Below are 72,089 nucleotides of genomic sequence, written 5' to 3'. Positions count from 1 at the left end.
GATTGTACCTATCATGTCTGTTTCATGCAACTTCTTTGGGGAAGGACATACTTTTCCTGTGCTAAATATTACTCCATAGTGCCTAGTATAATGTAGCCTAGTATAATGCAGTTTAATACCTCTCTCTAGGTCACCTCATCTTATAATTTACAATGAATTTGAAATTCACTTTTCACTGACTGCTTCTTCAGGTTTAACAAGCTGGGAACTTATATTAACAATGGAGCACTCAGAAAAAGTTAAAATGCAATAGGTAGCATGTGTCTTTTTTCTATGAGACAATTTGCTTATTCAGTACAAGATAATTTAAAAAAATTGACATTCATAGGTAGGAAGTCCCTTACAATAATACTCTTACTATTGTTTTAAAAGCCATGCCCAGTTCTCTGGCTGGAGATAGCTGAGCTTGTAATTCACCTACAGAAAGGTCAGATGTTATGCACATATCTCAAAACACGGTGGCACTATACTCAGAAATGACAACAATAGACTTGGAATAAACCAAAGTAGAACTTGGAAAATATATGCTTTAGATACTGACTGGATTTTCAGTAGTATTTAAATTGTTTATTTTCTTTACTTCAACAGACAGGGATATAATGCTTCAGATAAAAGAACATAGCTGATGACCAGATTCCTCTTTGTAATATGTACCAAAACACTACATAATCTCAGTGAAAATTCAATTTTATCTGCCTTTCGGAGTGACTGATTTATTTTTTTAAAATAAAAAAACAAAAACACAGACAATTGTTCTAATATGTTCATGTTCTATGGAGTTTGGTGCAAAGATTTCTACTGAGTGAGAACTTCGATGTTTCAGTTCAGGCAAAGACGAAACTAAACAACTCCTTAGGCACCTAATGTATTCTTACAAGGCTTTGCACAATCAGTGTTTTTCTGACAACTCCCAAACAACTTTTAATCAAAAAGTATATGGCTTCAGCTTACTAAGAGGAAAATTTACAACCTAAAACTGAGGACAATGAACGTTTTAGGGAAGAGTTACTGTCTGACATACCAAACTACAAGTTTGGGCAAGGTATCAACATTTTTAAATATCTGAGGAACAGTCAAAAAAGATCGTGACTTGAATATACTATTTATGACAGGAAAAAAACAAGGTATTATACAGCCTGAATTAATGTTGAATTTTGTAATATCAATTTCAAATGTATATCTTCAATGATACCTGCAAAGAGAGAGGAAACTTAAAAGGAACACAGAAAAATTACAAGAAAGTGTAGTGCTGCCTAGTAGAAAGGATTAAAGGTGACAGATACGCAAAGCCTACACACTAAATGCCATGCACCTAAGAGCTATGATATCTTTAATATATTTGATATTCTCCTGGAAGAAGGAATACTATATCTGCTTTTCCAAAACCTGAGCAACTTGAAATAGCAAAATATATTTACTTAATATGCTTATTTTCCTTTTGTCCTTGAATTGGATATAGTATACATAAGATTTTTATACACTCAATTATCTTTCCTTTAATTGAACGCAAACTAACATCTCTATTTGAGTATATTATCCCCACAAATATTTACCTCTCTGGAATGACAGCAAGGAGGCATAGCTAGAATTAGGTAAAAACTAGTGGCCTAACTAATATATGTACAAGTGTGTGTATATGTAGATATATATATTTAAATCTGCTTTCCAAGGACAGCTGTTGTTATTCAGGGCATTTCACTTACGAGCAAAATATTAAATTAGATTAGCTTACAGTACCCGTAAACATGTTATGTCTGTGTGTTATAAGAAAGATAATAGAAGTAATAACAAATAGAATTTAGGATCACATTTTAATTAGTCATATGAACAGCTTAACTCAGAAATACTGACAAAGCAGAACTAACAGTGTAATGAAGCTGCTTAAAGGTGTAGATAGGAGTCATCCTTGCAATATAAATGCAGTATTTAATAAGAATTTTTACTTAAAATAATGATTTCACTAAATCACTGTAACTAGAAAAAGGCCAAATTAGAAGTATGCCCTGTTTGACTTTACCTAGAGGAACAAAGACCTTTTTTTACTTCGATATGACTCATACTATGAAAAAAATACACAATTAATGCATAAAACTACTCATATATTTCTTAGAATATCTGTTTTGCAGCTCACATGAAGAGAAGCAGTTAAGAGGAGAGGTGTTATGTTGTTTTCCTCTGGGTAATTCCATTATTTTTAATTTGAATTATATTAATTATTAATCTATATAACCATTTTAACTCTTTCTGAAGTGGTCATCAGACAATTCTATTTTCTGTCTATTTTCTGTGAAAATTGTTATTAAATAACTAACCTAGTCAATGTCTGAACAAAATTCATTGAAAGATGCATTTTTGATCCCCAAACAAGGAAAACAAAGGCAAAGACTCTGTAATTGTGAAGTCCACACACAGGGTGCTGTGGAATATAGCCATATATTGTAAAACAAGAAAGCGATTTTGTTGATTAATAGAGTTACAATTCTATGCAATAGTGGTTAACATATAACAAAATCCAACATCCTCCAGTAAAGGAATCATATTAAAACAAACACAGTGAATAAAAATGTGAGGAATAAAATAAGGGATAAAAGAAAAAAGAGAAAAAAAGTACCTAGCCAAAGCAAAATCATATCAAAACTAGTGACACCCTTTAGTACATCCCCAGCTATCACAATGGGCATTACTGAATGCATTTTAAGGTAGAATATCTTACTATTCCTTTTGTACAGATGAGTCACTGTGGCAAAACTCATCAATGATTTGTTCAGGATCATATAGGCAGAAGCTGCAAAATGAGAGAAAAATGGTTAAGTTAATACTATAATGACTGGGTCTGCTGCTCCTTTAACAATCTTAAGTAAAAATAAAATTAAACAGAATTAAAAAGGATGAAAGAAGAGACACAAGAGGCGAACTAAGTGTGGCTTTAAAAAAATAAGTGGATCTTTTTTACTAAATCTTGCAGTGAAAAAAAATGGCAGGTGAAATATACCTTGGAAACATGGGCTAAGAGGGATTTCAAATATTCAAATGCACAATAATACACTATTAGAACCCATTGTCACAACAGAGCATTCAGACCAAGAGCTTAGCAGGAATTAAACAAGGATTAAACCTTTATAAGGATAATGAAAACAACCATAGTTACTTTAAATAGGATATAAAATAATATTTTTAGAAAAGCAATATGGATGTTCCTCTAGCCATGAGTGAACCATTAACTTAGGAATGTCCATCTATAGAAAATCTATTTTCCAATTTGTAACTTCCTTTGAGGAATCTTGTAAAGGATGCAGTTAGAAATAGAAAAATGTTGTAGAACTATTGTTCAAATTTATTTTGACACTTTCTGTTCTTAAATCATGTATTTTAAATATATTTTACTATAGCAGTTTGAATATTGGCTTACATATTCAAGCTCTCATAGAATTTCCTGAAAAACAAATAAGAGTAAATAGAAGTGTATGTTCAGAAGAGTTGAAATTTAAATTCAATTTCATTGAAAGAAGAAAGATCAAAATCTCATTAGCCTTTTCATCATTTGACTTGCACCTGCTGGCTAGCTCATTTACATTCAATTCTTGCTTAAATACTTAAGCCCAAATTTAAAAAAAAATATATGTAGGCAAATATCAAAGGCAGAACCTGTCATATCAAAGTTTTAAGTATACTTCCCTGTAGCTTCTAATGCGTGCAAATTATAAGCCCTGGAAAATATGATACAGTTCAAATATTTGATGAATGAAGCACACAGAAGAAAAATTCTTCTAATTCTGCCTCTTTGCCATGTACACACAGTGGTTGTTCAGATGCCTTACCATTAAAAAGATCTAAGATACGATTGCTGCCCCTGCTTGCCATGAATAATGTTAAAAATAAAACCAACCTGCATTCAGGGGCTGGTGATTTTTGATGATGAGCGTAGCAAGCCCTTAAGTAACAGAACAGAATGAAAACTTCTCTACCAGCTTACAGGACATTTCCAATGGTAAGAAAGTGAACTTTTACTCAAAAGGCAAAACTCAAAAGTCCTCACTACCTCAGGAATGATCTTTCTGCTAGGAAATTTTCCATACTGCTCACAACACTGATTTCTTTCAACACAGAAAAAACGTTATGCTTCTAAGACTGGTGTTTTGTTAGGTGTTTCACCATCATCTAGGACACAAAACCTCACTTGTGAAGGGCATGGTAGGACATTTATAGCTCAGGGTTTGTTGTGTACAATATTTTCAAACTGATTATGTCTCTGAATAACTTGAAGTGTCAGAAGGCTGTATGGTTTCCCTGTGAATGAGAAAGAGCAATGAAATACTCTCTGATACAACTGCATTGACAAGTGATAGCTCCTCAGTGCGTTGTCAAGTCTAATACCCCACTGTTTCCGTTGACCACTAAAGTTACTTCATTCCCAATCTCCTTTTTGTGAGGAATCTATTGGTCCATTCTGATAAAATGCTTAGCTGAAGTTCTGAATATAGTTCATGCTAGAAACTGCTCGCATGAGGTAGGATGGAGTCTACAACTAATTTACCTGTATTTACTCTTCTGCAACAAACTCCAATGCTATCCCAGGATTTGCACACTTTCTATTTCAGGTACTTGAAACTGAATGTTCCCATCCCCACTCACCTCCCCTTCCCCTGAAATAATTATTTCTTAGAATCAAAGGGGCAACATGTCGAGTCAAAATGACACCCAGAGTCAAATACTGTGTAGTGTGGATATAACCAGTCTACTCAAGGGAGGATGAGCATGTGTGTGTGGGGGGGGAATACAAGTTATCCTGGCCAATCTAAGCTAGTTGAATTTTGCAACATGGATATAGCATGTGTGATACTTCAGGTTTTACTTCAGTCTTGTTTATTCACGCAGGAAATGAAAACCTGTCTATAAACTGTGAATGGTTCACAGAAAGTGAATGGAATATGATTAGGCACTATTGGCAGCATCTATTATTATATGCTATTGTTTACCACTGCACAGTTATGCACTACCATCCAAATTACATTACTGCAATTGTAAAACAAAGGGAAAGGGGCTCTTTTTTTCCTTCCACTTTTTTTCTGTGCTTCTTTTTATATTCTGATCTACTTAGATAGTGAAACTGACTCCCACAGGTTGTCATGAAGATCAGACATATTAGTCTGAAAAAAGTGAGTAGACAATCATAAGTTTAGTAGTGGTTATTCAATGACACAATTTGGATAAAACATAAGATAGCCCTACCCTATTGTTTGCCACAGACTAGGAGGTACATAGCTAAGTTGCCCCTTTTTCTTATTTTTTTCACAGTGTGTCAGTATTTACCACTACCAGAAGGAGGATACTGTACAGCGGTTCTTACACTCTTATACAGAGTACAAGAAGTCATACTGTGAAGTTGTCCTAATAAACTAATTAGTTCTAAATTTTTTTTTTATGGTTTTGCTTCTGTAACTCCTAGTATTCCAGACACAAACAAATTTTATACAAATTATTTACATTTAGAGTAGCATACAGTTCTTCACAATGGGAGACTACTTAATGGACTCATAAATCAAGTAAAAGATAAGAAATCTTTATTTTGTAATGGTGTTTGTAATAATCAGATTTCCACTGGTCAAATTTTGATTGTTGTTTTAACTTCAGAAGCTGTCATTGCACATTTTTACTTTTTTAAACGGCAACTATTATTTTGGTCTATATTTGCCAGCTTAAAAATCACAAATCCATTTTCACAGTTCATATAAAGCTCACTGTACAATTTCTAGCACAGCAAGAAGAAACTCAGTAGATAAGTAAAGAAAATTATTTTGAAACTAAGTCAGCGTTTTTATGGAATTTGATTTATAAAATGCAATTTTTGCCTTCAGTAAATCCTTGAAAGTCATTATGGCATTTTTTTTCTAGTTAACTTTCTTCAGTATGCCTGGTGATGGAAATAGCTATTTACAATATTTAAATTAGTTTTATAAATGTTATATGAAAACCATAGTTACCTTTATTTCTCTGGTACTATTTTTCATTAACGTTTTGGTACACAAGAAAATGCATTTTCACGAAAGCAAGACAGGATTCTAGGAGCTAAGCCCAGACTTGAATTAAAATCAGGGATGTAAATATGAACAAAACAATGGTTCTATTATGACTATAGTGCAAAATAACTACCCGTTTATCTTGAAGGAAGCTAAAATACAAATTCTATAGGAAGTTGTGTTCTAGAGAAGTTTGAAAGCTGAGGCTTTAACTGAATATGGTGTACTTTTCCATTCTGACTTTGGGGTTACAGTTTCTGAGAACATCCTAGAGCAGTCCTAGGCCTGCTCTGAATGCCACATGCCTCCATGGTATCCAGAAGATGCCAAGTGTGCCTGGATGTGCCTGCAGAGGTGTGGGACACACTCAGCAGTTCACACCAATAGTGTTTCTGCCTAGAAAAAGGAAATCACAGAAGAGTTGGTACAAGAAATTTTCCATGTGCTTTGCTGCTAAATTTGAGCCTAGAATCCTCTGTTATGACAAGTAGTGACTGGATATGGAGTTTAGTAGCTCTTTACTCAGTGGAACTCTCCATGACTGCTTAGAGCTGGAGGGATTATACTTTTCTATGAACAACAGAAAACCAAAGCACAAAGCCAGAGAGGACCAATGATGTTTGCACTGTGGGAGATGAATAGGCTGTATGTTGTCGTTGCTATTACTAATTTATTTAGCATTCAGACTAAAATGTAGCAAGGAGTTTTTTGTCACATCATTTTTTAGAGCCAGACATTAGAGAGATGGAAGTTAAACAAATTAAAAACCTGTTCATTGCTGCAGGCATGTTTTACTTTGTCATTTGGTTCAGTTTATTTCAGCATTCCACTTTTAATGGCTCACTTAGTTAAACTTGAACTTATGATTACTGTTACTACTTCTAATAAAGGCCTGTTTTGAGAGAGCTTCATTACTGTTGTCTCAGGATAACAGCTGCTAATTTGTTTTATTACTATAATATATTTTATTTACATTTTTCTCTTAAAAACTGCTCACTGTGGTGCTTGCAGATATTGTTTTCTACTCTAACAGCTAGTTTGTAGAGCTGGCATAGCCTGCAGGACATCACATGTGGCAGGACTGTGGACTGATGAGTCGGATCCCTCCCATTTATACTATAGGCTTGCTTCTTGAGTGTGACAAAATAATTTCTTTTTCTCCTGTGCACCACAGACAGTAATACCCGATCTTCTGTCAGGGCCTTAGGTGCCTGCTGATGAACAGTGCTAGGGAAGAACTGCATCTTTTCTAGCAGAGGTTATATACATTTTTGTTTCCTACTACTTGTACACTGGAGCAAATTTGCTGTCCTAGGTACAGTTATTAAGGATATTCGCTGATGAACTCTAGTGTTAGAAGTTTATAAGGCAAATTCAATTCCTGTTTGGATTTGTGTTAGAATTACAAAGTATTGCATTGTTACCATGATGCAGTTCATTTGGTTATCTTGGAAATGTATAACTGATAGATGAAACCAAATTTTTGGTCCACGTTCAGAAGGCAATCTGGATTCTATACCAGTTATTTTAGTACTTGTGTTTTTCTCTGATGCACAGTGTAAATAGATTGCTTCCTGCCAGGTTCCTAGAGCTTGACAGCTCTGGCTATGCTTAGCAAGCATAAAAGATTTAGATTGCCCAAAAGGATCCTGAAGCAGCATAATAGTAAGTGCCTCACCAGAAAACCTTGTATACTTCTCAACATAGAGCTGAGCCTGCAGCCCACTACAATTTCTCAGGGGTGCAAGGAAAAGCTAAGACTTGCATTTTCTGATCCCTTGCCCAGACTTGAGAGATGATCTGGTCTGCAATCGGCAATCGGCATTCCTATGCCGATATCTGAGTAGTCACATATAAATCATGTCTAATTAATTATTTCTTCAGTATTTGATGCAGCGATTATAATGAAACCTAAACTGACTTGCTTTCAATGGTAAAAAATAGCAGAAAAAGACATGTATTGCAATGTTTCAAATTCCCTCTGCTTCATCCTGGAATCAGGCTATGAGCTGATGTTCTAATTACTTTTTGGATGTATCATGCAAGGAGCTGCCTATTTTATGTAAAGCTGTCTAAGACTTCACAGTAGTTGAGAAAGGAAATGTGGTTGAAAGAGCCAAGAGCAATGAAGGAAGACTTTGTAACACTCAACTTTAGATTTGTAACTTAGGCTAGGAGGCAATGGTCTTCCTAAAATCACTTTCTGTTTATTGGACAGATACTGTACTCTCCAAAATATCTGAATGAAACACTTGACAATTATTCTGCTCAGCACTCGGGTTCCCACACAGAAAGAAGTGATCTAGTGGGCATTATTCCTCAGAACATCATCAGGAACAAAGATAAATCTATTCTATGCAAAAGCCTAGATTGCATTCACTGAGAAAAAATGAAATATCAAAAACTCACAATAGCAAATAAATTAAGGCTAAGTACAGTAATTCTTGCACTTTGTATATGGACACAGAGAAAGCAAATTGTAAGAATTGTATAGTGTCCAGGAAAAGGTACATGTCACAGGAATAGAATATGCAAGAAATTTTCTCTATTTTCACCAAATCTTCAAAACCCTTTTAACTATAATGAGTGATTGTATCAGTAAATCTGGTGTGCTGAATTTATGGCTTTTCATCTCTGACAACTCTGAAAGCCAAGTGGTTATGAACATTAGGCCACCTGTTTTAGGTGGGTTGTTTTGAAAAGCTGAGTGTCAGTGCACTTTTGGGACAACAAATTTTGTAATAAACTGCACCACTGACCTCTGCTGAAGATAATCAGTACTGCTCATTTTTTAAAACAGCTCCTTATCACTAAGAGACAAAAGGTATATTCCCTTTAAGTCAAGCTGCAGGGGATGAAGAATGAAGCTGGAAGGACTGTTTGGCCATCAAATGAAGGGAATAAAGACTGTAGATGGGAAAGAAGTACCTCAGCTAAGGAACTACACTGGCATATGTGCACTAAGGTACATATTTGTCATGGATACATTTATGCTGCAAGCGGAAAGAACTTTGATGCAGCCAAAAGCGTCTAACCGTACAGTACTGGAGTTTATGAAAAAAGATTGTATTTCATATGCACATAAAGGAAGCAGATTTGGAAGTTTCAGTAAAGGCCTTCCAGTCTTATATTCTTGTGATTATTTCCACCTAGTATCACAGTGCTTCTTTTGAGTTTAGCTGCAATGCTAAATCACTGAAAACCTCTCATTTGGGAAGAGATTCTTCTGCTCTGCAATGAATTGTAGTCACCAAAGATCATTGAAAAATAGCAAACATCGTTCCTGACAGATGAATATGAAAAGTGCCATACATCTGTAAGAGCTTCCATTCATATTGTAACACAATGTCAACTTTAAGTATAATTAAAGACAGCTTCTTCTGATGCCTCACTGCAATCTCAAGTTTTGCCTTCAGATTCCTGGTCAGTACCAAATCAGGACACCCATATTTCATACTGTCACCATCTAGACTATTCCAAAGTAAGAGCTTTATTGTCATTCATGGAGAATTCAAATTTGGATGTTCCTACAACAAACAGAATTGTTTGAATAATACAGGACAAAGAGAGAAAAACAAAAACAAAACCAAAACAAAACAAAACAAAAAAAAACAAAAAAGAGAACAAACAAATGTAAAGGAAATATTTCATTAGCAAAAGACTGGGACAATATGTAAAACAATTTTAAGAACAGGATGAAAGAAGAGGGCAGGATACACTATAAAGGGACAAATGGATGGCTAAGTAGGAATAGATACAATTTACTACTGAGGATTTCTGTAGTTTAAATTAGCTTTTCCCTGCTTTGACCTCACTGAGTGTTTACTTTAATGCTCTTCCTTCTCTTCTTCCTGTTTCCTCACCCAAGGTTACTCACAGCTTTTTATCTTCTTCTTTCATCCTTTCACTTCTCCTGTTTCCATCATTGCACGTCTTTTCAATGTGATTTTTATCTAATTTCCTTAAACAAACAACAATGAAACAAGGAATTAGCAATATCTATACTCTGCAGGCATTTTTTATAACATTTTTTTCTCCATTTTGTGCCTGACTTTTTGAGAAAAGGATCTGAGTAAGACAATTTTGCATCCACAATAAATTTTCATCATGAAAAACAGCATAGAAGTAAGCGTCTGCCATAATATGTGCATTTTGTTCTATTGGTTTGCAAATTTTTTGGAAAAGCAGTAGTAATCTTCATGTCCTAGTGAAAGAGGATAAAACAACTCTCTTCCTTGCTCCTCCAGGGAGCTAGAAGAATGTGTCACTGATAAGGAAGTCATTTAGAAGGCATTTCTAGGATATCAGTCAAGCTTATAAGCAGCACAGCAGGAACCATATCAAGGAGACCAAAGCAATTAGCAAGTATAAGTCATTTCCCTGGTGAGACTGAGAGAGTCTGAATTCTACTACTAGCTGACCTATTCTGAAGTTTTGGCTGAGTTTATTTCTCATTAGAAAAGCCATCAAAAATTGTACTTTTTTAAAGAGGTAGAGATATAAAACGTTTGACGGTCATAGGCAATATATTTTAACTGATTCAACAGTGCATCTCCTCCAACCCCTCAAGTAAATTAGGACCTCCATTTTGAAGAGTTTAGTCTCTCCAAATTCTATTAATTCAATAGCAGAATGAACTATAGTGCTCTGAATGATCCTTAATAGCATACATCTCCAGTAAGAATAAGGATGTGGGGTCCTAAATAGATTTAGTTCTTCTTCATACTCACTTAATCCTTTGCAAAATCTTCATTCAAAGTCTTCTTCTCTAATTAGTGCAGGATTTTTTATGAATAAGGTGGAATTTCCTGTAAAAGTATGTAATTTTATTCCCAAGTATTTCCTAGCCTTACTGTTTGTTACTAGTTTCTAAAATGTTCATCATACTGTTGACAATGCTCCTGCATTTGTGATAAATTTCACTTTTAATAATTGATGAAATCAAAATAATCTTTGAGCAGTCAATGGACTTTTGAACAATCAATGGATTAATTGCTATGAGCAGTAAATAAATGTAAATATCTGAGCAGTATTGTAGCTCATATTCCTAATTAGAAATAACATACCTTCTCTAATTATGTCCCTTTCATGCACAGATCTCTCTGGACCTAGACAGAGCTGGAGGAGAAATCTTGTTCTGCAAGGTTCAACAACTTCAAGGTCCTACACCTGGGTCGAGACAATCTGCAGTTTCAGTATGGGAGTATTGAAGAGAACAGCCCTGTAGAGAAGGACTTGGGGTACTGATTGATGAGACACTCAACATGAGACAGCAATGTGTGCTTGCAGCCCAGAAGGCCAACCATATCCCACGCTGCATCAAAAGAAGCGTGGCCGGCTTATCGAGGGAGGTGATTCTGCCCTTCTACTGTGCTCTTGTGAGACCCCACCTGGAATATTGTGTCCAGTCCTGGAATTCTCCAACATAAGAAAGATGTGGAACTGTTGGAATAGGTCCAGAAGAGGGCTACAAAGATGATCAGAGGGCTGGAGCACCTCCTGTATGAGGACAGGCTGAAAGAGTTGGGGTTGTTCAACCTGGAGAACAGAAGGCTCCAGGGAGACCTTATAGCGACCTTCCAGTACCTGAAAGGAGTGTGCAACTAAGCTGGGGAGGGACTTTCTGCGAAGGCATATAGTGATAGGATGAGGGACAATGGCTAAAAATTGCAGAGGGGAAGATTTAGATTAGATGTTAGGAAGAAATTTTTCACTATAAGGATGGTGAGGCACTGGAACAGATTGCCCAGGGCAGCTGTGACTGCCCCATCCCTGGAAGTGTTCAAGGCCAGGTGGGATGGGGCCTTGGGCAGCCTGATTGAGTGGGAGGTGTCCCTGCCCATGGCAGGGAGGTTGGAAATAGATGGTCTTTAAGATCCCTTCCAACCCTAGCTATCTGTGATTCTATGATTCTATGATTCTATGAACAGATACAATCTCAGCATAGCCCTGACACTATATTATTAAATACTTTTTGAATTATTCCACTCTTTGAGGCCTAATTTTGGATTTATTGCTTTTTAAATCTAGTTCCTTGATTCATTTTTCCTAATTGTTTGCACTCACAAACATCTGAGTTTCTCTCAGGTCTCCTGTTTGATTTTCTACTGCTGAACTGCTTGCAAACTTGTGATGTAGTCTTATCCCTGTAAGGATGCCTTAAAAAGCACTAGACAAAGTTTGGGTGATAGTATCATGCTCTTATCCACCTTATGCAGACAGTGAACACTTCTACAGGCATTCCCACAGAACGATTCATCTTATTTACCTTATATATCATATTTTGGTCTGTGAGGAGACACTCATCCCTGCTGCTCTATCACAACTGCCTGTCTCCATTAACCAGAGAGCAATTTGCACTAGGTATTTAATTTTTGGACTGTTAAAACCAGATTAAATGGAACCTAGCCCCTGTCTGACTTTCATATAGATTTTATTGACATTCATTGTTTTAGGTTATAGGTTGCAGTGAACTTCCACTCAATTCTCAGAGTTGAGCAGAAAATGAATGTAGCTTTCTTTTGGTAGACCCCAAAAGTAGTGGTTGAGGCCTCATTATTGTATTCAAGGCATGTTTTATCAAACTATAGAAAACAAACTATTCTCAGCTCTTTTCAGGTGTTGCTCAACTGTCATGGAGGATACATGACAGTGTCATGAATTCTAGAATCATAGAATCAATCATAGAATCATAGAATGGTTTGGGTTGGAAGAGACCTTAAAGGTCAGCTAGTTCCAACCCTGCTGACATGAGCAGGGACACCTTCCAGTAGATCAGGTTGCTCAAAGCCACATCCAGCCTGGCCTTGAACACCACCAGGAATAAACTACAACAATAATTTTCGGGGTGTCTGTTACTAAACTTCTAAAGCATATGAAATGATATTGATGTTCTCACTCTATTTCTATAATAAATAACACACACACACACAAATATTTTTATCATATGGACACAAATTTGATCTTATCATGGAATCCATGAGAAAATTTTTTATAGTCACTTTACCATTCCATATGCCTCTCTTAGGATATAAGGACGTCAAATATATGAAAAATACTATCTCCTTCTAAATCAACCTAGAATTGAGGGAGGCAGGGAAGAGAAACAGCAGGTCTAGGAAGATATCCCTTTCATGAGTTATGTCTATACTGTAGTTTCTGTTTGGTGCAGGGGTGACCTACCTTGTGCGAGAGAGCAAGATAGTAACCCATCATACCAGAAAATTTAGTGTGCTCCCTGTATCTTCCAAGAAGCAAAGTAAATTAGCCTTACTGCTAGCTGGATGTTGCATAGAAAGACTGGGTTTGGTATCCAACCTTGCCTGTTTAACACAAAGGTAAGAATCTTCCCACTACAGCCATTCAAATTTATTGTTTTAATACGATTTGTAGGAGTTCTTTGCCCAGTGATTTCTATGAGGTTTTCCTCTAAATAAATAAGACAGTCGTAATGTCTGCCTATATCAGTCTATCTGAAAGTATTGGTTAGATATCTGACATTTGCAAACAGTAGAAAGAGGTTTTTTTAAACCAGAGATAAAAAGATTATAGCTACCCCAATGGAGTTGTTCTGTCTAGCAGCACCTATATTGCCAGGGGCTGCATAAGAGGTGCCTTGATGCATTTATTAGATGTCATTTGCCCTAAGAATATGTCTTTTGATATTGGATGTAAAAGGTTATTCTGCATCATGTTAATGTGCAAATCTAAAACCATTTGTAAATAACTCAGTTAGGCTGACAAATAGGTTTCTTGACAGTCCTGCTGCTGGGGAAAGAAAAACACTAGGTATATGAAAGGAATTCCTCATGTAAAAAACAATCTGACACCAAAAAACCCGAAACAGCTGAGGAGCATGAAAATGCCTCCAAAATGTACTGCCCAGTGCTACATTGTGTGAAATGGTGGCCGTAGAACACCAAAGAAATGCTGCATAGCGAATGACTTTTTAAAAGTGACCATCATAAACATATCGTGGCTCTTTTTATCATCACTGTACAACATCCTTCAGTACTGAAATGAAATAAACTTTCAGATTTATGGCTAAGAATGCCTAATCTGGATAGGCAAATACAAAGGAAAGAGTATGTCACTGATACTAAAGAGGTAATGCAAAGTTTAAAATGGAGTTTCTTACTCATAATTTACCAGTAACAATTTAGTTACATTATGTTCTCAAATAGCCCAAGAATAAATCTCTCCTATAGATCCAAGTTCTTCTCAGCTTGTAACCAGTAGGATCAGCTACAGGGCCACCTTGTCTTTGTCTTTTCTGTAATCCAAAAGAAACCAAATTCAGAGACAGAGCAAAACCAAACAAACAAAAAAAAGACTATACTAAATTCTCTAATGTTAAAAATTCCCTATAGGCTAATAGTGAACAGAAACGATAATGGGACAATTAGACACAATATTAAAGATATTTATGAAAATCAATATAGAAATTAATATACTGCATATAACTATATAACTGATTGTGTTAATATATAATCAATACATCATTATGGCTACCAGCAGTGTTACCAAACTAATTCTCTCTTCCCTGGTGATTTTTTTGCTTTAGTTCATTGATATAGGCTCATGACACATCATGCAACAGTGTTCAAATCAATAGCCTTCTACTTAATGTGATGAAGTATAACATTAGCATTAGATAGTAGATCCTAGTTCCTTCTACTGTCTCATTATCTGTGAAAAGTCAACATTTTCAGATTTTAATATAAAATAATATGCACTTGATGGATCTTTCCATGATTTGACCCAATGCAGTGACTTCTGTATAGATGGAAATCTCTGTCCTTGTCTCTTTTGATGGAATATTCAATTAAAAAAATGAAAACAAAGGAGATGCGTTGTAGGGATAAGGGGAACTGGTTTAGTTGCTGTGTTTCCCATGTGGTTTCAGAATACCATTTGGATCACTCATGAGACAGTCCAAGAAATATTTTAGATTACAATTGGATATATAAGGTAAGAGGTGATTGATCTTTTCAATCTTTACTGAGTAAAATTACTCTGAATGGGAGCATCACACCCAAGTACTTGGGAAGACCTGTGCCTCTTAATTTGGGTCACTCAACTACAGATGGTTTGTTCACACTCAAGGCCAATAGTTTCTTTTAGGTATTTTGGACTTGCTACAAAAGATCAACCTCTCTGACAATATTCAGGTGGTGTTAGACTTACTATACATATATAAAACAGTTTATGTTTGGCAGCATAATTGCGCACGTTGTTCATAATCACTTATTTGCACAGCATCTTAATGAGCAACATAGACGCAATCATCAAGAAAGAACTAAAAAGAAAGTTCAAAGGGAGCATGAAAAGAAATTAATATTGAGAATTTAAATTCCCAAAGAATTTTCAGTCACGCATTCAGGAGAAAAAAACACAAACTCATTTTCTGCTTACTAAAAAAAGATGAAGGACAATAAAGGCTTTGTTTTCCCCTAAGTCTCTAAATGCTGTGTAATATTGCAAATAACAAGTATAGTTTGTGGAAGGAAATAAAGTCGCCAAAAAGGGTGCACAGTGGTTCACTAAATTATTCATTTAATCATTATTGATCTTGGATGAATTAGCAAATGGTGTGCTCTAGTTGAACAAAAAGTTATTCATCTTTGATTTTAATCTTAGAGAAAGCTGAGCTACATTATATTAATGAAAACTACAACAGAACAAAACAGGCAATTTTCTCACAAAACGTTTAACAACATAAGTCAAGAAACTGGTTATGTTAATATAGTCCAATATGAAAAATAAAATTTGTGGAATTTGCTCTACAATCTAATCAAAAAGATTCAGGAAAAGCACCAGGTGGTATAAGCATTTTAAAGAGAATGTACAGATTTCTGATTGTAATTGTACCATGAGTCTTCAAGGTTCAATCTCTAATCTAGATTAGCCATCAGAGCCATAGCAATCAGACTTTCATATTTCCCTCTAAAAAGAGCTAATATAAATTAATTTTCAATGTGATATGTTTTCTGTGATTGAAAGTCCAACGGTACCTGTGAATCATGCAGGGTTAAATAATTTTTTTAAAGTATATTATTAAAACATCAAGTTAGAGCAGAAAAGCTGTGAGTGTGTCTGACTGTTTCACTGAGAGGATATTTGGCAGAATAGAGATGCAAAAAGTCATCTTTCAGAAGCCAGAAAACAAAGAAAGCAAGCAGATAAGAGGGCTTGTTGAATATTGGGTATGTCAACAAATGCAGTTCAGAGGTGTAACACATGTAGGTTTACAGCTTGCTAGGTGTGCACAGAATGCATATGAGATCAAGCACCTTTCAATATGTACTCATGGAGGAAATGGCAGGGAAAGTGAAGCTTTTTAAAATAAAATTAAAGTATTTGGCCCATCAGTAGGGTGGGATTCAATTTGCTAACATCATTGTACAGCACAGTGTTCTACCAGACTTCCAGGTGCTAATTCAGTTTTATGTCTCCAATATGTACTGTGTCATAGCCATCCATCCTCTTCAGGGACCTCAGGCACGCTGAAAAACCACAAACCCCATTTTATCACTATTGATAGAAAATTAATACTTACCCTTAAGGCTCATTTTCTCTTCAGGCTGAGAAATCTAAAGTACAAGAAGCCCCTTGCCTGAAATTTTGTGGTCAACTGGCTACAGCCCAGAATATTTTTCATCGCTATTTTGAGAAGTGTACTGTTTTGCAGCACAAGGTTTCTTTATTGATGGAAGCAAAAAAGAGAATGGGACCTCTGGAGTCTTTTTAGCTTGGTGTTTAGTGCACTCAGCTAATGTAAAAACTTCTTTAGATGTGATCTTTGTAGCAAGACAGTTCTGATTTTTGTGTTAAATGATCAAAAATCTTTTGACAAGAATCATATCTCAAAAGTAATTTCTTTTAGATGAATGGCCTAATTCCTACACTACAAAGTCTGCCTCTCTCTTTCATTAGACAGAAGAGGAATCTTTCTTTTTTCCACGTAGTGGTAAAGATACAATTGGTAAATGGCACCCATCTTTGTATAATATTGACCCAATCTAGTTGCTCACACCAAAGGAAAACCAGGCAGAGTCACAGCCATTGTGCGCTGTGTGTGTGTCAGTAGTCTGCTGGACAATTAAGAGGCAAGCCCCAGTCAGCCCAACAGGACACTGTGCTCCTCACCGCCATCTGATTCCTGATAAGAACATTGTGGCAAACAAGGAGGGAAGCCAGGATCGACACAGAAAAGAAATTCAATTTGAATTATGGTGCTCACAGAAGAACTTCGTTTGGTTCATCCTGTAGATAGAATACCACTGTCCCGCCAAGTATTTTAGAATATGTGAAACTAACCTACTGCTCAGGTACATGGACTAAGATTCACATCTGTGTACTCAAGGGTGTTCAAATCGGAAAACTGTCTTAGAAATCCCAGCACAAAAGCATATGAGTAATACAACATCCATGATTATAGTACAGCTGTGCATGACAAGCAGTAAGAGCTCTGATTTTACATGCAAAGAAGCTGTGAAAGGCACATTAAAAGAGGTATCAAAGGATGCTGGAGGACCAGTGCCCCCTTGACTGTTTTGTACATAGTAGACAGGAGAGCCCATCTACTGAAGCTGTGGATTGACACACCAATCCAGTTTACAGGGCCTGCTAAAAAGCAGAGAAAAATGCTGATTGTATATTTTATTACAGTTTATTCCCTTATGCGGTAGGACTGAGCAGATGTATCCAGTGAAGCATCTTTTAGAGATGAAGCAGAAGCAAAGCATGAACTATGCATGGGCCTCTACAGTAAGTGTTCTGAGTAAAAATGTCTGCAGTTCTCAGCAAAAGGTTGTTGCTTGGTCTTCCAGGTTTGGTAAATATCTGGAAGTACACTTGTGAAGTGCATCAGGATGGAAGGTGATATATAAAGGTAAAATATTAATGTTGTGATACTTGTTATAATCAGGAGTTATAAATAGCTGTTTTAGCAAGAAAAAGCTTGTAAATGGATTGATTTATCTTCCTGATACAGACACTTCATTTTTAATCCATTAATAATAGGCTTTTGGTTCAAGCAAGCAATTAAAATTTTTTCAAGTGAAAAGTATTTTCTGGACACTTGCCATGACTTGGGGTATATTTACCCTTTAGTTTATTGCTTTTGAATGTAACATCAAGACATTAAATATATTCAGAAAACTTTAGCTCAAATAGTAAATACCTTTTAAAATTTGCATATATTATAAACTGTGTAATGACTGTCTTCTTTCCTCTTGACGTAGCACACTCCTTCTATAGGACATGGTATAAGGTTTGCTGTGAATTTACATCCAATAAATAGAAAATTGCCACAGAAAATAATAGAAAAAAGGATGGAAATTTTGAGAAAGTGTTCTGTCACAATTTCAATAGGTCTTGTTCTAAGACTTGAGACATTCAGTGAAAGTTAAAAGATAATAAGGTAAGAAAGACACTAGGAAACTACAGCAGGCCTCCCTGTTTAATAAGACTTTCATAGCTACTCGTCATGTCGAATCAGAATTCTTGCTACTTTTGCAGTAGTAATTTATTATTATCGTATATATTAGATAATATATTGAGCATAATACACAATATATTTTGTATAAGTCTAATGTTTTTGTGTAAAGTTTCATACCATTGGGGCATCTTCTTACATATTTGGATGTTTGTGAACTGATGTGCAGAGTTAATTCAGACCAGTTACAGGAAAACACTAGCTGGATCAATCAGTGGCCCACTGCTGACAGTGGCTGTTGGATTAACGGAAGAAAACTGTTCAGTGGGAAAACCAACTGATAATCTGATGGAAATTAAAGCACATCAAATGATTTATTTTTTATTAGTGGGCTGAAACTTCGTCGTGTAGTATATACATGTTATTTCAGCATAATAATACTGATAATACAGTACGTTAATACAGTAATAATACAGTACTCTAAATTTAATGCAATTTAATGTTTTCTTTCTTCAATGATGGACTTCTAAACCAGGGCATCAGTGACTGGAACCATTGCTGGCCTTTCCTGCGATTCAGTGGTTGGATGGACTGGTCCATATGCCCTAACAGATTTCTTCCTCCTGAATGGGAGACCTTCAAGTGGTTATGAAGCACCAGAACATAAATGTGAGCAAAACTCTGAACAGTCTTATCACCTGATAAGAATAAATCTGGAAAAGTCCACAAGGATAAATTCAATTTGAAAAATTACTGCACTGTAATGCATAATACTGTTTTCAAGACTCAAAATAAATGTCAGAAGTGACTCAGTCACTCCCTATCTCCCTATCTCTGCTGCTGCAGCTACATCCTTTGAGAGAGGCTGAATACTTAAATGTCAGGGGGAATATCAGGTAAGAAGTGGATACCCTCTGTTTTGTTCAGCTGTTACCCTGCCTTTTTATTTCAAAGTTTCTAGTAAAGCACGTTCAGTTAGGATTAATGGACTTTTAAGTACTAATATATGGAATTGGAGATAAGCTTCATAAGGCCAGAGAAAGGTCTTTACCTCTAAAACTCAAAGGTCTGACGAACACGAACTACTTCACTTGCTGCTGATCAGACGAGAATGAAATTTGCCTTAAATGGGAAAAGCCATTCTGTTTACAACTGTATCAGCTTGTGCCTGCAGTAAGAGCTAAGCTGAGCTGACACTGCTGTATATCAGAGCTGGAACAGTTATTTGGTCACCTTCAGCAATGTTTCTGCTGAGGAAACTAGCAGACACTGAAGTCTAGGTACCTGTTCTTAAAGGAGCTCTCTAAAATGCCTCATTATGGCCTGTTCCAGCCCCTGGAAACACCATATTCTGCTTGCTCACAACCGTATGCACACATTGCTCCATAAATAGTGCTCAAAGATTTTCATATCTGTCCCGTGTTTTTCTTCTGACAAGCTAGATATTCAGCAACATTATAATATATACATATTGTATTACTTTCAGAAACTTTGAAAGGCTGCTTCGTGGTTGGTGATAATATTCTTTTCTGGAAAAAATTCTAGGTAGTTTTTTCAACTTTGATAAAAGCAGACGTCTTTCAGAACATACATCAAATACTGTAAATGGCAATGTTGAAGAATATTTCTGTGTTGATACCTCACAATCTCATTGTCAGTTTACTGAAAGTGGTTATAGCCCGTTCAACACATTCTTGAATAACATTGTTCCTCAGAAGAAAAGTGGTTGTCACTAAAGCAGTTGTCACAGAAAAGATGAAATTTTGCTGCATTGCAGAATAGTGTCCTTCTGCTGGACCTTATAATGAGGATAACAAACACATTGCAGAGAAGAAAAAGTGGCAAGTTTAAAATAATGCAACTCTAAATGGTTTGTTTCCAAGAACACCAGCAATTCTCATTAATTTTAGGAGGCATCAATGCCTCTCAGATCTTCAGTGCTGATGAGAGGGCAGATTCCCTGAGTGATACAAGTTGGATTTTTTTCCGTAAAATCAATGGGTGTATTCTATCTGCATCAGGTCAAGATAAAACATTTCAGATATGTGCTAATTTAATTTTTTGAGAGATATATTTCATGCTTTTGACTTTGAGCTTAAATTTAAATCAACCTTGGACCAATTATATTGCCCATATGACCGCATGATGCCTTATGCTGGTTTTGCCCTTAATTATTTCAAACAGTAGTTATACATGCAGCATTACTAGCTTAAACATTTTATTTTTAGACAGCTCTTGGTGGTGATGGCAATCTATACCAACGCCTATGCTTATGCCTATGCCTGTATTGACTCTCCTACTCACAGCACTGCAGAACCAGAAAATGATCCTCTGTGAGATATTTACCACATAGTATTTAGCTTCCCCACTCCCACTATATGAGCAAACACTAGATGTTGTAAAGATTCAGACAGACAAGTCATTGCCACCACACCTGAAATTAAAAGTGGCATAAGCGAGACAATAGCGAATAAATGGCCCAACAGCATGGTTACACCAAAGTCAAGCCAAAATATGTATATGATAATGTTCATAACAAGGATATTAAATGCAGCAGCCATAAGTATGTTGTGATGGAAAGTAGTTTTCTGCACTGCTTAAGCACATAACCCACTGAAACTGCCCATAAAGAAGGGTGATGACTAAAACAAGAGCTAACTTCTATTGAGATTTATGCATAAAAAGCGATCTTAGATTATAAACATCACGCAAATGCCTGTGCTTATCCCCTCCTGAGAATTCCCTTGAGGAATACCATAGCTACATCCAGGTGGCAAAGTGGGTATAGACACTTTGTCAGTCAGATTTTGTCCAGAAGATTTGTCTCCACCCTGTGGAATACTTTGAGAGTATCTCATGTAAAAGACATCAGAAGAAAGGGTCAAAGGTTAAAAATAATATATGGCCACTTAAGAGATGAGGTCCAAAATCAAGAGCTTAAATTAACAAAGAAAACACAAAAAGCTTTCCACCAGGATGGAGAAACAAAATATACAAATACAATTCTGAAAAGATTACATAACAGAGGACAAAAGGATCTGGACATTATAACAGATAGACAGCAAAATAACACTCAATGTTATGATGTTATTAGAAAACAGAAAAAAATCATTTTGTGTGAATAAAAATGTATTACTTATTACCTAAGAGAGTAAAAATGTTACCATGTATATTCTTTAGGAACTGTTTAGACAACTACTGAAATATGTGTCTAATTCTGGCAACTTTAAAAATATGTAAATGAATCATACATCCTAAAGAAAAGAAACATATAAGAGTTATGGTAACATGTTTTGCTAAAAATAATATAGCTTTTTTTTTTTCCTTTCAATATGGTGCTAAGAAAGATTGGAAGAAAGGAACTAGCATGTAAAAAGCAGGAGTCAATCATTCTTTAAAGATGTTGGGGAAAGAATCTGTTGAAGTTCAACAAGGTTTTGATCTAAGAATTAGCAAAAGGTTTTAGTTAGATTTCTGTTATGCTGCATCAAGCTGCCTGGAGTTACCTTCCACAGATCATTTAGAGACCAGCATTTATCGTAGATGTTATAGGCATACTTGGTTTCATAATTTCCTTGAGATTTTCTGGTTCCTTTTTAGGCATACAAGGCATATGACTTAACATACATTATTTTGTGGCATAGAGCTAATTTGTTAAAGTGCATACTGCTTGCTAAAAGGAAAAGCGAAAGCAAGCCAGGAGTGTAAAACCTGGAATAGCAGGTAGTTCTGAGTTTGCACCTCATTTTCCACTTCTGAATTACACCACAGATAAAAACACTGCAGCTGAGAGGATCTAACCCCAAATGAATGAATGACAAATTTAAAACTTCATTTAACTGGCTTTGGTGATAACAAAACACTCAGGTCAAAATGTATGGCTTTAACATGCCTCCAATACCGTAGTTATTTCGCTTTTTCTAATGCTAAGTGTATATTATGGGATGTGTATGTACAAAAAGAGCATGCAGGGATGAGAGATAAAATGACACCAGCAACAAAAGGATTGCAAAATAATTACAATGTGCTTCTCCTTGCTGCTACTGCTGTGAAGTGTCTGAATTGTATGAATCAAAATCGGAACCATTATCAGATGTGAATTGGAGGCATAATTTCAGTCAATAAGATGCTGAAATAATGTCCATGAGATGATTGAACATTGCAATTATGGAAACCATAGAGAGGGTGGAAATCTCAGAGGATAAGCTGAAAAGTGCAGCGCAGTTGCTCAGAAGTTCATAGCGTGAAGCTCAGGATCTGATCCCCTCTTTTATAGCAGTTTGGTTTAAGGGTAATTTGACCTAGCAAGTTTCAAGTTAAAATCATAGCTGGACGACCTCAAAACAAAACAAAAACTCCAAAACCTCACAGGAATATGAAAACTGAATCTGTACCTGTTGCTTATCCTGTACCAACATCCAGTCCAAACCACCTGAAGGGACTGTTTGTCCTAAGGGACAAACCATCTGAAGGGACATCGTTTGTTCCTAATAATTCTCTGGAGGAGCCTCCTTTCCCATTCACTATGTAGGATGGCTGGGGAAATGAGTTTTGCTAGGCTGAAGTTAGCTTTTGTGAATGCTTTTTCTTAATGTCGTTTATACTAATGACCTCAATGGAATAACCTTGTCAAAAATTCCTCAATGATCTTTTAGGCATCTATGTTTTTTTTTCTAAATCTGAGCTTAAATCCGTTTCAAAAAATGAGGGTGGTATAATGCCTAAGCTCTTTTGAAAATGTTACAAGTTGACAAAATTTGTAAAGACCTGAACAGAAACAGATCCATTTAAACATGCCCAAAAAAATTAAGGCTTACAAATCCCAAACATTGAACACTTGCAAAAATAGACTTAACTATTGCATGATCTTATTTCTTCCCCTTCTAAGTGGTATTTCAGTTTCTGCTTGTGTGTTTCTCCTGATCAGCAGCAATACAAAGAAATTCTTGCTGTGGCTGTACAAGCTATCTTATCTTATTTGAATTTACTAATAATTCCTGAAAATTGTTTTTTTCTTACTTTATAAACTTGCTTGCAGGTGTGCATGAAGTTGAATTTATGCAAGAATATTTGCCTGAAGAGCACAATTAAAGGTAAACTTGGGCTCTGTCTGGGATTTTCTCATGTTTCGATATGCCTTGACCTACTCATGTCTTGTAATGTCTGCAGGCACCCCTGGGAAACCGCAGAGAGCTCTGGTGTGCTGCTGTTCTCTGATAAAAGGCAGCAAGAGAACACTCAGTTTTAAAGGGTTGTTTCTAAAGGACAGTGCTTGTTGGAAGGTGGCTATAACACAAAATACAGCTATTTTTGCTAGGCCAAATTTTGCTGTCGGATACAGGCCTGCAATTTAAGAAACAGCTGAGGTTTGTGCCCCTGTAACTGATAGGAAACACAACTTTTTCTGTATTATAGGCAGAAGAAGGAATTTCTACTACAGATTTTCTCTTCCCCCTACCCTTCTACCCCACTTTGTGGGTTTTTTTCCATTTTCAATCTCTTTTCCTCCAGTTTCTTGGAAGAAGTTGAAGCTGTTACTTTTCAAACTGGAAATTCTAAAGTTCAGAACCATAGATGTCGAATATCATATCTCTTGAGCCTGCGTTATCTCTGTCTATCAGAGTGCATCAAGTGTGCATCTCTGCCTATCTGATTTTATAAGATTGATGTTCCCCAGTTCCTTCTCATGTGTGAGAAAAAGGAGAAAGTGTCGAAAGTGGATTTTAAAGAATTCATTTATATTGGATAAAAGTTAACAAAAATGTTTAGGAACTACTGCACTATTTCTATTAAGCAATACTTTAGATAATGTTTTAAGCATTTTAACAATCCCCCTAATGAAGTCCACTATACTGTATGTCAAACAAATCAAAAGTCATAGAAATCACTGATATGAAAACTATGCTTAAAATGCTGTCACTGCCGCTGATGACACAGAGCAGTCCCTCCAGTATCCAGAGCTGTTCCTCTCTGCTTCTTGTATTCACCTGTTCTCTTTTGTCTCAGAATTCCTTGGGGAGGAATTTCTTAATATATGTAATCTTAATATGCCAAGTGGAGTACAATTGAAACAAATGCAGAGAAATGAGATGTTAAAATAGCAATAGCAGTAACCTATTTCTACGTATATTCTTCATGCGAGATAGACATCACAGGACAGTGAAGTTCACTGTACTGAGATACTAAGTTCATCTGGACTGTGTGTCTTTGTAAGGAAAGTTTCACTGCACTGTGAATGTAGTCAGCATTATTATATTTGTAGTTAATTGCCTCATTCCTGAATAGTACCTAGAAGCTATCTGGAAAGCGACTACACTGTATTTCACATTACTAAATCCTGAAACTGAGCATATCGCTTGTAAGTGCTTTTAAATGAATGAAGTGTAATACTCTGAGTTTATTTTTAGAGTATATGTGAAATGGAATGAGGTTGGTATAGCTCCAGGCATCTGCAGTCTGGGACAATCTGAATGTGTTCAAATGAGGCCCCCACATCCAGGGGGACACAATTAACAGACTCGACCAGGTACAGAAGTTGCTGTTAGCACATTATGCTATTACGCCATGAATTCCCTCATTGAGTCTTGCTGCCCCTAAGGGGACATGCTTTCTAAAGTGCTATAAATATACATGATTTTTTTATACTGGCTAAGGTCATAAGTGGGAGCATTGTTTTCTTTAAATACATTGATGTGCACAAAGTTTCTTCCAACTCCTGTATTATTTTTATATTCATATTTGCAATTTTTGACTGTACTGCTGAAAGGTCTTCAGGATACCAGTCAAGACCTTTCAAAATTAGTAACTTCATTGAAACCAACTGTCTGTAGTAGAAACTCAATTAAAATTCAGAAGGGGCATTCTACAGTTTACATCTTTGTTTTCCCGGTATCTCTTTTTAACATTATTTTTGGCATTTTTTTTTCTTATTAGCCCAAAACAAATAACTATTTGTTTAACAACTATCAATAAAATAAAAGCAGTATTAATTAAGACCTTACAACATAAACTTGATTCTTAGTGCGCATACCAAAACAACAATAAAAGCATTCAGTTACCAGATTTCTAATTTGTTACAGTAAAGTGCCTAATCTTTATTGATAAAACCAGAAGCTTGTCTGCAGACTAAAGTCAGAAAATGTAGAAAGCTATAACTAATTGTTCACAAATATCCAAACAGCTCATCAAAAAGAAAAAGGACTTTCCTCTCTGGGTGCAGAGTGATCCCATGTACTGCAATGTAATTTAGGCAGGCCCACATCTCAGCATAAATGTGCCAAGAATGGTATACAACAAATAATAATCATAATAAGGCCACTTGACTAAAATAATTGCTTGTGCATTGCAAATTAAAGCCTTTCCTGGGAGTGATATGAAATATATACTGCTAGTAAGTAGATGTAATTCTTCAGTTCCTTGCTTGGAACCAGACAGTGCTTATGTTCACACAGAGAGGAAGAAAACACCCATAGCAGCTAATCAGTGTTGAAGCTTATAAAGCGGCCTGTCACTCTCGCAGGGACAGAGGGATATTAGTGAGTCTCTGCTCCTCCTGAGACTCCAGAAGCAATTGAGCATTCTGCTCCTTTCTCTGTCCAGCAATGTAGAAGTAATCAGTTCTGTGATTCAAACAGGGAGCTTTATTTCCAGGGATGACCCTGAGCTGAGCAGAGGAGAGCCGAGCAGACACCACATTGACATTCTGAGATTCTGTGTGGGTGTTGCTCACCCGCTGTCCCAGGCGGCTGGGCTGATACCAGCCAAGCTAATGATGAAGTATTTTATGGGTGCAGTATACTTCCTATAGATTCGTGTTTAAAATCACTGTAATCCCAGCCGCCCCTTGGCTTCAGTCGACAGTCTAAAATAATTTGGGCCATGCTTGCCTGTACTTATTTCCACCACCTTTACCTTCTCCAAGCACACTTTCCTTTGGGACGAAAACATTTTCCAAGACGGTGATATTTTTTGCCTTGACCTTAGTGTGAGACCTCACATATCTGATTCCCACTATTCACCAGCCATGGGGGTTTTTTTAGATCACACCTCTCTTCCTACACTGCCTCAGGGCTGTGTTCTGAAAACAGGTAAATTCACACCCCTGGGTAAGACTCAAACCACCCAAGTGTTTGTGTCAGGGTCAGAGTCCCTGTCTCTGTTACAAACTAGGCAGTGGGCAGGTCTGAATACAGGTCCTCTGTGCCCTTGGCACAAACACTGCCAAAAAATTCATCCTCTAGGTCTGTGAAAATTGGGCTTGACTGGGACATAGAACCTCTGGAGATGCTTAACATTGTATACACAGATGTCTGATATTGATATCTAAGAGTAGCTAAGTACCAAAGAACATACAAACACATATGAGTTGTGGGAGTCTTTTTAGCATTTTCTGCTTAGTTGCACAGGCAACCTTCACGCTGGCATCTGTGGATCTTGTTTTGAAGCATGTTTTCCATAATTTCTCTTTAAAAACTTCTCTAACTCAGGGCTTCCAGGGAAGTTAAGATTGCTGAATTTAAAGATTTTGCTTATTTTCATGTCTGTTAGCATACTTAGTACTGAGTAATGCAGGTTAAATTGTGGATTTGGCAGTAGATGTTCATTGAACCTGCTATTTATTGAAGACAACATGCACAAATAAGATATTTCACTTATTCCTTTTAAATTTATTTCACAAATCTATCCTTCCTTCCAGCTTATGGCTATTTTAATCTATAGCTGTTACTTTAGTTCTCAAATATACAGTATAAAACCCCAAATTTTATGAGTGTGCTTTGATGGTGGCTAAGGCACCAGATTATATACATTCCTACACACACAGGAGACAGCTTTTGTATAGAATATAGAAACACTGAAGGAGGAAGGTGATGTAGCTACTTTAATGAGTTATTTATGGGTTTGAAGTATTCTTTCAAATATTTAAAGTAATGTGGCGTTAATGAGCCATGTGCAATCAGTAGCTTTTGCTTTGTTGAATATTTTCCCCAGGGTAAACTGAGTCATTAATATTAATTAGGAATTGAGTAGCCAATTATAGGGTTGAGTAGGAAGTGAGGTAAAAAAAAAACCCTGTTTGGAAGCAAAATATCTGCACATATACAGTGAGGGAGTTTGAGGCCATTAAAATCCGTGGGCTGGGATTATTGGCTCCATCGATGTGCATTATTAATGAATATACCTAGTTCACTGTATTGCAATTTCTGCTTAATCATAAACAAAGTATCTGTAAATAGAATAATTCTGCATGCTGCAAACAACTGGATTTTTAGTTGTAGCAGTAGAGGGTAGATGGATTTAATTTTAAATTATGCTCAGAATTAAATAAGGATAAATACAAATCAATGGCAAGATGGATTGTATTTCCTTTTTTTTCAAATCTGCCTGACACTTTCTTCATTCCCTGAGAAGAATGTCCCTGAGGGAACAACCTCGTGTACTTTTCCAGATTATTCCTCTTTTACATGTTTCATTATGAAAACTGTACATGCTCTTTTCCTTGGCTTGGTAATTTGTCATATAAAATTGACACCAAAATAGCACTTTTATTCCAGAGGAGAAGTCTTCTCAAGACCATCTTAAACCAGACAATGGATTAAAAACTTCACAGGGTTGTGCCAAACTCTCTATCTGTAAAGCAGATATTTCTTTGGAGAGTGGCTTAGACCATGAGAAGGTTAGTAATTTTGCCTTTAGAACAGATTTAACTTTCCCATAACAAATAAAGTCTGGGGCCATATGGGGGAAACAAAACCTTGATATGGCTGCTCATTAATAAACACTATCCATTCCATTTACTAAAAAATATGACAGTATGGGGGAAAAATGTTGAATTCATAGAGTTCATATAATACTTAATACATATGCATTTGAGGGCAAATTCTGCAACTTCTGTACAATTCTCTTAGGCAACTTTATATTTCTTTCTTAAAATATTATGTGTTACCTATTCATGGGTAGTGTTTTCTTCAGAAGCTTCGCTAATATTTGTTTATAAGCCCCCATATTCTCCCTGATTGTCCCATTTGTTAGCTTTGATTACATATGTTTGTATATCAGTGCTTTGACAGCTTGGGGCCAAGGAGTCGGTTAAGGCTCAAATCCAATCTGTTTCATTGCTGAACCACTGCATTTAGTAGAACATATTCTCTAGAAGTTGGACTGTGGTTAAAACTATGCCATCATGGACTGAATCAGAAGATGTCTCTGAGGTCCAGTGCAGGAAAACAACCCCAGCTGGCTAGGAAGATCTACTAGTTTAGTAACTTAACTTGCATAGTGTTTGCAGTAACCTATTTGATCTGAGAAGTTCCTGTGGCCACAGAGTTAATTAGGGATCCTCCTCACTTCTGTGCAGCCTTTCTTCACCTGCTAATACACCTTTGAGGTTCAAAAGCACTATTGTACTATCTGCTCTGAGACAGATGACAGCAGACATACTTGTCTTCACTGTGCCTGAATTTTTTGTTTTACCAATAAATATCAGTAAAGTACATGTCTAGCAGTCTCTCTAGTGAGCTCTTAATGCTGACATAGATGACATGACTGATATTTCTAATGGCAAGAAGTCAAGTATACCTCAACTACACTGTTTTTTTTTCACAATGAAAAACCCAAAAATGGTATTTGCCAAACTAAAGGAGAACAATTTCAGCAACAGCAGTCGGTTGCTATCGCATGATATGTTTAACCAAAGAATATCCAAGTTTTAAATATTGATTACTATATTTAAACTAAACCAACAGAGTTGTATGAGGTAGAAAACATACAAGATTTTTATCACTTTCATTCAAAGGATACAACTTTCAAGGCACCTTAATGTGCCTTGAAAAGGTTTTCTTTTTAATTAGAAGCTGCAATGTGAAGAGATGGTTTCAGAGAAATGAGATCTATAGTATTTATTTGTTCAGTTTTGGTATTTTTCCATGAACCTGCATCACATAAAGTGCCATAGAGTTTTTAAATCTATAAAATGAGGTCTTTTTTTACATCCCATCTGAAAAACAGTCTATCTGTGACATAACCAGCCTGGTTTACTTTTTCCTTTACATGATAGCCCAGTCTTCTTGAGTGTGCATGATCACAAAGAATAAGACTATTTAATGCAGTGATACAAATGTTAGATAGAGCTCAAACTGGTGTTCTATAATTTATTAAATTGTACGCATTTTATTGGAGTGTCAAAAGTGGCACTTTTCATTCTCTGAGCTTCTGCATTAGAATTTAACTGTCATTTTTCACTATACCCAGTGTTCCTCAGTCAAGTAGCAGACACATTTAGCATAGCACAACACAAACACTATAGGTAGAATATAGGAAAGCAACATGCGTAGTATGTGTGATTATAAGTATAGCTCTTTGCATAGGACAGTATAGATATTTACATAATTATATATAATTATGTAAGTAGTGACAGATACAATACGCAACAATTTATATTCTCATTAACTCAAACATAAATTATATATTCATATATAATTAGTAGGAAAAACAAAGAGTAAATCAGAAACATGTGTCTCTTTGTCAAAGCAGTCAGCTGAGGATTTGACTCATACTTTTTGCTTATTTTCATGTCTAGTGAACACCATTGAATACCGCAGTGATTATCATACTTCCCCAGAATTAAGAAGTATTACAATTTCATAGAATTAACAGCACAAAGCGATGAAAATGTTTCAGGTAGACTTATGGACAAGTAAATATCTGTTGAAGATTCAGGTACAGGACGTCACAGTAAATCTTATATATGCACACTGTGACTTTTCAGGTTTGCCTGAAGTAAAATATAGCAAAGTGGTTATATCAAATTTATCACAATAAAAGGCTATCAGTATGGCACTGTGTTGTTCTCTGTGTGTTTTCTACATTCACATAAAGTTTGAAGCCATGGAAAACCATCTCCATACAAAAGAGTATCAGGTAGTGGCACCTGGGACAGGACAATGCCTGTTATAAGCACAGGATGTGTGATGAATGGGTTGAGAACAGCCCTGCCGAGAAGGACTTGGAGGTGGTGGTGGGTGAAGCTGATGTGCTCGCAGCTCAGAGGGCCAACCGTATCCTGGACTGTATCAAAAAGAGTGTGGCCAGCAGGTTGAGGGAGGATATTCTGCCTGTCTGGTCTGCTTTGCTTTGGTAAGATTCTATCTGGAATACCGTGTCTGACTGTGGGGGTCTCAGCAGAGGAAAGATTTGGAGCTCTTGGAGTGGGTACAGGGGAGGGCCACAAAAATGATCAGAGGGATGGATCACCTCTCCTGTGAAGAAATGCCTTGAAAGTTGGGGTTGTTCAGCCTAGTGAAGAGAAGGGTCTGGGAAGACCTTACTGCAGCCTTCTGGTCCATAAAGGGGGCTTATAAGAAAGACAGAGACAGACATTTTGGTAGGGCCTGTGGCAACAGGACAATTGGTAATAGTTTTAAATGGAAAGAGGATCGATATTGACAATTTAAGGTGGCCTTCTTTTCTTGTCTTTTAGTCTCTAACTGACCAGTGGTTGACAGCCTCAGAGAATGAAGAGTGTGTCAGGTCCACCCCTAATTCCAAATTCAGTTTTACAAGAACAAAAACTATGTCTCAAAATAACTAAATGCAACAGAATGCTTCTGTGATTTTCTTTTAGTCTTGAAAAGCATATAAAATAAGAAAAGAAATAGGTCTAGGGGTTGTTTCGCAGTGGTTTGCTGGTAATACACAGCACTTATTTTAATTGGCTCTTTAATTGATCTGCAATGTCATTGACTTTTGTTTTTCAAGATGAGGCAATAGGCTGTTTTCCAGTCCCTAAAGGAGCTAATTGAAGTGGAGTTCCAGAGAAGAACGGCTGGCTTCTTCCCAGTGTACTTGGCAGCCTGTGTCAGGCAGCCACCTTGCCAGCCTGACAGAACAAGAGAAGGAAGGCTGAGGAAAACGCAGCCACGCTCCCAGTGTAATTCTCCACCTCCAGGAAAACGATCAAGAGACAAAGAGTAGAGTAAGTGATAGGCAGGCAACCATACTTGTAGGTCAAATTAGTAATACACGCAACGTGGTTGGATTCCCTTTTCAGGGGCAAGCTCATGGCTTTATTTCTAGTTTTATAGTCTCTGAATAGTAATATTTTCTGAAAGGTTAAATGTTTACGTGAGGTACAAAAGTAACAGCCGTGAAAATTAAAAATAAGATGTAGAGCATCTTGTTAAAATAATAAAAGTGTCAAATCATCCTTTGTCCAAATTAACATGTATTAGGAATAAGTTTATAGTAAAGAATCTGCTTAAAAGTTTGCTGTTTTCTCCCTTGAAATGCGGTCTTGGTATCTCTTCAGCGATTCCATATTATTGTTTTAAAACAAAAAAAGGTCTTTATAAAATGCTATATCTGCAAGCATTTTTTTTCACAATGGCCGAGTAAGAATCTGCCTCACATTAGGCAGGACTGCTCAGATACCTAAACAAACAATGTATGCTTTCAAATCCTCTAGGCTTCATCCAACAATAATAGATCACATACAAGTGCACCATTAAAAGCAGTTTTCAGAACATTCTGTGGATAGCTTGTAGGGCTCATATTAGTAAGTGTATTGGTGAGTCTTCTAAGTAATTTACTTCAGTCAAGGTTAGACCTCTTTCTATCACCTACTGTGAATACTTGTACAACTGGTTTTTGGTACCTGACTTATTAAATCTTGCAGTGCAAAAAGCAAAATGTAATGATCAATAGTTACAGTGTAAGATTTCTAAAACCCATTCGAATGTGCCCTAGTGTTTCATTAAAATACTCAAACTTTTCTTTGTTGTCTTTGCTGGTGGTTTTTGTGATAGGCTTTTCAGGCGACTTTTGAGGGAGAAATGCTACTCAGAAAACAAGTGCACGGAGCAAGAGATTATGTTTAGAATGACAGTGTGTGTATATAATCCATTTAAGAAAAGACATCTTTTACCCACTGCAGTTATGTAGTAGTATAAAGTAGGTACTCTTACAGTAGAAGTTATAGGCTGCTATACTGAAGGCTAAAGAAAATACATGAACAACAGAAATAATAACAGTTGTTAGAGACAGAATTTCCCTGACCATTGGAAGACTACATTGTTAATTAATAAACATGGCAAATGCAAATAAATAATAAATTTTAGATCACTTCAAACAAGAAAAAGACAGTTTTTAAAAGCGTTATCATCACTGCAAATTCAAAAGCAACACATTAAAAGGCTGAAAGTTAATGCTTTCAACTACAACACATTGCAGAGTAAACTTTTAACAGAGACATATCACACTGCAATGTGAGCTAAAGTATCTACACGGTAGATCATTTACCTGGAAAATAGACTCTCAGGTGTTTTGAATCTCAGTTACTCTTAGACAAAAGTTACAATTCCTGGACATTTTGCTCTGTAAGAATGCAAACACATGCAATTTTTTTCCCTTTCACACAAAGGAAAATTAGTGACACATACAAAGCACTTAGTGAAGCACAAAATCTCAGAATGGTGTTGGAAGTGGCCTCTGAAGACTGTCTATTTCACTCCCCTGTTCAAAGCAACATCAGCTACAGGAGGTTGCTCAGAGCCATGTGCATTCAGGTTTTGAATATCTCTAAGGATGGAGACTGCACAACTCTAAGCAACTTGTTACAATGTTAAATCACCCTTACGGGGGGGAAAAAGAAAATATCTTGTGTTTAAATGTAATTTTCCATATTTCAGTTCATGCCCATAGCTGCCTGTACTAACAATGGGCACCAGTAAGACTTTGGCTCTATCATCTTCTTATCCCCAGCCCCAGTCAGGTGTTTATACAAACTGATAAGATCCACAGTCCCTCCTGAGATTGCTCTTGTTGATGCTGACCGTCACAGGTCTTCTCAGCATCTCTTCATATGTTAAATTCTCCAAATCACCTAATCATCTTCGAGGCCTTTCACTGAAGCTCTTCAACATAAGCAGACCTCTTGACTACTGGGAGGCACAGCTGATGATTCGTATTCAGTTGGTCTTGTGCCACTGATCACAGCCTAGGCTGCATTAATTACCTTCCCTGTACACATTGTAGATTTACACATTAGCTTGTATCTACAACTATCACTCATCCTTGTTTTCAACTGAAAATGGCCTCATTGTTCTACGCTGCAACACAGTTAGCCCCCTTTACTCTAAGTTATTTCATAACTGAATAAATGAAAACAGAAATCTCGTTGGTAATTTCTCTTGGATATTTTTTCAGATATTTTTCTCTTGCTTAACAAAAACATCACACTTGGGAATTGCCTTTCATAGTGTGTTTGTATTTTAATGTTTATTTCACACCAAACATGCACTTTTGAAGAGAATTTCTAATTCTTCTCACATCTATTCACATCACAGAGTGATTTCAGAGTGGACAAAGTGAATTCCTTATGCATGAAGCCAGACCAGAAGATGCTGTCCAGGAGCACACCAAATGTGCTTCAGCTGCGAAAGGCATTGACTTAAAGAGATTATATCAAAGGCCGTGTGAAATAAAACACCATAAAACATATGTTGTGTAGTCAAAGGGTTCACTTTATATTAGTGGTGTTAAATAACACCACAAATGAATAATTCCTAATCAAGAATAAGACTTACGATGCACCTTGTTGGTGCACAGTCTCTATGGAGAGTTTCAAAGCACTACAAAGAAATTGTTTGGACATATCATATGGGAGGATGACATTCTATACATCTTAGTTTAAATATAAAATATATGTAAAAATGCTGGAAATGTTTATTAAATCAAATTTCAAGTAACTCTAAATAAAATATTCCTATATGGTTTAAGATAAATCTTGAACTATGAGAATTAACCAGCTATACTTAGAAAATAAAATTCAAATCAAGAAGTGCAAGTGAAAACCAATTTTAAAATTAAGAAAGTGTTCTGAACAGATTTCAAGGCAGAGTATTATGCTATAGAAGACCCCTGGAATTTTCTAAAACTCTTTGTTGATGCTTTGGGATCTTTGCACTTTACCACTGAGATTCTTATTTTTTTCAGGAAATGTGTCCTTTCTGAATTAAATATAGAAATTACTTTGAACTAACTTGATGCACTTGAAATAGAATTAAACTGGACTTTTTGTGTCTGCAGATCCCAAAGTAAGGAAAGGGAGAACTGCACCCATCCTGTATCTTAAATATCTTAAATCACAACCCTTACACTGCTTGGGTGACATGTTGCTCAAAGATAGTTAAGGTAATAAAGTTTCAGTTCCTTTGAAAGACACTGAGATGTGGTTAATACACTTTCAAACTCAATTGAAACTCTTAGTCTGAAGTCCATCTTTCACTTATTTTATATTCATTCATGATGTAAAACTGAAGTGATCTTCAGGTAATCATTGAAGGCCAAATACTACCACTCATATTTTGAGTGAATAGTCCTACACTCTTCAAATTGATACACTCACTTCAATTGAGCTGCTTGAGTGTAAAGTACTCATTGAGGCTTGATAAAACCTGACTGAAGTCTGAATTTTTCCATTGTCTTCAATAGGCTTCAGGTGAAGCTGACTGAAAACAGGTATCAAAGCCAAGTTTTGCACATCTGCCTCCATCACCTGCCTGAAAAACACAGCACATACTACAAAAACAAGAGTATGAACGTCTCTTTCACAGATAAGTCAAACTCTATCTTCAAATGCTTGAGATTTTTGATACCATGACTCTGCTCGGAAAGTTACATCAAACATTATTGTTTAATATACTTTTTCTAATCCATATGTAAACTTCTGGAAAGTATTTCTATTTAAGTAATATCACAGTCCCAAGGCCAAATGTATTTCTGCCACTGTTGAAACATATCTGTTTAAGTTCTTATTAAAATCTTTCCTTTCTGGATTCTTTAAAAGTGATCTATTTCAGTGTTTCACATGTATTTATTGCTAGAAAATTTTTCATAACTTTCACTCATTGCTGCTTTAAGTAAAATAGTTCTCCATATTTGTGGACATGCAGAATTTTTTATTCCCTTTCTTTCTGGTTTTTTTTATGCATCTTTCATATATTATCCTCTATTTTCTAGATCTTATTTTCTTCGGCCTAAATAACCTCAGTATTCTAAAACTTCCCTTGCAGGACTCCATTGCTTTTAGACATCTGAGCATTACTTTTATCTTATCTTTTCTCAGCTGGTCACATCATTTGTAAAATATAATGGTCAAAACTAAGAATATTATTCTGGTTGAGGTTCTTGAAGCCATGAAGACAATATAAGATTATTTATCTTCTTTTACTTCAGCTGTTCTGTTCAAACATACAAATAAGCTATTTGATTGTTTGCAACAGTAAGACACAGATAGCTTAATTTCAGTTTCTGATAACAACATGACCCACAAATTCTTTTGATGGTATTGCAAGCAATTTATTCATTCACCATCTCACATGTATGAAAATAATTTTCTTGCCTATAAATAGAATTTCACATTTTAAATGGCACTGTATGTTATCTCAGAGCATTTGAGTTTCTCAAGCTCATATTTGTACAACACATATAGAACAACCAATGATAACATCCAAGCAATTAATTAAACTATTCCCTCTTATAGCAACTGAATTGTAGATGAAAATTTGTGGTAAAACCCACACAAAAGAGAAAATTTTTGCGGACAGCTTTACAACGTGGATTTGCACCCTTCTGAAAAGTTTATTTTGGATTATTTTGATTAACTTGTTTAAATGCACATTCTGTAATACAGTTTGAGAGCCTTATTAGGTCTGAGACAAAAAAAAATAAAACTGTGCCTTGTAATTATTTTTATTTAACAAATGAGGAAAATCAACTACAATCACTCTCAAAATAGTGTCCTTCTGAGGTGACATACAGCTGCATGTGATGCCGCCAATGTTCAAAGCAATTCCACAGGTCATTTTCTGAACAACCATTGAGGGTTTCCTTTAACATCTTCTACCAATATCAAGTGGGTTCCTTTGAACACCATCTTGAGCTTTGGGAAGAGGAAGAAATTGCAGGGAAGAAGGTCTGTGAATAAGGTGGGTGCTCAAGCACAGTGATGTTGTTATTAACTAAAAACTGCTTCACAGACAAAGCATTGTGGGCTGGTGCACACTGACATTTTCCAGTTGAGGGTAAGAAAAAGTCGGTATTTGAACACATATTGACTGGTACTGAGTGAAATGATCGAGTTGAGCTGTTTCTCACTGTGACAAGTTAGAACACATTCTATAACTATCTCTTTGTGTCTCTCCTCCCACTCTTGCTTCCCAAGCTATAGGGTTAGTCTCGATTTGTTGTGTCCGACCTCATATGTCTACTAGTTGTCTACTTAATTGTCCTCTGTATTAATTATAGAAGAAAGTAAGATTGGTTTTATGTGACTTTTTCTTGACAAATCTGTGTTGGCAGTTAATCATCTCCTGTTATGATTTCCATCAAGGATGACTCTTACTTGGGGGAGTGATTTCCATACCTGACAGAACTGTATAACCCTTGGTAAAATCTTTTTGCCTCTTCTCTCTCATGCTTAGCTTAGATGGAGGATTTGCAAGCAAGCTCAGCTCTGCAACAGACAGAGGGGGGTAAAAAACTGCCAGTGCTGTAACCCCACTGGGTACTTCCCTGGTTAGCCCCAATGTGACAATCAGGCATATGACACACGGGACTGAGAACCTAAACCAGTTGACATGCTAGTGTCCTGTGGTATGGACAGGATAGTCCTTGAGGTCCCTTCCCACCTGGCATTCTATGATATTATTTTTCAGGTGAGTGGTGGTGAGAATTTATCATATAACTGTGTGTCAGATTCCTCTCATCACAAGGAGATTAAATGAAGCAGATTTTGAGGTGACAAATAAAACTAGCAAGTGCTTTAATGATTCTGTGCTATTTTGCTCCTGCACTGTGGCCCTCAATGGGTATTTTGCTGGCTTATTCCCAAATTCAACAGAGAAGGATCAATGGCAACTTGAGATGTTAAAAATGATACATTGACAGGGTTTTTAAAAGGTGATGCCCGTTTTTTTCTCCCTCTTCATGTGTTTAATAGTCTTTATGTGTTTAATACATAATAATGTCTTGCCTTGGGGATATCTATCTAGATAAAAATATCAGAAAATACCATATTTTTTTTAAAAGACAGTCTCATGATGTTTCTAAATTTTCAAGCTCAAATGTATCAGGCAGCTCCAAAACCCACACTCACTCTCTGATCTTGATTTTCTAGAAGAATACTGATGAATCTGATTTAGGTTTTAGTCACATCTTCAATGTCATTTGATGTTTAAATAAAACTTCAGATTTAGACACATTGTAATTTACATTCTTATGTCACAGTCTTTTAATGGATTTATTTCTAAAAAAAATAGTTGACCTTTAAATAAACAAGTATGATGTGATCACAAAAATCAAAGTTCACTTTTATTGTTATGCTATGTATGGATAGATTGCACAGGATTATGATATCATAAGCAACTTTGAGAGATGGCTGTATTTCATTTTGTTTCTTCAGAAGCTTAAAGATTCAACTCCATTGCTGAAATTTAATAACGTATTATTTTTACTTAACACCAATATATGTATGTAAAATGCACACTTCATTTCTGTTCTTCTCCAAAGTTAATATATTGCATATAATAACTAGATTTTTAAAACCAATTTATTCATGAGGATGACAAATGAATTGTATCATCTACTTTGATCATGCTTATTCTATTTCCACAGTAGTTTTGGGGTTTTTTTCACAAATACTCTTACTGAATATTTAGGAGAGGAATTCCAGAGTTTTGAAATGCATTTATTCTGAATTCCAGGACAGGAATTTCAGATTTTGAGATAGTGAAGACTTTTGAGATTTAAATCTGCTCTCTTACTTACTAATTAATTGTTTATTTGTTTATTTGTTTTTATCTTAGTAGTATGAAAATATTTAGTAGAATGATTAACAGAATGAGGAATAAAAGAAAATAAATCTTTTAAACTATATTAACCTCTACACTCCTCAGCTCTTTACTCAGGTTACACTGGATTTCTTTCCTGAGCAAATCCATTCTCATAAATTCACAGAGCATAAAAAAAAAAAAAAATCTCGTCTCATTTTTGCTTCCTGTTCTTGGAAACCATGGGATTCCTGTGCTGAGGATACGCATAGACTGTCATAACATTCAGCTGTTAATACCCAATCTTGTGAGGTGCTGAACCAAAGAGAGATGAGCTGCTCAGAAATCCACTGGTACTACATATAAACTATCAGGATGGGATCCTTAAAAAATAGCAAATAATAATAATGGAAATATTTTGTAATTGAGAACATCTTGTCATCTTGAAACGTCTCTTAGTATTTTATCTCATGTAAGTTACACATTAATAGCATCCATTTAGGGATACACAAAATCATTCCATCCTTCCCATGAGTCCCACACTTGGAGCCTCACACGCTTCACTGAGGTATGGTGCTCACATTCAGCATGTGCAGTAGCTAATGCGGAGTTTTGTTAGTCAGAAAAAGGCAATGCTTGTTCAAAATACAAAAGGAGTGTATTTGTTGGCTAAAGAATGCACAGGAAGAAACATCTTGTTTCTGATAAACTGACTTTTAGTGATAATAGCACTTAAAAATCAATGGGTCACAACTATTTAAATGACACATTCTTATTTTAAGGAATATAATTTTTTTCACCCTCCCTCTCACACAGAAAGTTTCTTCAAGTTAGACTGATGCCAATCAAGGGAAAGAAAGATCTTTAAGTATACATAGAAAGCTTTGGTGAATCATCACATGTTATAATTCATATAAGCCTTCAGAAAAGAAATGTAATGATACTCCCTGCCAAGCTCACAGGAAGAACTTTTACAAAGAAGAGATAAACTGTCTCTACTTTCACTTGGAAAAGCCTGTCATGATTTGATGAATCAACCAAAGTTAGATGGACTGTTGTTAGGAATCCTTCAACTCCTTCAGCTGATCAATCAGCTCATGAAAAGATGAAAACATAAGCATTTTTCACCCTTATTTGTCTTTCAAGAGGCCAGCAGTGATGAGATGTGACCATTGGTTCACACTGTCCCATCTGTAAACAAGAAAAGACTTCAGCTTAGATCATGCTACTGCTGGCTAATAGCAATAAAAATGTCACTGACCCCAGTAGTTTGCCTGACACTGTGATAAGACGTGACAATCCAGATAAATTATAAGCCTTTTAGAACAGCAGAACGAGTTTCACCCTGAATGCAAAAGAGGTTAAAAATAAACATTCAAGGATAACCACATCAATGCTAGTGAAATGTATGTAATAAAAGCATTAATGATAACATAGGAAAGTATTGGACAGTGTGTCTACTCTCAGAAGATATCTAAAAATGACTATAAAAATCTGGTAGGTTAAATATGACCAACAGATCATAATTGTTTTAAATTAATGCATTGGATTTAGAGTTTATTGCACTGTAAATTCCTGCAAAAATAAAGGATTAAATATTAATGCACAGTCAATATATAAAAGTCCTAAGGAGTCAAGTTAAATAGTTTAAAATAGACTTACACTAATTGAAATTAAAGACTTGTTAAAGTTGGGACCATCTTATATCACAGTTTATGATATAAATAGTTTTCAATTGGCACTGCTAGTGAAAATTACAAATATTTTTATTCTCCATCTAGTATTGCCCTGCTAGTCCAGTATTCATAACACTAAAGATAAATTCATGCCTTTCTGTTTCCTTGCAGCATCTGTTTTATGTGAGGAACGCACAGTGTGTGTCATGTACTATAGCCACAAAACATATGCTGCAAATAAACAAGCATGAATTTGTATTTAACATTGAGATTCTAGATCTCTCAATAAAGATAATCCACGACAAATAAAAATACTGCATGTAGAAATTCTGATTCCTATATTTTTAAGGTTAGTTTTCAAATATTCCTGCTTAACAGTATGTTGTTAAGCTTTCCTGATGAAACCAACAATTGGGATTTTCCCCATGACACTATGGCTAATGCATAATGCATAGTAAAGTGGATAGCCTGTATGTATGAAGCCTTTCATCCCTAGTTTGTTGATTTATATTGAGAACAGGACAAATGTAATTTGTGATTAAAAATCACTATCTTTCTTGCCCTTATCTGCCCCACCTGGCCATAAAGCCAACCAGTAGTGCAGCTATGGAATGTGACTGTTTAGTTTGCCATGCTAGAGCAGCACATAAAACGATCTATACACTTGAGATAAGAGAAGAGGTTGATCAAGTTGGAGGCCTCATTTCATTCCTTCTGCAGTGCAAATCATCACGTGCTTCTGTCTTTAGCCCTGAACCACCCGAAGAGTAGATATTTAAGGAGGAAGGTCAATTACCCCAAGTGAAGTGAGTGGATTATCAAGGGAAACCAAATTCTCTGGAAGCAGTTTTAGATCAACTTTGCTGATGTAATGAAATTACAGGTAGCATCCAACTATGTAGCTTTTCATCTCATGCAACCTCTTGGTCATGATGTACAGAAGGGATTGTATTCATTTTCAGGAAGTTGCTTATCTGTCCATGATGAAAACCTTTCCATACATAAGATCATTCTGATCAAATGATTGCCAATCTAAAAAACAGTATGTGTAGTTATATTTGAGAAGAGGGAATAGGAGACAGCCTTTTTTCCCCCTTTTGTTGTTGAAAAACAGTATATTTGTTAACATGTTTGCATTAATGTATCCAGTAAATTCTTAAATATCAGTCTATGGCCATGGTTCAGACTTAAAGATTATTCTTTATTTTTATTCTGGTTTCTTTTGTACCCCATTTCCTATACCTTTTGCCACTAACTATAGACAGTCCTAGAAGGGCACATAGATAATTTATAAACTGGTTCCTATAAGGGTACCACTTTTCAAACAAAGAAACATATTGCGTACAACCATCCCACAACTGCAAGTGGGATCTGGACAGGGAAAGAGGTTTGTGTCATTCAAAGTTTGAGGGTAGAATTACTCTTGGTTTGGAATAACATGCTTACAATGTTAAGCATACCATTATGTACTTTTAATAACCAGCGTATTCATTCAAAAAAAAAAAACACTACACAGGAATTATGGACCATTAGACTTCACACATCGGCTTTTCAGCTGACTCGCTTGTGTAGAACATGGAACATTCATAAGTATCTGTCTGTGTATTTTATAAAAGCTTAGCAAAAAAGTTCAATGAATTATATGAGTAAATAGTTAATCATAGCCTACAACTGCTATTCCTTATTTTCATAACCCAGGAACAAGTTTGATTCACATCTGTACTTCTACCTGGTTTAATGTTTTTTCTTGTGTGGTTTGACTCCTAGATACATTTTGTATGTAGATTCAACAGTGGATTTTATTATAGTAAGCTCATTAGGAATGGAGCCATTGCGTAAGTTCTGAAAAATATATTTACACCACTATATAAGCAGTGTTTAATAATGAGTACTGTGTATTCAGTCATATTAATGTGAAAGCATAAAAGGATTATCAGAGGTATGGAGGGCTTTATACATCTGTGAAGAATAGAGAGATGAGTCTCTTTGTAGATTAGGATGGAAAATTAAAGCCTGGTGAAATGTGACATTTTTTGTTACTTTCCTACTGTTTAGAGATGGATAGTGACTTATTATGAGACTAGTTTTTTAGTCCTCGATCAGGCTTATCCTCTCTGAGGAGAGTGGCTGATGATGGTGGAAGAAAAAGCAAATAGTTCCAGAAATATTTCTTAAAAGATCAGATGCATCTAATAATTCTATGGGTCTGAAGTTGATCGAACACACCAATGACCAGAGATCGGCTAAAAAAAATAGAGCCTGGGTAATCATGTATTTTGCGAAGCAAATAGGTTATTGTTAAATTTATGCTGTGATCATTGAGCAGCTAGAAAAGTGAGGGGTTTAGGTTGGAAACTGGTTAAAAAGCAGAAAAAAAAAAACATGTCACAAATGACATTTTCATGAACATGAATTGATGCAACGTGTTCAGGTCAGAAAAAATGTGTATCACTGTACATTTCCAGGATGGAGCTGACATTTCTTTCATGCCACAAAGAAATTTAAAGTGACATCCTTTTCTTTTCAAGAGAGACAGCTGCTATAGTTCCCAGCTGAAAATTGGCCTCAGCTGGCATGTAATATTGGAAAACATGTAAATGATAGTCACGAACTAGTGAGCAGTGCTGCTTGACCAGTTATCAAATTGCATGTAAGTTGTAGTTTAGGCTGTATGTTCAGGTGACGGACATGTTCTTTCCCTTTTTCGTCTCCTCTTATAACTTACAATTACATTATGATCTGGTGCATATTATGACCTAGCCATCCACCATTACCTCTTTAGGCTAACAAAGCTGATAAATATGCAATTAAAAGGAAAAATAACATTCCTTGAAGATTTGTTTTCTCTAGTAACTATCATGAACTGTCAAAATGGAAGTTCCTTCACAAAAAAACAGCTGCAAATATTTATCTACTCTTATTAAGCTCAGTTCTGTGAACAAAACCTGTCAGGAATTTTTCAGCAAATTGCTTCTTTGTGGAAAATGATGCATTGTCAAAATTGAAGTATTGCATGGAAATAGATTGACTTTGATGCCCTTTCACCAGAGCAGAGCTTACCTGGGGATTCAGATTTCAAGGAAAAATAGTTTCAGGCTGCTTCTGCCCTGCTGAATTAGATACTATAAACCCTCCTACTCCCTGCTCTTGAGTAGGGCCTCTGCAATATTGCATCTCCATCAGTCACTTGTAATTCTTAGGGATGCTACTCTTGTGGGGTAGGGAATTGCCCAAGGGAGCAGCAAGATTCTGAATTTCACTTCCATGCAACCGAATAGAAATATTTGTGTTCCCGAGTTATTTTTGAAAATTTCCTTTTCTTAGGAAATGTGGAAATGACATATTTTCTTTTTAAAGAACAGTAAATATATTCATTTTTCCTGCTGCAAAAAAAATGCTATAGACTGATTAGTTCTAGTTCCAAGGCAAAGAATTAGATGACAGATGGAGGAATGAAGCAGAAATTGTCCCCCAGATAATACCAATTTCAGTGACAGAGCTATAAGAACCTCTGCTTTTATAAATTATTTAGACTGGTGATGGAGGTAGTATAACACCTGTGATACTTCTGTTGAAGTGATTGAAATAATACTGAGGATCAAATTTGACTTTCAAGTGACAAAATTTTTCTTTATGGCTCAGACTGACCCTCTCCTTTTCCATACTAGGTTTGAGCTTCTTCTCTCTTTCATAGCCTTCTGCATCTTCATCTCACTATTCTTTTCTCTTGTGATTCTCCAGACTTTCTCCTGCTCTTTCCTCCTAGGCATGTACACGTACTATGCCACACCTCACAGCAGAACATCAGTCTTGTCTTTGATCCTGACTCTTTTACAGAAATTCTACCTGATGTGATCATTTTTCTTCTGCATCTTAATTTAGGATTTTACTTGGATTTCCTACCTATAGGCAATAGCAGAATTAAAAACAGCATACAAAAATGTGAATATTAATCAGAATGTGTGCATATATAAATTTATGCGTTTGCAACAAGTTTGATGGAAAAAAATGTATTACAAATGCTACCTTTATTTGACTCTAGAGGCCTTCCTCCACTCCTCAGTCATTCTAGTCTTTTACTGTAGGTTACTGAGACAAAGGTTACTGTGCAGCACCCTGCACTCATGTTCAGGTGCCCACATAACCCCCTGAGTTTAGAGTTTCATATCAAGTAGTTGTCTGCACAAGTCTTTGTGAAGCCAATAGGAAACACTCTGCAAAGTTGACATTTACGGACTGAATATGGCCATGGCAAAAGTGGCATTTATGGTCTGAATATGGCCATGAGAAAAATCTATCAAAAAGCAAACAACTCATCTACCTATAAAATTGGCAAAAAGAAGGGTTGCATGCAAATCAGGTCTTCAAATAACTTATTTGTATTGTGTCTAATAAATGTAAGAATGAAAACAGTTCTTTGGTACACTGTAACCAAACTAAAAAAGAGAGAGATGAGGAAATGCATAATATCTAACAGAAAAGCAAAGTAATGATGAACTTAATGGTATGAATTTTATTATTTAAATTCATTAGTTTCTTGAAACCAGAGGATTTATTGCAGCTCTTCTTGAGCGCTGAACATGGTCAAGGGTCTCTTAACCAAACCAGAAATAAAACCATCATAAGTTTTATCAAGCCTGATAACTCCAATCGCATTTCCAATGTGAAATTATCTCCCCTACCTTTATAATGTTAGGAAATATTCTCTGTAAAGTTGGTGGAGATTTTTTTGTTTGCTTGGATGTTTTTTTTTTTCCTTTTCCATTTTCTTCCAATTAAAGCCATACTGGAATACCGACAAGAATAGCATTTAGAATATATGGATCTCAGTAAGGATTTTTTTTTCTGCGGGGTTGCCCTTTTATGGGACTCTAGGATGGAAAATCTATAGAGCTCTGTCTCTTAAAGGTAACATCAGAGAGAGAAGTAAAAAAAGAGATGGAGACCATGCTTCTAGTAGATGCTATGGGAAGGCTACAGATGGAGACTGAAGCTAGAGTTCCAAATAGAACCGAACAGGGTAATGAGGAAACTCAATTTTTAGCATATTGATAGGTTTGAAATTTTGTCCATGCATTGCAGTGAGATACAGCAAACTATAATGCTAAGGTTCAGTCATGCTGTCTCCATCTCTTAGATACATAACATATGGGTTGTACCACTTCCTTACAACCCAATATATGTAGTGATATTATATACAACCCATGTTTTATCAAAAAGTTTCACATATATTGTTGAGAATTAAATAACTTATTGAGCTTAAAGGGAAAAGGATAGTTTAGATTAAATTAATGGGAACATGATTTTGCCAAGAATAAATGCTCTTGATTGTAAAGAGATCAAGCTTCAAAATTAGGAAGCATCTGCAGGGAGAAAAATGCCTGTCCTTAAATACTGTTTCTGAGATTTTTGTTGAAATGCAAGTAACCACATGGTGGAAACTGCACATTCGTTGTATGAGGAATTCACGGTGTGATAAAGAAAATGAGACCCTCTGAGGGAATAATTGCTTCACCATGGGGAACTCATGCAACTTAACTTGAACTTTAAATCGATTTGCTTTTGTATTTGTTACTGCTGCTGCATAGTCGTAGAAGGAGGAAATTGTACAGCTATAAAATGGATGTTTTCAATATTATGCAGCATGATAACGCTGTGACTATTTCTATAAATGTGCTGGTGTTGGGGAAAAGTTTTTTACCACCTCAATTCTAAACAAACGTACATAAAAAGCATAGGTATATAGCTGGATACTTTTAATTATGAATAGTAACAATTGTTCTGAGCCCATGGAAAAGACTTGAGTAGTGAATCTCTCCCTATTTTTTAGATATGTTCATTATTTTCATTTGTTCCCTGGACTGCAGAACTGTGATTGTGAACCATATTTCGGTAGGTAGCCCTGAGTGCTCATGCTATGACTGGGCAGAGGGCTTACAGGATTACATGCTTGATTTCTCCTGAAAGCCTCTCTTTCCAGTAAATATTGTGGCAATTTGAAAGGATTACTTTCTTATGTCCCTTCCAATTTTTCCAGTCATTTTTGATTTGATAGCAGCAGCTGGTAGTCACTTAAGGGTGACACCAACAGTCTCATCATCCCCTTGTAAGGCGGACACACGTTGTGCTTCCCCCATCACAGGCTGGGTTCCCAGGGAGGTAAGGGACAGAGCAGAAACGGGAGGAGAGAGATGAGTTTTGCCTACAGAGACTGTATATCTGTTCTTTTTCTTATAAATGTTCCTTAATACGTGCCATAATTTTCAACTGTTCATTAAGATCTCTAAGTATCAGCAACATGTTCAAAAAATTAATTCAGTCAAAGAGAAGGTTTTCATATTTAAGCCATTTAAGCTAACCTGTGTTTTCATCTGCTTGTGCTATCTTCACCTTTTTTGGCAGAGGCCTTAATAATTTATTCCCCATCCTTAAAAACTGAAATACACATATTGCCCTTAGCTTATAATACGAGTTTGAAAAGAACAGTGAACCACGTGAAGCACAGGGACTTCAGTTACTAAAACACCATTCAAAATAATTTTATGATATCTATGGAGCTAATAGTAGTGTTGGTCCCTCTACATCTGTGGTTCATGAGGACCAAGTTAAACATCTGAGGCTTAGAGATTTCCATATGTAAATTTACTTTAGGTGGAAGATTGGGAAATTAATTTCTATTCCTCACTTTGCTCAAAGGTTTTATTTTTTAGAGATGAAAGTGTGGAGAAGAATTGAATCCTCTTTTGTAAATTAAGAAGAGAGGTTAAGTAACTTGTTGAGCATCACATAACAAATCTATGGAGGAGTTTGGAATTTAACAAATTTGTTCTTAATCTCAGTCCTGAGAGTCAATCACATAAAATCCTCCTTGTTCCTAAGTCACTGAGTCTTGATTTAAAGTGGTTCCTTAGTCACTTCTAATGCTATTTAAGAAGAGATTCTACTTATAATATTTGCAATTTCATCCTTAAAAAACAACTTTTTATTCTTAAATCTTCAAGGAATATTTATGTGTAAAATACACATGGCAAAACAACAACATAAACAGATACTACCTGTATTGAAATTTCTTTCAGTACCAAGGCAACTTTTCTTATCAAATGCTTGGAGATCTTACATATGTATTAATGAACTCTTCCCACTACTCCCCTTTTTTATAAGTGGAAAGCTCATGAGTGCTGATGTATTAAGAACCATCAGCTGGCTTTTGTAATCATTTGCTGGACTTACAGATAAGTTGTATTTAGTAGTCCAATCAAAGACACAAGTGAAAGATCTTAGATGCCAAGTGATAGTTTGAAAAGGTATTTTTTACTGAACAAATATATAAAGCAGGTATCTAAATATAAATATGAATCTAGGATAAAGTTAAGACAAGTGTAATTTATTAAAATCCAGATTTTGTTGGTTTGGTGATAAGTGGTTTCAGAAGCTTAGCTAAGAGGGAATAAACATGGACAGAAAGTAACACATTTCTGTCTCTTTCTGTCAACCTGGATAGACCCTACAGAGCTAAAAGAGTAGAAGCAATAAAATAGGTTTACTATATTTCTATGCATTTTATAATGTTTGTGTTCCAGGATAATATTTTATTATTTCAGTGCAAAGTAGGACAGGAGATGATGATAACTACATTTGGGACAAATATTCTGGTGTTCTGTATTTATGCAATCAGTCATTACCAAAGCAATCCATATAATTATTGAGAAAAACACAAATAGCATCCACCTTTAGCAGTAAGACACCATTATCTTTCCTGGTAACAGGTAAAACAGCTGAAGTGGATGAACGATCTAAAATAATTTCAATGAAGCATTAATTCATAATTTTAAGTCCTAATCTTAACTTGTGCAATGCACAAAAATCCCACTATGGATAAATTTTGAATTTTTTGTGTATTTTTAAAAGCTACTTTGGCTACACTCAGGTTTTTGCCTGAGCAGCATTACCTTTAAGCATGTGTGAAATAGGCAGCTGCGTGGTTTTCAGTGAGGTGGGATTAAGCAGCTAGGAAGTGAGAAATCCAGACAGAGACAGTGGAAATAATGCAGAAATAACTTGGCTTGGGATCCTTTGGGACTGGGAGGTGACAGATCTGCAGACTCCATAAAGATGTACATCATCACCTGTACCCACAGACCATGTAGCCTTTTGTTCCTTTTCTATCCAGAAGATCCCAGACTCACTATTCCTGAACCTGCCTTGTCCCTCCAACCCCACATCCCAAAACTTTTGTGTCCACAGCAGCTCTGCTGCCCTGTTCTCCTCAGCAATACACTTTGCTACTGTCACAGCACTGAGCACACAGGTCAGAAAACTTGAGCCACCTCAGCATTCCTCAGTATGGCTTCAAGGTTGAGACAACAGTTGAAAAATAATTTTGAGTGAAAACACTGAAAAATAATTCATGGAGTTCTGAGACTGCATGTGGAGATGGCACAAAAAGTAACATTTTACCACATTCATATTACATTCTGTGTAATTTTATTCGACCTGACTTTTGCTTAAGAATCTCTTTTCCTCTGAAACATCTGTTAAAATAACATTTTATAGCAGTATATGATTAGAAGTTACAATCTCTGTTATGCAGAGATTAAAAAATCTTTAATCTGACAGATTTTCATTTTAATCTCAAACAAGAACTACAATATTATGTGTAAATTCTATCTCTGTTTTTCACGTCCGGTCAATTGCTAAATCCACCCGTTCTTAAAAGACTATCCTTCCTCTTCCCCCAGCATCCTGGGTCACTCTTTCCAGCCATCAAACATGTATTTGTCACCTCTCTGAATACCTTGCCTCATACTTTCTGTATTTATTTTATCCTTTAGTGGTTTTGTCCACCTTTCCATGAGCGAGAGCTGTAAAATATCCTTTAAAGAAACACTTATTTCCTTCCCTTCTCTAAAGTTCTAAAAATAGATGAGATAATATTTTTTTCCAAGAACATTTTAAACAATATTTGCAATGTATCTTCTTCACAATTTTTCTGAAATTCTCTGTTTATAGTAAGAATACTCTTTTATATCAGTTTTTCATATCATTATCCCTTCCTGATTTCTTATTTTTCTCAGATATACTCATAACAACTTCTCTGTCTTAATTTATAAAAACAGAAGCACTTCTTATTTCTGCTGTTTGGAAGGAACAGGTTGTAGTAGCTTGTCATGTCAGAGAGAAAAAAAACAGAGAAAAAGTAAGCATTTTTAGAGGAAGAAAGAAAGTAAAGAAAGAGACACATCATCCACAAAACTATTTTAAATCTTTTATTTTATATAAATACAACCAAGCCACTTAAAGTTTTCGACCTTTTGAACATGTATGCTTAGGAATATCTTAAAATGCTCAATCTTCTGCACCCCTCCAGAAGGGAAAAATTCATTCTCTTCATAGTCTTATACAGTCATCCGTTGCCTGTTAAATAACCTATTACTAATTCTCGCATCTCTGCTTACAAAACTGTTTGTAGCCTTCCCTTAATGAATCTAAGCTGTTGCTGTAAATTCAACTACAAATACAACTGTAAAAAACAATGGTTACAAAAATATTGGATTACCTATCCTCCTTCACTCCCCTTGTCTTGTTCCTCCCATTTTGATATTTTCCATTGAATCATAATGAGAGTAATTTGGAAACCACAGTCTGCCCCAAAAGGACCAAGATACATTTCTCCTTAGAGGAATCAATGATCTTGTATAGTCTTTATTAACTCTTCACATCCTGGCAATTATTTAATCCAGGAAATAAAGTCCAAGGTTGTTTTTTCCTTCGTCCCTGGGACAATACATTACTCCGACTGGAGAGTGAGGAAATATTTTTCAGAACACGAATTGATCTGAAATATATATTGGATACGCATTAGACAATTGAAAAAACTATTTAAGAAGATACTTCCCTGAGAAGGGTATTCCTTAGAGTAAGTACCTTGCATTTGTTTCTATAATTTCCAGTTTTGCCTTTGCTTTTGACTATCTGTGTTTTATATAATATGGTGTAAAGAGTGGTAGTCATGTGAATAGAAGCCAATAATTCACTTAAGAATCTTCGCTAGCCTCATAAAATGCACATAGTGCAACTTCAATGATTTATGAATAGCAGCAGTTCTCTGAGAATGTGCTTAGATGGGTACTTATTTTGGAGTCTCACTGTTATTTATTAGCTTCTAACCTTTTTAGTTTCCTAAACCAATCTTTTTTTTGCCATGTGCATACCTCCCTTTTTCCCATAGCATATGTGAAAACTTACATAGCGTCAATGAGTTCACATTTGTATTACATAGTGTGATATTAAATGACCTCAATAAAAAGGCTTTAATAGAGTGATTAAATGATTCATATTTATCCATGCTGTAGGTGGATTGGTTTGTTTGGGTTTTAGAGACACACACGCTTGTTTTAGTTCAAAGATGAGCCAGTCAAGGTCATCCTAGTATCCTATAGGTGTGTAAGGAAGCTATTTCTTTACTTGGCTTCTTCAGATACCAGCTTGAAGGTTTTACGGATTTTTGTACTGATAGCAATCTGTGGCTACTGTCCTACTTGCCAGGAGTTGGAGACGGCCTTCTCACTGCCTCAGATGAATCTCCTATCATCTTATCCAAAAATATTTTGATAGCTTTGAAGGTCAACAAGAGGAAAAAGAACAAGTGGAAGAGCAAGCTTCATCACCTGCTTTCAAGGCCTCCACAATAATGATTTTGACACCTAGGAAATTATTTACTGAAGTATCCCCTGGATCTGTTGAGGAGTTCAATATCTGAAATAAAATTACTAATTACATAAGCAAAATACGTAAGAAAGCATGTTTCAGAAAGCATCAAGATTTGCTAATGGGAGCTAGGTAGGGCTTTAACCAACAATGTCTTTTTACACAGTACTACACTTTTTCCACTAATCCCTGGTCATACGGTTGCAGTGGTAACAGGCTGCACCACCACACTGAAGTCTGCAGATCAATTTGATTGAGATGGAGGTATGGTGGAGACATTTGCTATGTATTCCATCACCTATTTTAGATCTGTCTTCAATGCATTAGGATGCAAATTCCCATCATATTCTCATCTCTACTCATAAAATAATTCTTTGGTTTTGATATTTAATTTTATTTCATGTTAGCTATGAAACGTCCAGTAGAAAACATTTAATTAGATCTGCATCTTGTGACATTCAATTTCACAGACTGAGTTAGAGTAGCAGAAATTTTGACCTTGGATTGTTACCTTTGAAGAAAGCATGATTTGAAGAGCTGTTGGGAGTAGCTTGTGTACTACTGGCTCCTGCTCTTAGCAATTAACAATAAGTCCTTCTGAAGCCCAGAACTGAAATTATTTCCACTTGTTCACTTGAATGTGAGTTGTATATGCTAATTTTTATACCTTTATTGATTTTTATCAATGAAATATTCCTCTCTTTTATTTGCTTTATAACTGCATATTAGAAACTGAAAGTACAAACATTCTTTAAGTTTCTGTTTCTATTGGGCATAATCTTCATATCTTTTTCTTAGCTGGTAATAGAAACCATAGGCTTTTGAGTGTATTAGAATAACTTAATTTTCCTTTTTCTTAAAACATTTTAATTTTCCCTGTAGGTAAGTTGTTCCCTAATTTTGATTTTTGTCCCCTGTATTTGATTTTTGAATACATTTGAACACATTTTTGCTTACAATATTTGCTATTTACAATAGCAATTTTATTCCAGCAGATTTGCACTTGTTATTTACATGGGAGCTTGGAGAACATGCAGTACTTTTTTATTACATCGTCAGTTACTGTGTACTTGCTCACCAGACAGCAGCAGGAATTGCCCTGAGATCTTAAACAAACCTCTGTATTTAGCAGTGTCTCTTCATAAAGCTTCATTCAGCAGTTACTGCACCCCAAAGGCTGCATCATCTTCTCTTCTTCTTTAACTGATGAGAATTGCTGGTACTTAATTTACCTTATGGCTTTGATCCTTACTATTTTTCTCACTGCACCTGCCTTTGGAAGCAAGATTACACCGTGTGGGGTAAACTATCAAGATTTGTTTGTAGATATTCCCGAGTCTCATCACTTTGAGACTACATAAGAAACAGCAAAAGTAAAAGCAAACCAGGGAGGCTGTAGATGGTATATGCTAGTGTGCTTTTCCTGTTTTTAATAATTGAAAGAAACAAAACTAAAAATCACAAAACTTAAGTCCAGTGCTGAAGTATCTATAAGAGAAGGAAAAAAAAAAAAGGAGAACTGTCTTCTATAAATCTTGCACAAGAACAGGCAAACCTCTGAAAGGTCTTTTCATCAGGAATACATTTGCCCTGCATATTACCAAGTCCCACCGCCTTACCAAAATCTGAGAAATGCTGCCACAATGGCCAGGGTACGGTCAGCAGTTAGAACAGAAAGACAGGAAAAGACATCTCCAAAGGCATCAGGGAGACTAACGAGGATGTATTCCACTCTCAAGCTTCACTCAGAAGATGTCATCCTGTATTGAAGAACAAGAATAGGTTTCAGATGATGTTTTATATCTTGGCTTTAAAATCTGGGCCATCTTCACTGTTCTTTAGCTTGATTTCCGCTGTGCCCTAGCCAGTTCTATCAGAATGATAAGGAAATTCACTCACTTTTTTTATCCTGCCAGATAAGAAATAAGCACTGAGGAAGCAGTAAAAAGGATGTACAAGTATATGGAAGTGATTGTACAAAAATAGCAGATAATGAATATTGCACTGAGAACTTCAGCATTTCTTGAATGCTGAGCTAATAACTTCAGCTACAGAATAGCAGGTCATTCTGTAAATTTGCAGGTATAGACAGCAGGAGATTCCTTGAGGATAACTTTCTCTAAGCTACTTGCAGTTTGCAAACTTTTTACCCATCACTTATGTTTTTACCAAAACCTATTAGACTGTGTAAGTGCTTCGTTTATGCTTATCTGTTGGTATAAGAAGCAAATAGTTCATATTGTGTATATACTGGAATCCTCTTACTGGAGATGACACGGAACTGATAATAGAACAAAGGGAGAATGTTTAAACACCTCAGATTTTATCTATATAAATATTTTTGAGGAACTCTGTGCTGAGGAGAGTTTTTCAGAAGCACAGATTTAAGCACACATGTAGACTTTAAATGTCATTTCATGGTTCTTCATTATCAAAAGTCATCCTGCTCTGCCACATGCAAACAAACCATGAAGTTTTTCAAAACATGCACTACTGGGGCAGACCTTGTCCAATAGCTTTTATCCTGGGTTGACTTAATTGTTCTTCCTCCACTATTACTTAAAGTAGCCAAGTTAGAAAGACCTGAATCATTTTATAATAGGAACATCAACACAGTCTTTACTATAGAAGCATGTATGGCATAGTGGTAATATTAGTGTTGATGACAGATGTCATTAGTTTAATTACCGCAGTTATCTATTGTCATATTTAGGTGAGGTTATTTAATGGAGTTAAATCTACTTTCCTTAATGGCTAAAATTAAGAAACTATGTCACATCTACATTAAGCTTATTACCTGTAATTTGTACAAAGAAACCTATAACTTGAATAATTACTCCTACTTAATATACCATTAACCAGAAATTGACCAAGACAGAGTAGTCTATTTGTGATTTCCAAATTTGTTTAGCATCACTGTAGCTCCTCGCATGAGATTTCATTAGTGTTTTATATTTAATTTTGTTGAAACTATATGTTTTGAGCAGTCATTTAATTTGTGTACTGTGATGATAAAGCAAACTTGTAAATGGATAATATATGTAATAAGCTTAAATATTTGCACAGTTTTTTCTGCATGTGCTGCTTTATTTTATACATTTGATTCTTACCAGTGAAATTATTGGTAAGATAGTACTCAGCTTTAATGAGAATTAGATCTCTTCTTAACTATGCCCACTGTCTCCTCCCACTTCCATTCTCCTAGTAGTGTTCTTCCAAGTACAGTAATGACTTTAAAATATTTTATATGAAAAAAAAAATTTTATTAAATTATTTTTAATAAGTACATATTTCTATATCTTAGTTTACATTTTAAGTGGAATAAATAATAATATTTTAAAAATAGATAAATGCAACATACGATTTAGCAATGAATTTGTAAATGATAAGGAGCATCAGGGCAAACAGTCCATTCCTAGGCAGACAAATACCCATTGGCTCTAGGCTAAAGCCAGAGTGTCTCCTTACTTGCCCCTTGAATCCAGGATGGAAAAGAAAGGAGCTGCTTCTATTCTGCATTAATTCAAAGACTTTGATCAGAGTTTTAGTTGATAAGAAGGTCATCATTGTGGCTCTATTCTCATGTTGAACTTGCATGGAGGCTTCTCGGGGCTCACTGTGTTGCCATAGGCTGGCTTAAATAGTACTTGAATATTGTTACCACAGTTAGGAATTTTGTCCTAGTTGAATAAAATCAGCTCTTGAAATGCATTCAATTAAAGTATTTTTTCATGTCATCCTTGACTTATTTCTTCCCATTCTGTAGCTCACTGAATTTGAAGATATCTTCCCCATGTTGTTTCACTTCCTTTTCTCCTTTAACTAGAAAATCACTTTCCTGAATTGTCTACCAACCAAAAAAGGCTATGTTCTGACCATATCAAATCTATTTTACTATAGATTTTCCTTAAGGTCTGCCTCTTATCAGCTTTTTTAACACTTTCTGAAAATTCTGTAGTGAAAATATATTAAGAACAAAATATAAAAACAAAAATATAGACAGAGTCCATAAAAATACCAAGTTTTAAAGCCCAACTCATAAAAATTTTCACATCTCATGTTTATATTCCTAAATTTATTCTCCTGTATCTTGTACAATACATAGTTACTCCAAAAGGGGAAAAAACAAAGAATGGTGATGGAAAAGAGCAGGAATATGTAGGTAACTCTTTAATTTCTATGAACTGTAAGAGAAAAAAAAAAAAGTGGAATAATGCTTATCATTACGCACACACAAAAAAGTAAAAGTACAAATATATGAAGCCAGTCTCTGAAAATTGTCATGAATTATGATTTTGATAGATTCCATCACATAAGCTGACAACCTGATGCAGAGAAAAGTCAAATTTCTGCTTGCTGTTAATTAGGCTGTTTTCTTTATCCACTGTTTCCCTTCATTTCCAAAGGATGCAACACAAATGTAGAAAGTCAAATAAATGAAACACCTCTTAAAATAAAATAAATATTATCAATGCACCAGATTTGGAAGACAATCCTTTAAAGGAAGGTTAAAATTTAATATGAAGAAATGTTCTGAATTAAACTTCTTCCTGTAGTGAATAGGACATCATGGTCCCCGAGTCTAAGATCAAACTAAAGACTTTAGTTACACTGCTATTTCCAGATATTTTAAAGTGGTTTATCTGGATCAGGATTAGGGCACTGAATATCTTACTAAATTATCCTTTTATGTAGTGCTATTAATGTAGGCTGATCCTTTCATCCGTGAACTGGGAAATTAAAAATATATTAATACCAAAACCTTCATGATAACTGCATTGATGGACAACACATAGTTTATATTTAATCACCTCTTATTCATAACATGTCATAATAATTCATCACAGCAGTAAGAAAATTGTCCGGCCTAACTCCTACACTGAATGCAGCAATGAAAATATAATAGGGGAAAAATGTTCAAGGGGAAAACTTGTTGCATAATTGGTGCAATGGATTGGTGATCTTACAGGAGATGATGTCTGTGTTCTACATTGAGATATTTTATTCAAGCACAGATAAATATATTAAGATATATAAAACTTACCTATCTCAGATATCTCATGCTAAGCCTCTGATATAAAAAATCATGTGTAAACTACCACAAAGTATGCAATTTCATTGAACAACATGAAATATCATGTATTTGATATTTTTGCCTTTCTCATGAAGTACCAAGTACCTATTTTGACCTTTCTCATGAAGTTCCAAGTACCTATTTTTAAATTCTCAGTTGAAAAGGAGGCTGTTACTTTCTATTTAGGAAAGACTTCTAGTCACCCTCTTTGTTTCAAACACACCTCCCACAGTTTCTTGTACCTCTCAGTGAATATGTCTGGTCATTCATCTAATCTATGTATATCCACTTAAAACTTAAGCCTCTACTCCAAACTGATTCACTGGACTGATCCTATAGTCAGTTAAGGGAGACAAGAGCTTCTTTAATACAATTCAGTTTCTGAGTAAGGGATGTCTAGTGCAGGTAGGATGATTTGATCTCTAGAGACTCCTAATTTTAAAACAACCAAAGTTAAGTAAAATGATGTCAACATTGTTTAACATTAAATAGTGTGAGCCCAAGGATAGACCAGGGTAAATTTTAGCCAACATAACCATTACTCTGATTTATCAGAACAAAGATGCTTTCATTTGCCTCTCCTACTCCCCTATCTCATGTCCCAGGAAAGCACTGTGCTAGTGCTGGAAACTGCCCTAAAGTCAGAAGGAGGATCAACTGGCCAATGCAGATCTTGTAAACAGCTCTGATTTGCTTTAAAGCTGTCCTGGCAAGCAGTCCTGAAGTGTATTCTGTAACTATAATGGGGTTTGGGTTTTTTTTTTTTTTTTGCCAGGTAATATATTAGATGTATTAAGTCATTCATTTGTTCTGCAGATGCATTTTGGTCTCCTCTCCTTGACAATGAGTTCTCTGTGTCATGGTCATTCTCTGACCGCTGGCTGTATTTTCACTGTCTTAACTATGGTCCTGTTGCAGTCTTTTCTAAGCAAAGGAAAGTTCATCACGCTGAATTTACGGGCAAGCTGATAGAGTTAGCTCTGTATTGTTTTTATTTGCCACAGACTCACCTTTGCTGTGGCTATTTCATTCTCATCAGTACCCACTTTATGAACACCAGGCCCATTCTTGTGCTGGTAAGAACTCAATACTCCAATGCAGGAACTTCAAAGATCTCAGTGAAAGATGGTATGAGTCATGGGTGCTATAAATGTTGCATTAACAGCATAATAAAAATAATCATATAGTCATTGCTCTAATAAAGTTATGTATGGGGCTTGAAAGCTTAAACTTCTTGATTTGTTAATATTTCCTTTTATTTCTCACCTCAGAGAGTTGTGAGCTCTTGCACTAACTGCACTGCAAATTATTTCCTTTATACCCCCCTACTCCCCCCAATTTTGTAAAGCATATGGCTAATCCAGCCTGTGAAAACTTCCATTTACTTTGGAAATCACGGACTTTTACGACTAATTTCCTGTGCTGAACTATAATTACTTTAATTCTACATTGCTGGAGAGAATTTGAAAACAGGATTTCTTTAGAACAAAATTAACTTATATAATGAGTGAAAAGATAAATCATATTAGCTTAATTAAAGTATATTAACATTTTTGTTGCATATGAATAAAAAATCAGACACAATGAAAGCAGGTTTCTCATAAAGAGACAATTTATGGAGATTTATGAAGATTTTAGGAACTTGCAAAATTCCATTACTTAACATCTCTATTAAGATCTTTACAAGCATACATAATGAAAGACCCAATAAAAGATTTAATAAATGGACTTCTGTTTAAAGCCACATTGATTCAGTATAAGAAAAGGATCTGGAAGTTAATTTGGATGAAAGGGGTAATCAGTAGTTAAAATAAAATTAGTTACTCTTTTTCAGGATTGCTAAACAGACACAGAACAAGCAAATAATGCCTTAAAATGTTTTCAAAAACCAGTCCAGCACTGATTTAGTAAACCTTTATTTTACCAAGGATGATTTACCTGTCAGGACTATTCAGGCTAACGCTTGTTATCTCAGTGTTTCCTTGTTGTCTTCTAGTTATCTGCTTTCACATTGATCTCTGTTTGACTAAAAGCTAAGGACTACACGAACTATTTTTTCTTTTTTTTTTTTTTTTTGTGAAATATGCTGCAAAATGAGGTCATGGCCCATGGCGGCATAAACTAGTTCCCCCACCATACAAAAAGGTAACATCTATGTTGTATTATTAGTCTTATTCCTCAATCCTTTTCTGATGTTGCAGCCATTTTTCACTATTCATTTATCCCAGAAGTCTCCAGATGCATTGGGAAAATGAGCTGATGACACTGGTGAACAGATGAATAAAATAAGCACTACATATCAATCTGGATTGTGTAATTTAAAATTCCTTTTTGCTCCACTGTAGTTCCTCCACTCTTGTACTTTTTCATGATGCTCAGGAGCGGTAAAGTCTGCAAAGTTTCTGTCCCTTTTACTAAGACATGCAAGCTGTGGAGGTGAGGCTGGTGATTGAGTCAACAGCACAGTTCTGTCAGAACAGAAAAATTGTAAAAGTCTTATTGACTGGATGAAGATGTCTTCTAGAGTTTTATTGCTATTTACGAAGATATGGTGATTATTTCTACTAAAATCTTACATTGCTTACATGCACATTAAGATACATGTGATCCAATGTGATTAATCCAGTTGCTTAATTTAATAGAATTGGACTACCGTTCTACAGATCACCAGAGAAGCTTCACTGTCTTTATCACACATACATAGCAATATTAAATAACTGCTTTCTCTAGGAAGATATTTCCCTCTCCTCACTTCCTTTCTAGCCCTGATCTGGTACCTGGGTCCAGTATGCAATTTAGCAACTGTCTATCTCGGCAACAAAAAAGTGAAGTAAGAGTGACATTGATTTAAAAAAAGCTATCTAGTGATGGTAAGGTGCACTCCCTTTCATTTCATATTCAAGGGTAATACAATGTCACTTTTACTTTCAGGTTTACAACTGTTCAATTATAATATGTCAAAGTCCATTTGACAGAAATGATTAATCAGGATAGATCCTGAAACAAATCCTTTTAACCCAGCAGTTCCTAAAATGTTTTGAAATTATGAAATTTTGAGGTTGCTGAGAGCATCTTTTTAGCATAAATACTCCATGGAGAAAAACTATAATTAAACAGATATGTATATACATATGGGCTTTTTGAACATTGTGTTGAGATTATACTGAATCTTTGCTGCTAAAAGCTCAGAAACAGCGTCCTTTGACTGGTTTTATCAATGCCATACAGCCAATACACATTCAGAGAACATGCAAATAATCCACTCTGCATAGAATAAATGACATATAGAATCAAGAAAGTAAAAGCATGTAATCAGAGTACTCTGTCTGGCAACCCATCCTCAATGAGGCACAGTAGTCAGGTCTAGATCTAAACTCTGAAAGCAGTTGCCGCAAGAAGGATAAGGTGTGGGACACAGAATAGAGACTTTAAATTGTCTCTGTCTTCAGGATGCTTCAGTCTGCCAAGGGTGTTTGTCTCTGTATTGTCTAGAGAAAGCATTCATGAAGAAACTTGAAACATCTGTTGTTTGTCCTTCTACATTTTATTGCTTTGAACAACGTTATACTAATATGTAAATATATTTTAAAAAATCATAATTTCAGGGACTAAGCCCAGGAAGTAAGAAGCACAAGGGATGGCAATAATAAGACCGTGCTCTGAACTACTCTACAAAAAAACAAACAAAAAATAAAGACCATATCTAAGTACCAGCATCAATCCATAAGCTAATTATATCCCACTACCGATGTTTCTTTCATGCCAAATTATGTGCTCTTTAGGCTGATGTGGGAACAGCAAAAATATTTGATCTCCAAGCATCCACCTAGTGAATGAAGTACCTTCTTTGAAGGGCAGGAGAGATAATTCATTCTCTTTCTGAAGGCATTCGTATCCATTCAAGAGTTAGGATACTGCTCCATTGTTGTTCGCTGAGGATGAGCCCCAAATGGTTGATTTTCTAAGGTGGAGTTTGAAAATTCTTGCAGAGATTCACAGTCCACTTCATATACCAGATGGCTTCAAGAGAGGCAATGTTATTACCACTGTTGTGAGACCAAAAAAAATCCGAAAAAACCCCAGTTTAACAAATAGAGTTAATTACAGTAGTCTGGAAGCACCAAATGTCTGTGAGTTCTCATAATGTGCACAATGTTTTAGAATTTTTTTAATATGATCTCCATGAAAAAAAGGAGTGAAACAGAACATGCATCAAGCATATGTAATGTATCTCATGTTATATCCAGAATCATAAAGCTGATATAAAATGTGATGAATAAGTTGGAAGCAACACCTTAAAATAATTTCTTTCAAAAAATGCTGAGATTGATCTGTCCAAAACAGAAATAAATGTCAGCCTCTAGGATTTCTATGGACTGAGAACACCATTTTTAGATGTGCTGTAATGCATGGAATGCCTAAATTTGAATTTGTTTTTAGTGAAAGTGCATAAGAATAGTAATGAATTTTTGCAGTGCCAAGGATTGACATAGGAAATCCAAATTATCTTTGTAGTTTTACTTCCCCCTTATTTATGACTCAAAAAAAAACCTATTAGCATGACTTTCTGATAACAGACTGATGATTATGTTTGGTAACACTGCAGTAATGGATGATCAATCTCTTGCTAAAAGGTAGTATTTGTTCTATATTTATTTTAACAGACAGGATAATATAAAAATTCCCAAATGTAAGAGGATTTATTATATGTATTCCCAGAAGAATTATTTTACTGCAGAGTTGGTAGCCACATTTTCTTAAATATTAACAAACTTTCACACATTTTATAATTACATCAACTATGTATTTTTTTAAAACATTTTGAAGGTGTTTGAATATTATAAGAAAAATAAGGAAGAAAAAGAAAAGAAACATTTGTCTTGGGTTTTCTTAACCTTACTTAAAAGAGTAAGAGAGAGAGAGAGAAGGTCTCTGACAGATTGCAGTGATTCAGGGCATTGGTAATGGGCTGCAGAGTTATATACCTCTAGGTCACCATTTCAAATCTGGAGTGTTACTAATTAAAGACAGCACATTCTGTTATTTGTATTTTTAAGGTCTATAAACTTCTTTGGGCTCCTTGGTTAATGACTTGAATTAAATTGATTGTGAAAAAGAATGTCTGTCCTTGAATGACTTTACACAAGACAGGTAAGAGGTAAGAGGCTGATTTTCAGTATAATAGTAACGATACTGTTGTTAGATGAGGAAAATAAATAGTTCAGCTCTTAATACTCAAATTGAACTGATGAAGGGATGATTTGTTTAGAAGTAGGAGTAACTGGGAAGACTCTAGAATATTTCTAGGCACCTAATGTTACCTTTCCAGTTAATTTTCCCCCTGCTTTCTTTCTATAATATTAAAATTTTTTTTGCACGAACTCCTACAACTATTCTAGTAATGTAATGCTGGCTGAAACAGAATGAAGTAAGAGGCAGGTAGAAGAGACTGGAAGAAAATGTTGAGCAGGCCTTCCTGTAAAATGAAAGAAAAACAGATACTGGAAGAATATGAAAATTCCCACATTATCAGTCTTTATTTATTCTAGGCTACTGTTGCATCTTAGGGCATATCAAGAGTTTGGGGCAAAAACAAAGGAAGCTTTTATCACACAGGAAAAACTGATGGAGGGTAAAAACGTATTATTTTAATTGCCTTATACCTCAGAGTAATTAGAAACCCAGCCTTGCAGACAATTACTTACAAAGTCATCTCTGGTCACATGGATGACTGAATTCACAACTGTTTTTAAGGGTGTACACAAATGTTGCATTGAGAAACTTCTTAGATAAGTCATTGTTAACAACATTCTTTCAGCTGTCATTCATGCCACTAATTAAATATTTTATGGCAAGAAGTTTCATTTCTCTGTTGAAACATGGCTGCTTTTGTGAAGAAATTTTGGGATTTGGCAGAGGACCATCAGGAGGCTTTTTTAAACCGCTGGGAATACCAGTTATCTCATGTTTCAAAAGCTAATAAAATTATATGTTTAACTGAAAAGGGCCAAAGTGAATATGTCTTTTGAAGTAAAGAATGACATAAGACCTGAATAACATAATAGAACTTATTGTATTCCCACTTTCTAAAGGATGGAATAGAGCCTAAATGACAAAAACAGAAATTTGAAACAGTTAAAATTTTGAGAGGAGAAGGGGGAGAAACATGGGACTCTCAGTCTTCCATACTTTTTCCAAACATATTATTTGTTTTAGTTTGAAAAAGTTTACCAGAAATGTACACTTTTTACAGGTTAATCAAATACAGAACACTTCCACTGCAATTTAAATATTACCCTAAATAAAAAAAAATGCTCTCCAAAATTTTCTGTCTGTTTCCTCAAAAATCTATACATTTCTTGTATGTAGGTTTACTACATTGCTCAAAAAAAGGTCAAAAATTTTCTTTCTCTTGTCTCACCTAACTAATTCTTTCACCAACTTGTTCTGAAGTTTGCAATCACAACCTGCTGTGCAGGAGACACCAATTATGTGCCTGGTACTCTTTACCACTGGTCATCAGTCACTGCTGCTAAGCTAAAAGGTCTATTGCAATCTTTTTCTCATATTTTTTTTTAAAGTATAAACATCTCTGAACAGCTTTGATAGTTCTTGACCCTTAGTTTCTGGGACTGCTCCTGAAAATATTGAAACACACTACAGTTCTTACTCTCTTTGGCTTTGTCTATGTAGAAGAAAAGACAGGAACATCTACCATATGCCCCATCAACTTAAGTTTGCACTGCCAAAAGTGGAAACATAAATCTAATTACTTTCAAACATTTTTTGTTCCCTTTTGTGGGATGCAGGCAGAACCTGCCACAGTGAGGAATGAACACCACATGTTCTCCTCTCCCCATGTCCAGCTGGAAGCAGCCTCTGGACTCTTCTTTTTGTCAGGTCATATCTTCCCATCATGACTCCAGATGGTACATTTTTTTTCTTTCACATTTTTTACTCAACTCCGTAAAGAGGAGACCAAAGCAATGTTCTATTATTTTAGTGTGAGAGCTCTCTCTAGTGGTAAGGATATTTTTTTTTTTTGTTTGCTTGACTTGTAAAATATCCCAAAAATCTGACCTATTATACTGAATTGAATTTGACTTTTCTCCCCACTGTAAGAATGTATAAGTCATTAACACTGACAAGTATTTAAAATAATTTCCAGAATTTTCATTCCTTATTTTTAGCTTTGTACCACCATGGCTACAAACTTTTATCAACTTAAACCAGTAAGACTTACTTCTGCCAATATCTCAAACAACAGAACCTATAATTGTTTTCAGCTTGTAATCCAAGCAGGCAGGTATTGACAATGAGAAGACACTAAAGACACAGACTGGCATTCTTGTGAATCTTCATGAGAAAGTACTGTGTGATTAGGCTTGAAAAAAAATGAGTATCAGCAGGGAGGTCTGGTAAGACTGTTCAGAAGATGAGTAATTAAGGTTAGGAGAATGATCTCAGGTGGATAGAAATGAACTTTTTTTAGCATTGACTGTTGATGGGTAGATTGCCCCTGCACTCGGCACTGGTGAGACCGCACCTTGAATCTGTGGTCAGTCCTGGGCCCCTCACCACAAGAAGGATGTTGAGGCTCTGGAGCGTGTCCAGAGAGGAGCAACAAAGCTGGTGAAGGGGCTGGAGAACAAGTCTTACGAGTAGTGGCTGAGAGAACTGAGGTTGTTTAGCCTTGAGAAGAGGAGGCTGAGGGGAGAGCTTATTGCTCTCTACAACTACCTGAAAGGAGGTTGTGGAGAGGAGAGAGCTGGCCTCTTCTCCCAAGTGACAGGGGACAGGACAAGGGGGAATGGCCTCAAGCTGCACCAGGGGAGGTTCACGCTGGACATCAGAAAAAAAAATTTCACAGAACGGGTCATTAGGGACTGGCAGAGGCTGCCCAGGGAGGTGGTGGAGTCATCATCCCTGGGGGTATCTAAAAGATTGATAGATGAGGTGCTCAGGGACATGATTTAGTGGCAGATAGGAATGGTTGGACTCCACGATCCAAGAGATCTTTTCTAACCTAGTGATTCTATAATTCTATGATTAGAATTTCTCAAAAAAATACTAGGAGAACAGTCAAATCCTGTAATAGAAAAATATTAACTAAACAGATAATAAAACTGGGGGAGTGATGAAAAGAAACAATGGAAACATTAGATACAGTTCTTATAAATAGGCATAATTGGTATGTTTTAAAGTACATAATTAGACAACTGATCATTTAGTTTGGAGGCAAACCAAATTTGAAAGTATTTTTCTGGAAACAAGAGTGAAAACTCAATTAAGAATAATAGTGTTCCATTTTCTTTCCTTTAGATTTAAACTTTCTGATTTAAAATTGAGAAAAATAAAATTAAACCCAAAGAAAATGTTTGAAGCATAAACAAAATATTTCAAGTTGATCCAAACAGTTGATCTGAAATAACATTTTTCACTAAACTTTGATTCAGGAACCAGAACAAAATGCAATCATGTGAATAGTTATATGTAAAATGTCATTTGAAATACCTTTTGAATTAAACCTAGGTGCTGCTGTATCTAATTTAAACTTCAGACTTCATTAAAATTAGCATGGTCTCATTCTAATAATCCTCTACAGTAGCAGTTGACTGGAAAATTGTCTGAATGTCAAACAGAATTTAGCTTCTAGACTCCATACACAAACTGAAATCCTCCACAAAGTTGCAGCAACAAGGGTATGTGCTAAGTTACCTGTGCAGTGGTAAAGATAAATGCATTTGAACTGCATTTCCCAAATTGTTAATTTTTTTCAAGACTTCTCACTGTCCTGTATTGGCCATAAAATCGTCCTTGCTCTGTAAACATGGATACGTATATTCTCTAGCAATTTTCCTTTTCCTCTAGTGATTGGGAACAGTTCTCAGGTAAGGTTTGCCCGGAGAAGGCTGATTCACAGCAATGAAGGCATAGGTTTTACACACCGAAGAGTGCATACATGTGGCTGCTCTATTTCATTTTGACATAGCTGTTTCCCCTGCTGCAATCCCATCTTGCAGCCCTGCACAGTTGTGGTGGTGGTGGGTATGCCTGTAGGTTTCATGTAGAAGCCCCCAGCATCTAAATTAGCTCATTCAAAAAATGCTGACACTCGTGAGTAAATCTGAATGACATATTCTCCCTGACGACAGTAAATTAACACATTTTTATCTGTAAATCATCTCAGATATTCCGATGATGAGCAAGTACTTGCAGTTTCATTTCTGCTTATTCTTGCAGACTTGAATTATTCTGAAGCCACCAGCAGTTCTAAAAGCAAGACACATTGATTTCCTCATTATATTAGGAAACGGCAAGTTAAGCAAATTTCAGAAGTCTTTTCAAACTCCTGAGTCTGTTCAGAAGTGATAAGACAAGACATCATATTCGACACTGTAAGCTTTTGTGTGGAGATAGTTCTCAGCAAAAGTATTTCTGTCCTAAGGAAAAAAAAAAAAAAAAAATCATTGCTCTTTTCCAGCTGAAAGGGCAGGATGGAATCTTCAAATTCTAATTCATGTTCTGCAACTGCTTGACTTTTTTTTTTTTTTTCATGTGCATGGTAAACAGAGAATTTTGTATGCTAAAACTTACTTTTATACTGAAGTCTACCATGCAAAATTATCCAAACCTCAACTTCCCTTATCAAAACCATACAGACAAAATAAAAAAAAAAAAAAAATATGATCACAACGTCAAATTATACCTGCTCATGGAAGAAGAAAGCAATGATATTTCCCTAGTGAAGAATTCTAAAAAGCTATGTGCTAAAATCACTTCAACAAGCAAAATTTTTCTGCATTTGTCCAACGTTATGTTCATTTATTTTATTATATATTCCCTAGCGAGCTCAAAGTAATTACTTCTTTTATCACACAGTAATGAGTGGCTATATTCAGATACTATATTGCTAATACAAAGTAAGTACTTGCCACCACTTACTGCAGTGGGACAGCTAGTATAATAGGTTGCAAATGTGCTGTACTTCAGATTTCTGCATATGATAACCAGAAAATATAATGATTATTGTAGAAATGGTAATATCTCTTTGTGTAACTTCAATGTCTCCTAAAAGTCAACTTGAATTTAATTTTTTTTGTGCTAGTTTTGGCAGGGTTAGTTTTAATTTTCTTCATAGTAGCTAGTATGGGGCTATGCTATGTATTTGTGCTGGAAACAGTGTGGATAGTGCAGGGATTATGTAGTTGTTTCAGAGAGGTGCATACACGGAGTCAAAGCCTTTTCTGCTCTTCACACCACTCCACCAGTGACAAGACTGGAGGTGCACAAGAGGCTGGGAGAGGTCACAGCTGTGAAACTTGACCCCAACTGACAAGAGGGAGACTTCATACTATATAATGTCATATTCAGCAGTATAAAAGTTGAGAGGATGACAAAGAAGGGTGGAGATTCCAAGCGATGGCCTTTGTCTTCCCAAGTAACTGTTAGATGTGATGGAGCCCTGCTCTCCTGGAATTCCTTGTTCTGCTTGCTTGCATGCACAGCTTTTGCTTTACCTATTAAACCATTTTTATTTCAATCCATGAGTGTTCATAGAGTCATAGAATAGTTTGGGTTGGAAGGGACCTTAAAGATCATCTAGTTCCAACCCCACTGCCATGGGCAGTGACATCCCACTAGATCAGGCTGCCCAAGGCCCCATCCAGCCTGGCCTTGAACACCTCCAGGGATGGGGCAGCCACAACTTCTTTTGGCAATCTGTTCCAGTGTCTCACCACTCTCATAGTGAAGAAATTCTTCCTAATGACTAGTCTAAATCTGCCCCTCTCCAGTTTATACCCGTTCCCCCTTGTCCTATCACCACAAGACTTTGTGAATAGTCCCTCTCCAGCTTTCTTGTAGCCTCTTTCAGGTACTGGAAGGTTGCTATAGGATCTCCTTGGAGCCTTCTCTTCTCAAACAAGAAGCCCAACTGAACAAGCCCAACTCTCTCAGCCTGTCCTCATATTTCTCACTTTTACCCTTCTGATTCTCTCCCTCACCTTCCAGAGGGAAGTGAGCAAGTGGTGGTGTGGTGCTTAGTTCTCAGCTGATGTTTAACCATGACAACTTTACAACAAAACGCATGGTGGAATGCTACCTAGTCAAAATGGCAGTTTCAAATTCTGCTTTTATTCCAGTAAATGCTACTTATGTTCCAGGGTAATGTCATAGTCATGGGCATAAGCAGAGAAAACGCCATCACCTCATCTGTTTTTTTGTGGGATTGGTTTGGGCATTTTCATGTGTGTGATTTGTATAAGTCCAGAAAACATAATTATTAATCTAAAGTTGCATGTAAAGTCACAAAAGGCCTGGAGAGCAACTTTTCTTGCTGTGGGTTTTCTGTGACCTCTGTTTAGAGAAGGGAATGTTACCCACACCATTTACAGTGTGACTTTACAACCTCTCACTGAAAAAGATTTTGAAAAATATCATATGGAAGAAAATTCTGTTTAACAACACAGCATGTACAAACACAATAAGAGCAGGGTATATGCAAAACAGCATTGCTGACAACGAGCAAATCATTGCCAGAGGGAATAATTTAGTTGTCTACATATCGTTTCTGCAGTAGTCAAACTTGTAAAACAGATGTTAGAAACCTTTTGGCTAAGACATACTGACCTTCTTTCAGAGTAAATACATTAATAACAGATATGTATCTTCTCTTGGTCTTTGGATTAGTTCTCACTTTTTGAACTAAGAGCACATATTCACTTGCCAATAAAGCTGGCTAACTCAATTTCAATTTTAATAGGCAGTGACATCCACACTATCAATTTACACTGATATGCTGGAAAAAATAGTTCTGCTGCCCTGAAATACCAAACATTAACAGATACAAGGTTGTACAGAGGTAAAGCAACCTTACTCCATATTTAGAAAGACATAGTGTAGTTTAGCTAAAACATCCATTTATACAGACTTCAGGTATACTGACTTCTGGTGCCTGAGGCTTTAGCATGTGCTATGAACAACAGCACAAAGTCTCCCAGAGTATGAGCTATGGAGAAAGAGTGCTGAGTTGACAAGATTAGTCAAATCCCAAAGCCAGAAATCTAACAGATGAGGAAACTAAGAAACAACAATAGCTGAGCTGGTAGATGTTTCACTCCACACACATCTACACAGCCATTAAATCTGAAGGGTACAGTTTTAAAGGATGAAAATGCCAACAGCTGGTGAAACAGTATCTTAGAGAAGTATAAATTAAAAGAAGCCTGTGAGTGATTGGAAAGGTCAAAAGAATAAAAGGCTTAGGTCTTTAGAGAGTCATATGATTCGGAACTGTGGAGTAAATTCTGCAACTTAAGCAAAAAAGTTATATTAATTGTCATTAATACACTTTGACAAATTGGTCTTTCGTTTTTGATTACTGAAGAACTTAGTGCATTTGCCTCTCAATTTTTGTGTCTGTGAATGTTACTTGGAAAATGAAAATTTCGTTAACACCTGCTTTCCTTTTTTGAAGACCAGAATATACAAAAAGATTTCAGAGGGTTTTTTAAGACTTTTACTGATAACTTTACAAACTAGATGTGCTAACAATGAAAAAGTGAGAAAAATAAAGTGCACCGTTACAAAATGCTAATAAAACCAGAAATGAAGTTCATTTTGTTCTATGTCATGGCTCAAAATGCTTACTCTCCTAAAGGGCTGATTATTCTAAGACATTTCTTTTCAGATGTGCGCAAATCTTGAAAGTAGTTTTATCTTTAACAAATCATATGATTCATCTTGATATATTCATCTTCATTTTCGTATGGAAATGTTTTGATCCAAGTCTAGAACATTTATTATACATATATGATTGTCTTTAATCATCTTTATGCATCTTCAGTCAACTGACTCAATAACTATTACAAAATTAAATGGCTCTCTGGGCAGGTTCATCATTCCTAATGAAGCAAAAAGTATTAAGTACCGGTTTCGATATCATTAGCTAGTAGCTTCCCAAAGCCTTTTTTGGCCCACCTATTTTTTCTTATTACATTATATTATATTTCTGTATGCAGATTTCCAGGCTTATGATCATTTGGATCACACACTCTATTTGATCATTACTATCTATTTTCCTCATTTAGAGGCAACTTCACCTTTTTGAATGACATCTTCCTGATTCTAATACTATGCTTCATTTTGCTGTTTAGTTATGCTGACTTCCTTCTACTCTATTCTAAGTACTGCCACTGTGCTTTCACTGTCACATCCTTCAGTAATCTTAGAACTAACTATATGGATTTAATTATCTTAACTGCCCTTTCTGTCTTCTGCATTATCACATTATTCCTCTCAGCAAAGTTTAACTAGCTTGGAATTATTTCTTTTTCTTCCCTAGGGATGTTTAATGTGAGTTAGTTGTGGTTGTTCTAGGTTAATCCTTTGCCCATGAGGCTTTGAGCCTAGTTCTGCTCATAGTTCTGAATCAAGGCCAGGGTTGCAGTTTCCTTCTGGACCTGCAATCTTGTCACTAATAATACCTATAAATTTAATCTCCGATTCACATTGCAGTGTGGCATTTGACAAGTCTACATGAGGGTAATTGCAGTCACCCAATACAGTTCTTTTATTTGCCCTTAGTATCTCTCTGATGTTTCTTAACGTATCATAGTTGATGACCCCATCTTGGTCAAGCAATTAAGAATACAGATCTAGTACTATATTACTATATGTGTCCTTTTTGCACTTGAGATTTCAATTCCTACAGACTCTGTGCTATTTACTGAGGCAGCTAAACTGTTTCTTTCATTTTCTTTGTTTTAAAAGGCCTTTTAACACAGAATAAAATTCTGCTGACTGCAAAATTATCTGTCTTTCATGTATATTTTATGCCATGATATTACAGTGTTCTGTTTTCTTTCTTCAGACAACTTTCTGATGGGCCTACTACATTGACATATTCATTTAAGTTTAGATATTCAAATTCTTCCATCTTCTTCTTTTACTTTTGTAGAGTTTATAGAAAAACAAAATCATGTTGGGAATGATTACTGATTCTGATTTGAAAAAGCAGTACATGTTGTGCTGGTTATATTACCTTCCTAATTTGATGAGTTTTTCTAGCAGCAGGCAGTGAGCTGCTAAATATTATAGACATATTTGAAGTTAAATTCCTATTTTGGCCTAACAGTAAAATTTGTATGAAACATTTGCTAAAAACTATACTATTGCAATTCCTAGTGTCTTCCGCTCAAATGGTCTATATGAACTATATGCTAAAATAATCAACAGAACTTGTAAGTCTACTAAACATCTAAAACTTTAAAAAAGCAAATTCTGGGCATGATAGGTAAAGCCAAGACAGAAATGCTTCATCCAATAGGATATACATTATTATTAGTATCTGATCTAGGCTACTTCTAACAGGTAATTAAAGTCCAAATCATGATACGCCAGTGCACATAATTATTCTGCATGCCTTTCAGATGTCTGCCTTATCAGCTCACTATTGATCTTTACAGAAGCTGAGTTAAGAAGAGAATTATCTTCTTCCTGAAGTAGGACATGGCTGACAGGAAAAAAAAAAAAGGGGGGGGAAGTAAGAAATGGAAAAAAGAAAGGAAAACCCATAAATATTGGCATAAATTTGGGGAGGATATTTAATTCATTTATTTCAACCTCTAAATACTCAGGAAGCTTTTATATTTTAAGGTAATCCAGTTTTTTTTACCCTGTCTGTAGGTTTTTATATTTTATTAGAAAGTAGACCACATCATTAAAGCCTAAATATATACATATAGAATCATAGAATCATAGAAGCATTAAGTTGGAAAAGACCTCTTGGATCATGGAGTCCAACTATTCCTATCAGCCACTAAATCATGTCCCTGAGCACCTCATCTACCAATCTTTTAAGATACCCCCAGGGATGGTGTATCTAATGTTTCCATTGTTTCTTTTCATCACTCCCCCAGTTTTATTATCTGTTTAGTTAATATTTTTCTGTTACAGGATTTGACCGTTCTCTCGCATGTGCTTTATGATAGCCCTCAAGATCACCTGTTCCATGACTTTCCCCGGCACTGAGGTCAGACTGACAGGCCTATAGTTTCCTGGATCTTCCCTCCGACACTTCTTGTAGATGAGTATATCATCAGCCAGCCTCCAGTCAAGTGGAACTTCCTCAGTCAGCCGGGATCGCTGGAAGATGATGGAAAGGGGTTTGGCAAGCGTGTCCACCAGCTCCCTCAATACTCTTGGGTGGATTCCATCCAGCCCCATAGATTTGTGCATGTGTAATTGGCCAAGCAACTCTCTAATCCCTTCCTCTTGGATCATGGGAGATTTGTTTTGCTCCTCTAGCTCCTGGGTATGTACAGACAGGGAACAACTTTCCTTACTATTAAAGACTGAGGCAAAGAAGGCATTAAGTACCTCAGCCTTGTCCTCATCCTTTGTCATAGTTGCTCCTTTTGCACCCAATAAGGACTGAATATTCTCCCTGGTCCTCATTTTACTATTAATGTATTTTTAAAAAGATTTTTTGTTATCTTTCACTGACTTGGCCAAGTCCTGTCCCTTCTTCTAAAGTTCATAGACATTCCTCTTCTTTTTTTATGTCCACCTATATCTCCCTGTTCAACCAGGCTGGGATTTTTCTCTACTGGAGTTTGTGGACAACTCTTTAGAATCATAGAATATCTCAAGTTGATAGGGACCCATAAGGATTGAGTCCAACTCCCAGCTCCTTGCAGGACTACCTAAATTAAACCATATGCCCAAAAGGATTGTCCAGATGCTCCATGAACTGTGACAGATTTGGTGCCATGACCACTTCCTTGGGGAGCCTGTTCCAGTGACCAACCACAAACTCAGTGAAGAACCTTTACTGAATATCCAGTCTGAACTTCCCTTGACATGGTTCATTCCATTCCCTTGTGCCCTATTGCTGCTCACCAGAGTGAGGAAATTAGTACCTCCCCTTCCTCTGCCCTCTCCTACTCCATGGATGTTGTAGACTGAGATGAGATCCTCCCTCAGCCTTTAGTTTTACTATTTCTTTGTGTTACTGCACTGTACTAACATAGCTGTCCCAAAGCAAGAGTTACCTTGAGTCTTGTAAGGTAATTTCAGATTTCACAGCTGCCTGTAATGCTAATTCCATAAATTGCATGTTGATTTCTTTTTTTTTTTCTTTTTTTTTTTTTTTTCATTTCTTGTTGGTCAAATGAATAAGAATACAAGATAGTGCAAGGGGGGTGGCAAGACATGCAATTCAGTTCAGAGTGTGCTCTTGACTTGTGCACGGTCACTGAGTCTTGCCTTTTCCATCTTGCCCTTGAAACGATCTCTAATGAAATGCCGCAGAATCTTACTCCCATAGGAGACTGATTATTGTGTAGTTTC

The sequence above is a fragment of the Cuculus canorus genome, chromosome 2, assembly GCF_017976375.1.
Source record: "Cuculus canorus isolate bCucCan1 chromosome 2, bCucCan1.pri, whole genome shotgun sequence".
Lineage (NCBI taxonomy): Eukaryota > Metazoa > Chordata > Aves > Cuculiformes > Cuculidae > Cuculus > Cuculus canorus.
The sequence above is the reverse complement of the archived record's forward strand: the minus strand, read 5'-3'. Positions refer to the sequence as shown.